Genomic DNA, 72,089 nt, shown 5'->3' with positions numbered 1-72,089 from the left:
CTGCTACGTGTTGAGGGTGTCCAGTCCACTAAAAATGTATACAATTAATTAAAATTATCTGAAGCACCAATCTACTTTTGAATTATCTAGAAGTACGTCACATAGACCGAGGCTATAATGTCAACCTTGTTGTATTAAATGGGCAAGCCACAACCAATGAATGGTGTGTTGGTAAAGATTGTGGAATCAGTTTTTATAATCATTCACATTTTCTGTCTTTTGATAATGAATATTTATACTTCATCACAACAGTTCATTGACCATATCAATTTGTCCCTACAACAATGTAATTCGTCAGATATCAACTTTTCTCACCGTAACATGGCAATTATTACATTTAAGTATCCGGTTATGCCTTTAGTATCTTCATGATAGAAGTTATATATTCAAAAGATACAAATATCAAGAAAACACACCATTCAGTGATAGGTGGCCTAACAATACAATATGTCTGAACCAGCAAGCTCACGCGCACGCGCGCAAACACACGCTCACACACAACATTCACCTTCAAGTCGGCGAACTTCGGTTAAATATCTGCGTTGAAAGGTTGTATGGTCTCAGAGGGTACTGACTTTACTCCACATGGAATACCTACTTGTAGAAGTGAGGTAAATCTTCATTTTATTTCACGAACCAACGTCTGTGGAATCTGTAGAACCAACGTCTGTGGAATCTGTAGAACCAACGTCTGTGGAATCTGTAGAACCAACGTCTGTGGAATCTGTAGAACCAACGTCTGTGGAATCTGTACGAACCAACGTCTGTGGAATCTGTAGAACCAACGTCTGTGGTATCTGTAGAACCAACGTCTGTGGAATCTGTAGAACCAACGTCTGTGGAATCTGTAGAACCAATGTCTGTGGAATCTGTAGAACCAACGTCTGTGGAATCTGTAGAACCAACGTCTGTGGAATCTGTATTTAGAAACAAATTATGTAGCCTATTAGGAAGGAAGGAAGGAAATGTTTTATTTAACGACGCACTCAACACATTTTATTTACGGTTATATGGCGTCAGACATATGGTTAAGGACCACACAGATTTTGAGAGGAAACCCGCTGTCGCCACTACATGGGTTACTCTTTCCGATTAGCAGCAAGGGATCTTTTATTTGCTCTTCCCACAGGCAGGATAGCACAATCCATGGCCTTTGTTGAACCAGTTATGGATCACTGGTCGGTGCAAGTGGTTTACACCTACCCATTGAGCCTTGCGGAGCACTCACTCAGGGTTTGGAGTCGGTATCTGGATTAAAAATCCCATGACTCGACTGGGATCCGAACCCAGTACCTACCAGCCTGTAGACCGATGGCCTAACCACGACGCCACCGAGGCCGGTATATCAGGAAGATATCCATCTCAGGCTCTAAGTCTATAACTTTAAAGTTTAATTTGGGTAAATACTCAGGCAGAATGTTACAGCTATTACGTTTGTAAACCATTATATCATAGGAAAAGTTGCACATAGCTGAAACATACTAACTAGTACATATATACTAGTAATTGGAATGTTAAGTGAGAAGTGGTGACTTTGGAAGAATTACAATTTCTGATAAATTGTCGACAAAATACATTTGATAAAGTATATATGTTTCAAAATAATTGTTTTAGGTGATGATAAACATATAGCAATGCCTTCTTTTTTTTTTTTTTTTTTTTTTTTTTTTTTTTTTTTTTTTTGATGCCAACTCTCTTAGCCATCTTGAATTCAAGCAATGATAAAGAAATATATGTCTCTATTAGAAAGTGAATATGAGGACTGAATTCCTGTCACTCTACAAAGCCTTGTATTTAAAGTATAAATTATTGTTTGGGGGTTTGACACCCAATAGCCGATGTATTTTTCGTGCTGGGGTGTCGTTAAACATTCATTCATCATTCATTCATTCATTCATTCATTTTTATTGTTTGGGATAAAATTGAATGTCAGATCTGACTAAGTTTTGACTCTTGGCGGCCATTTTTATTGCCATCTTGGATTTAAATGATCCAATTAGCCAAATGTTGTTATAAATGGATCCCTTTTCGGTATGAAACTTTAGCTTCCATTTCAAGATGCTTTGGGGGGGGGGGGGGGGGGGGTGGTGGTAATGTTGGTTATTTGCGATTCTTGTTGGGAGAAATGTGTTTGTTGTTGCTTTGTTTGGATATTTTTTTTACTACTGTTGTGTGTGTTGTTTTTGCTGCTAATGTACGTACATAAATCATTACTCCTATGAAAGCAAAGTTTACAAACGACCTTTCTGATATAGAGTTGTTATTCAGTATTCGGTTGTTTTGTGTATTCGGTTTAATACTGACTTAGTGGACACTGGTCATTACTGTGTATTGTGTATGTGAAATACTAATGAACAGGGATGATAAACGGGTACGCGATGTTCTAATGAATCAGCGCCTGTAACTCCGTGTGTCTGTGTTCACCTGATACACACGCTATTGACACCGCCGAGACGACGTGATCAATGGCAACATGACGTTAATTAAAACCACCAACACAGGATACTTTTTAATTACACCTACAAACTCATTACTCGCCAAAACAATGCATTTGTGCCTGCGTTAGCTTTCGTTATGTTCCGATTAATGGAGTTCGTCTACCATTTGTCTAATTAATCACGTGGAAGATTCATGAGCGGTAAAGACCGGCTAGAGTACGACGTTACCTCTCTTGTACTCCCATGATCCTCTAGGTAGTAATCATAAATGAGTACAGGCTGGTAGGTACAGGGTTCGCAGCCCGGTACCAGCTCCCACCCAGATCGAGTTTTAACGACTCGATGGGTAGGTGTAAGGCCATTACACCCTCTTCTCTCTAACTAACCACTAACCAATTACCATCTAACCCACTGTCCTGGACAGACAGCCCAGATAGCTGAGGTGTGTGCCCTGGGCAGCGTGCTTGAACCTTAATTGGATAATAAGTTGAAATAAAAATGATAAAGGTAGTAATGATAACGTTTGTTATATTAATTATACATTTACTCTTTATCCAAAGGCTGGCAACCGATTATCTATTTGAGCACATTGATTTATTAATCATCAGCTATTGGATGTCAAATAATTGGTCATTTTGACATATAGTCTTAGAGAGGAAACACGCTACATTTTTTTCCATTAGTAGCAAGGGACCATCTCACTGATCGGATAGCACATACCACGGCCTTTCATATACAAGTCGTGTTGCACTGGTTGGAACAAGAATTAGTCCAATGAGAGGTTGTAATGAATACATTTATTCTGTTATATTAATTATACATTTACTCTTTATCCAAAGGCTGGCAACTGATTATTTGTCTAATACCAAAAATAGCACATGAAATTTAATTAGTATATGCATAGCAAAATTGGTAGTGTGAGTAACATATAAAATGTTAATCCTTATATTGTCTAACAAAAGTGGAAGAGCTTTTACTAATCTCGTATTTTTGTTTGTTATGGTTTTATAACATAGAAGAAAAACAGTTCGATATAAATGAGCAAGTAAATGTAAAATACACACAGAAGCACAATGTACTTCTAATTGATTAGTAGATGATCGTTGATCGGTTTGTGAAAACCGATGTTCGAACACAAAATTTCATCCGCCTTTCAACACTACTTAGTATAGATTTTTTAAAAATAGAAATATGTTAAGTTAGCCCCCATCACCAAAATTAAAATAAATAAATAAATAATAATAATAATAATAATAATAATAATAATAATAATAATAATAATAAAGTATAGTTAATAACTTTCTGAATGTTTGTGAAGCTGTGTATACACACACAAAAAAAACAAAAACAAATGTCCACAATATTTTTTGCTGCGTCATTCCACCATACGTCCTCGCTAAAACCAGTCGACAATGATTCGATGGAAGTCTGTTTGCTTAACGACATTTCATCACCACAGTTTAATCAGTGGCCGTTACAACAGTGGATGTCTCACTGTTTGGCCGCGAGTCTTGCTGGCGAAGCTGCCTTGCTGTAACAGCGTCAACTATTATTAAAGGACGACGTGATCTGAATCACGCCAACAGAGTCAGGTTCCAGGTTCCACCCAGCAGCGTTGGCTTCTGGTCCGACGGAAGACGCGTACCTTATAAGTATCCAATGGAGATTCCTGTTACAGGCAATGCCACGAACCGTTATAGATGTCATGACTAAAAAATTGCACTGTACCCCTTGTAGCACTTGTTTTTCTTTCTTTCATTTTTTTTTTTTTTTTGTGTTTAAACCTACATGATTTGAAGGATGACATAGAAATGCTGGTGTTATATATCTGGTTGTATTGAATTGCTATAAAGCACTATTTATATCCAATCGATTAAAGGCCATTACATGATTACTTCTGTTGTATCTAGGTAAAATGTTCAATCTTGTGATACGTCGAAGGAGTGCAACGAGTCAGTTGAGAGTTAAACAAAATGGCGTCCTACTTTTCCAGATAAACACTGGCTATAAATGCAGGTTAGTAAAAACAGTTCAATAGAGTCAAAGTATTTTATATGGTCAAATAGAGAATGAGTAGGATTAACAAAAAAAAAATGGGGGGGGGGGGGTAATTTGGTTTTACAAACGGCAAACATTGCATCACAAAAGTATTTCTCTAAGTAGTAAAACTCGATTCATTGATTGATTGATTTTTTTGTTTCGTTTATCTTTGTTTTTTGTCAAGGCGGGACGTAGTCTACTGGTAAAGCGTCAGCTTGATGCGCGGTCAGTTTGGGGTCGATCCCCGTCGGTGGGCCCATTGGGCTATTTCTCGTTCCAGCCAGTGCACCGCGACTGGTATATCAAAGGCTGTGATTTGTACTATCTTGTCTGTAGGATGTTGCATACAAAAGATCCCTTGCTACTAAAGAAAACATGTAGAGGGTTTCCTCTCTATGACTGGGTAAAAAAATTACTATATGTTTGACATCCAATAGCCGATGATTACTAAATCAATGTTTTCTAGTGGTGTCGTTAAACATAACAAAACTTGTTTTTTGTCACCATCAAACATTATACCAGTTTTGTCGAAAATTGTGTATGAATGTATAGGCACAATGTAATAACTATTAATAAATCAGTTTATAAGATATTGGACTTATAACTGTTGTTTACGGATCACTAAGGAGGAGTCCATTTGTGGAAAACATAGACCCGATGAAATGGCATATTTAGAGAATAACTAACGAGCTACGAGGAATTATGAATTATCTGTCCCGAGTGAATGAATGTTGTAAACCCGAGCCTTTGGCGAGGGTTTTACAACATTCATTCACGAGGGACAGATAATTCATAATTCCTCGTAGCGAGTTGATTATTCTCTTACCCATTGTCAATTTTAACTGATTTTTAATGTAAAAATTCCTCTGGAGTCTACAACATCAGCCATTACGTGATATAATCTTACGCGCATTACATGACGTAATGTAAGTGACGTCATAGCATAACGGCGTTCTCTTTACAGCCAAATGTTTACAGTACAAAATAATACAACTGTATTTGCATTTGAAAATAATTATTTTTATATATTATTAAAGCCGCTGCTTATGAAAATATACCATTTCATGTTTTTAAACAAATGAGTCCATTTGTTTTTGTAAATCTTTGTAGATCATAAAACGTATGTGTAATTTGACTCATGAATGAAAAATTCCGGCCATGGCAAGCAAGCAACCAAACGTCGTGATTTTAAAGCCAGCCAATCAGTGGCTGTAGAAGCAATCTGCACAATGTGCAGAGATCGAAAAAATATTACCCCGTATATTTGAGCCCATATGGGTAATAAAACTGCATAATAAATAATCTTAAAATTAATATAAAAACATATTATTAAGTTTTAAACTCATTCCATCTCTCGTAAAGAAAATACTTGTGTAAATAAAAATCTTACAAATTTTCATTAAGCTATATAGATTTAATCACATTTGTAATATAGGGGTGAAGACAACATTCAATTTGTATAAAAGCCAATGCATACACTGTCACCTGAATTGTTGCTGACGAAATCGATGACGCTGGGGACGGGACGTAGCCCAATGGTACAGCGCCCGCTTGATGCGCGGTCGGTCTGGGATCGATCCCCGTCGGTGGAAGCACTGGGTTATTTCTCGTTCCAGCCATTGCACCACGACTGGTATATCAAATGTCGTGGTTTGTGCTATCCTGTCTGAGGGATGGTGCATATAAAAGATCCACTGCAACTAACAGAAAATGTAGCGGGTTTCGTCTCTTAAGATTATATGTCAAAATTGATGATTAATTTTGTGCTCTAGTGGTATCGTTAAACAAAATAACCAAACAAACAACCGATGACGCTGCACACAGAGACAACAGGCAGAAGTTAGGATCCTTTACCTTGGCTGTTTTATAAGCTGCCTCCATCCCATAAAGAAAATTAATAATTTAATCTGTGTAATTTCATGATAATTTGTAAAGATATTTTTTATTTACACTGAGACTGTTTCTTTAAAAAAAAGGAGACGTTTTCCGAGTTTGTATAGGTTTAAAGCGTAATAATATGTTTTGATATGAATTCTAATGGTATTCATAGTAGAGTTGCATGCCAATTCATCGTTTCCCTTTCGACGCAAATGGACTGGAGAGCTATTAGAGATGCATTGATGATGATGGCGATGACGTAACCTGTGTCCGTGGTTATTATAGTCGGCTATTAAAGGTTCAATCACGCTGCGCTCGATATGCGACTAGGCCACCAGAGCTGTCTGCCCAGGAAAGAAGCTAATGGATTATTTTGGGACGGGAAACCCGATGTCGCCACATAGGCTACTTGCATTTCCCATTAGAAGGAAATGTTTTTATTTAACGACTTACTCTACACATTTTGTTTACGGTTATATGGCGTCAGGCATATGATTAAGGACCACGCATATATTGAGAGAGGAAACCCGCTGTCGCCACTTCATGGGCTACTCTTTTCGATTAGCCGCAAGGTATATTTTATATGCACCATCCCACAGACAGGATAGTACATACCACAACATTTGTTACACCAGTTGTGGAGTACTGGCTGGAACGAGAAATAGCCCAATGTGCTCGCCGATGGGAATCGATCTTATATCGATCGTGCATCAGCCGAGCGCTGTACCACTGAGCTACATCCCGCCCCTTTTTCCTATTAGAAGAAAGAAAGGGATAACGTATTCAAATCTGCATATACATAATACTACATAATTATGATGGCGTTGATATAGCATGTCCGGATCGCTGAGTGCAGAAACAAATTCAGAGGCGTCGTTCAGGGGGATTGATCGAGTGCTCTATCACGCCTCGGACTGGCGCTCTAGCCAGGGAGCTTCTGAAATCGTGTTAATCTGTCGCAGTCACAATCCGCGACGCTATATTATTGTCTCTGACGGTGCCCGAAAGAAGTGACATTTCATCCCGTGAGGCAATGTAATGCGTCAGTGCATTCAGTACTGGCACTTCTACAGCTGGTGACCGGTGTATGCTAGTAGATAAAGCTACTGTCTCAGAAATAAATAACTTGTTTTCCTTGCAGATCTTGAAATGAAACTGTAAAAAAAAAGAGTTTCTTTTGTTTAACGACACCACTAGAGCACATATCGAATTTTGGAAAATAGTAAGAGAATTGTTTTATTCCCCGAGCGAGAGTACATGCGGTATTGTGTAGTATACATACCTGTGCGCACCTCCCGCGGGTGACACGTATTTAAATCTAATACTGTTTTACCTAATAACCGTTTGACTAAAACCTCAAAGGAAAGGAAGGTAACGAAATTGTGTTTATTGACACCTCGGCGAATGTTCAACTGGGGTCTAACATGGTTATTTCAACATGTGCTTGATAGAAAGAAAGAGAAACATTTTTAACGACACCACTAGAGCACATTGATCTATTAAAGGGACATTCCTGAGTTTGCTTCATTTTTTAAGATGTTATCGACAAACAGAGACTCTTTAACGATTGTAATTACATATCAATGGCTGTATATTAAACATATTTCTGATCGTTCTAATATTTGTACTAGCGTAATTTCATTTTATTTCCTAAAATATTTTTTTTTCGTACGTACGAAATTATTTGAAGACAAAATCCAGTTTGGGCTTCTTACAAATATTAAGACGACCAGAAACACATTGAATATACAGACACTGATATTCTGAACAAGAAAATATATTTAATATCTAAGTTTAATCGTAGAAATATTTTATTACTCGGAAACATTTTACAATGCAGCAAACTCGAGAATGTCCCTTTAATCATCGGCTATTGGATGTGAAACAGTTGGTAATTCTTGACAAATAGTTACATTAGATACATTTTATTTTGCAAAAACAAAATACATTTTGTAGGCATACATACATATTTATAAATAAATAATATAATGTGCACATTGCGGGGAAACGGTAAATAGCAACGGGTTACAATCGATAGAGGTCAATAGTAAATGAGTAATACATGCATAGTACAAACATACAATATAATAACACACGTCATGTATCAATGGTGTCTGTTTTATGCGTGACAGCAGTGGTCAAATAATTACACAATTTAATTAGCTGTTTTGTATTGTCGCTGGACAGCAGTTGCGTTAATTTAAATGTCGACGGTTTATTATAATAATAAAGTTTAATATATTGATCTCTTATGGTACTGTAGAAAGGACACACTAGAACAAAGTGATATTCGTCTTCTACTACATTCATATTGCACAGACGACAAATTCTATTATTCATGTCAATATTGTGGTATCTGCCCGTTTTTATAAAGAGGTTATGGGAAGATAATCTATATTTACTCAAAATATGATTGTATTTTAGAGCAATAGGTTTCTGAAGGTAAGGTTGTAGGCAATAATTATTAACAACAAATTTGTATAACAGACATTTTGGAGAATTGTTTAATACAGCAAACATACATTGAATAAAGTGATCTATCATTCTTGGTTTGAATAGTGATATAAATGTATTGCCATTTTCTACATTTGGATTATAACGTTATGTGACCAAAACCATCAGTAACAAGGAGGTCTCGTATTTGACTAACCCAGTTAAAGGGACATTCCTGAGTTTGCTGCATTGTAAGATGTTTGCGACTAATAAAATAGTTCTACGATTAAACTTACACATTAAATAAACTAACTTGTTTACAATATCAGTGTCTGTATATTCAATGTGTTTTTGGTCGTCGTAATATTTGTAAGAAGCCCAAACTGGAGTTTGTCTTCAAATAATTTCGTACGTACGAAACTAAAATATTTTAGGAAATAAAATGAACTTTAACCTAGTACAAACACGTTTAACATACAGCCACTAATATGATATGCAGAAAAATATATTTGATATGTAATTACAATCGTTAAAAAGTCTCTGTTAGTCGATAACATCTTTAAAATTGCAGCAAACTCGGGAATGTCCCTTTAACAACATGTGGGTTTTTATACACTCGTCATACTGGGTGTCATAACACCCTTTCAAAATACTGTTATCTGTATTCAACCAATTTATCCAATATTTAACAATACGAATGTTCTTACTTATGTACAAAGGTGATCTACCTAATTCAAAATAGACCGTCATATTAGTAGTGCTTCTTTTCACGTCACAGCCATAATTAAAAATGCTGCTAACATGTCATATGATATGTATCAAAAGGTGATAGCAATGTTTCGGCATTTAAGAAATAATTACTAGTTTAACAAACAGAGCAGCCATAGCTTTTCTATCTTGATTCCATGTTACCTTATGAGCGGTATTAAATTTGCCATTATAATGAAGACAGACCCCAAGATAATTAAAACTGTCAATAATGTCTAAAAAAAAATTGTGATATATCCACATTTCTTTAGGTTTCGCGTTGCCAACTTTTCTGAATACTACGATTTTACCGTTATTAATATTTACTTTTAAATTCCAGTGAATTGTGTGTGTGTTTATATATATATATACAAAGTGTCTAACATACTCTGCACTTCAGGTGCACTTTCGGAGAACAATACTGTATTATCGGCATATATCAGTAAAAAAAGATGAAGTATATTTAACTGGTAAAGAGGAAACCCGCTAGCTCTTTCCTTTAGTAGCAAAGGATATCTTATATGCGCCATCCCGCAGACATGATAGCACACACCAGGGCCTTTGATATTTGATATACCAGCGACGTATTTGTACTAGAGAATAGTGTGTGTGTGTGTGCGTGCGTGCGTGCGTGCGTGTGTGTGTGTGTGTGTGTGTGTGTGTGTGTGTGTGTGTGACAAGGCCGTACACAGTTATGATATTGGTTAGTGAATCCAAATTGTTTCTGAATATGTTCTCACATTGCTAAGGAAGCTTTTCAGTCTCTTTAGAATAACCAACAATAAAAAGACAATGAATATTTGTATTGCAACACCTCAGCACATTTTAAATTTGGTGTTAAACACATATGTTTCAGAAAAACAGCCATTAACTCCTTCATTCCTTCGTTTATTCATTCATCAATCCGTCAAAACATTCTTAAAAATTTTGTTTTTATTTTTTAACAATATATGGTTGTCATTTAAATTTTAAAAAGTCTGAAATTAATAAAATTATTTCGGCGTACAACAAATGTGCATATACATTTTTAAAACAAAACGTTGCTTCATGATAACCGATATGAACCATAGCGTACTATAAAACAAGGTATGTTTATATATTTTAATTACATTATCACCACGCTACTTCAGTTTTATGAGAAGGTGGCCGTTGCTTTGGTCTGAGATGAAAAGCTTGTGAGACGAGTGATCCAATTCCATTACATTTCTCCTACATTATTTGTCGCTCTGTCTGGCCCGACATTAGTGAAACACACGCCAAATCACGCGGATTCTTCTTTCATCTTCCAGGCCCCAGCCAGATGCAGCTTTCTTTTTGTGGGCAACATCTAAGCCCTTCATTTGATTACACTCCAAAGACGTATGTATGGTACTGAGCGTAGATATTATGTAATTAGACATACTTATGGAGCCCGGGACCCGGCATTTCTAAGACACTTTTTTTGGTTAATGTGTTTGGCATTTACTATGTTTCTGTGGTGACAATTGATATCCTCGTTATTGTGTTTTAATCAGTACATTTAATTTAATTTCTGTAAAAGCCATTGTGCTCATGATACGTATGTTTTTTACGTAATCATCTGTAGAAACCTTTTTTAACCCTTTGCTTAAACCCTTTTAACTTCTTTGTAAATAAAACTTATTTAACCATCAATTAAGTATTTTAGCTAATCATCTGTATAAACGTTTTTAACTTTTAAATTTTTTTTTTTTTTAAAACACTCCCCCACCCCTCTCGTTCCGAGTACAGTGTCTGGCTCTAGTCAGAAATTGTGCTCGCAACTAGCGTGCTTGAACATTAAATTGATATAAGCACGTTAATTCCCGACATCCGACCTGACAGTCATTTGTGAGCATACATACATACATACGATACGTGTGTCTGTGTGTGTAACTTTACTTATGCTCATATACCACGATGGTTTCGAGCATGTCTGTCCCGGGTTCCGCATCTGGATAGCCAGAGACCCATCCCGGGACAGAGATACGTATATCACCGATTATTGTAGAAATGACCTTCTGCTGTGTTTGGGTTTGTGTTGGGGATTGTTTTGTTACCAATAGCCGATATATTTTTTTGTGCTGGGGTGTCGTTAAACATTCATTCATTCATTATTTTGTTTGTATTATTGGGTTTGTTTTTGTGTTATTTTTTTATTTTTTTATTTTTTTTTGGTTGTTGTTGTTTAGTGATGGTTTGTTATGGTTTGTATGTCAGGATTTTAAAAATTGTTTAATGTTTTGGTCTTTTTTGTTTAATTATTTGTTTTTGGGAGGGGTCTTGTATTTCAGGGTTTTGGGTTTGTTTAGTTGTTGTTATGGATCGCTTTTATCATTTCTTTGGATTCGTTTTTTTTTTTTTTTTTTTTTTTTTTTTGGGGGGGGGGTTGGGAGGTTCTTGGGGGGGATTTGTTGGGGGTTTTGGGGGGGAGGAAGAGAGTCACTTTACAGGATGTATAAAAATCAAATCAGAAATTATTGTATGTCATGTTTTCCAATACTCACCATGCTCGAAATAAAAGAATGTGCCCTTACTTTCAACATGTTTAGAAAATAAATCATACAGACCCAGTAGGCATAACATAAGTAAATTCCGTGCCTTCCAGATATCCACGAGAAGCGTCTTTAATGGATTATAGAGTGCTGTAGTACAAATCATGATCTCTTTTACGGATGTTATTTGTTTCAAAACTAGGAAAGTGTGCCAACGTAAAACGTTTGATGTTTTTGTCTTATGCAAAAGCTATAATTTAAAGTTTGTTGTGTTTATCGACACCACTAAAGCACTTTGATGTATTAATAATCTGCTACTGGATCTGAAACATTTGGTAATTTTGACCTATAGTCTCAAAGAGGAAACCTGCGGCAATTTTCCATTAGTAGCAAGGGATCTTTTATCAGCACCATCCCACATACAGGATAGAGCATGCCACGTACTTTGGTATACCAATCGTGGTGCATAGGCTGGAACGAGAAACAGTCCATTGGGACGACCGACGAGGATCGATCCTAGACCTACCGCGCGTCAGGCAAGCGCTTTATCACTGGGGTACGTCCCGCTTCCTTCTTATGAAATTTTCTCTTGGCTTAAAAGCATATTGTCACAGACCACTGACCTATTTAAAGGCATATTGTCACAGACCACTGACCTATTTAAAGGCATATTGTCACAAACCACTGACCTATTTAAAAGCATATTGTCACAGACCACTGACCTATTTAAAAGCATATTGTCACAGACCACTGACCTATTTAAAGGCATATTGTCACAGACCACTGACCTATTTAAAAGTCTAACAAAGTATTACCTGAACAGAAATAATTTGATTTGTCTCTAAATGTACTTTATTCAACCATCTTCATAACCACCATACTCAATTTATTAATGATATTTTGTGAAAATAATTGATTTATGGTAATGGTCCATACTTCAAACACTAAAATTACTAAGAGGGTTGACATGGATTTCACTCCATCATGGTTTAGTGAAGGAGATGCGATAGCTAGATTTGGTTTCCAACAATTAATGTAATTTTTATTTATTATTCATTTTTTTAGAGAAATAAGGTCCTAAAATCTGCGACAGTATGCCTTTAATTAACTGTTATGAGGATTAAGAGTTATGGTTACGTGTTATGTTTCCGTGACCGGCTTGGCGTGGATATACATCTTTCACATTAGACAATATGGCATGTTAATTATAATAACAATGAAAAGTTAAATTATGTTTTAGGTCTCATTACACAGATCACTTTCGGGTGAGAGTTCATTGATCACGGTCCACTATAGTTCCTAATTGTGACACAAGATATGGTTCACATATTCACTTCTATAAAATGGCGAAGAATTAAAACAATATGTATGTTTAATGGTAAGCCTTCTGGTTGTATTCTGCCCATGCTATTTTGTAATATTGTGCATTGACCTTTTGGGACATGAGACGCTCGCTTGATGCGCGATCGGTCTAGGATCGATCCCCGTCGATGGGCCTATTTCTCGCTCTAACCAGTGCACCACGACTGGTATATCAAAGGCCGTGGTATGTGTCTGTGGGATGGTGAATATAAAAGATCTCTTGCTACTAATGAAAAAATGTAGCGGGTTTCATCTCTATGACTGTGTCAAAATGACCATATGTTTGGCATCCAATAGCCGATGATTAATAAATCAATGTGCTCTAGTGGTGTCGTTAAACTTTTTTGGGGACATGGGTGTCTGGCGTAAGAGACAGCCGGAGTGAATCGGTTAAAGAACCACCTTTTCGGACCGGTATTACAGCCAGATGCAGTCATATAGCAAAAAACTGAGACTGAAATGCTCGGAATTTTGGAGTGAAAATAAAAGCTTATATAATGTATGTTCGCAATGGTGTATGTTGTTAGTGACAACGACAACTCGTTCTATTGGCAATCTTCATTTGAAGTTGTGCATTTTGACATGGGTTTCAATGGCAGATCTCATCTGTGTAGTGAGAGTTTAGTTTAACGACGCCACATGAGCACACAGATTTATTAACCATCGGCTATTGGATATGAAACCAATGGTATTTGTTTACTCATAGGCTTAGAGAAAACCCGTTACATTTGTTTTCCCATTTGCAGGAATGGTAATTTTATATGCACTTTCCCACATCCAGTACAGCACATACCACGGCTTCTGGGACATTTAGAGACTGGGTCCACCGAGGTTGTCAGATCCTACGACGCAAGCACCTCTGGCAAGCACTCTATTGACTGAGCTAGATCCCGCCCGTATTACAATAGATGCAATAATGAACTCCATTTTATTTCCGAATTAAAGCTACAATATTCAAACATATTTACAATAATCTACTTCAGTTTCGGGGGGCGAAACGTAGCTCAATGGTACAGTGCTTGCTTGCTACGCGGTCGGTCTGGGATAGTTCCCCGTCGGTGGGCCCATTGGGCTATTTCTCGTTCCAGCCAGTGCACTACGACTGGTATATCAAAGGTCGTGGTGTATGCTATCCTTTCTGTGGGATGGTGCATATAAAAGATCCCTTGCTGCTAATCATAGATCATGAAGTGGCGACAGGGGGTTTCTTCTCAATATCTGTGTTGTCCTTAACCATATGTCTGACGCCATATAACCGTAAATAAAATGTGTTGTGTGCGTCGTTAAATAAAACATTTCCTTTCCTTTCCTTTTAGTTTCGGATGATGGGTTACAACAAACGCCGTAGTATGTGTCAACCTGTTCGTTAAGAAAATATATGAAATACTTGTTGTCACTAATTGGTAAAAAAAAAAAAACCCACAAACAAACAAACAAACAAACACAAACACAAACAAACCTTATGTGCCGAACATTTTCTCTGATTTTGTAGATTAAATTTCTTTCTTTGCTTTAACGATACAACGCGTTAGTCATAAGCAAATGGCGTATTCCACTATAATTGGGTCACGTTAAAACAGACTTTGACTTGTTCAGCGAATATTTTGCTGTTTGCTGATGTTATAAGAAAAAACAAACAATTTTGTCATGGTTTTTACATTGCGTTTAAAAGAAATATATGTTCAAATATATTTTTTTTCTGTATTTTTTGTTGTTGCTTTTTTACTTGTATTTGAAAATGAGGACGGCTAATGGCATCGTTGACCGTCGATACGAGTTTGCCAAAGCTGCAGAGGTATGTCGCTTTGGCACTAATAAAAAAAAGAGTCAAATACCGCAAAGCGAAGATAATGTGTGCCATTAAGATTGACACAAAATCGCTGAAAAATAGGTCACTCGTGAGACAATGGATTTCGAAATGAGAAAAGCAATTATCATCGGTAACCAAAGATGATTTCTTGGCAGCACGTTTCGAAGAAAGATATCTTCGGCAAAGCCATTTGATGTATCACAAGACACTTACAGATCAGTGACATTGATCGAGCTTACTGAGATATTACATAAATAATTATTATTGACTGTTTGGAGAACGCGCGTGTCTAGATACCTTTTGTCACTACGACCGGCTGGTAGGTACAGGGTTCGCAGCCCGGTACCGGCTCCAACCAAGAGCGAGTTCTTAAAGGGACACACCCTAGTTACGTTTATTTGTTAACCATTACGGCGTTGTTTTTCGCTATTAAACGCCATTTTTCACAAATAAAATTGCACTTTACTTACATTTTATTATTTAGAATACACATTTCCATTCACCTGAAGTGCTTTTTGGTAATCCTGATGTTTGTAAAACCACGAAATGGATTTTTTGCATTTTTTTACAAAACCCGTTAAGCAAGCGAGGTCCAATCTATTTTTAGAGGGGATATTTCCATTTCAATGTCACAGACGTTGGTATATCACGTGACCGTTATCATTTTGGTTCGGTTTGTTTTCTCGTGCACGGTTCGCGCAATCAACATCCGATTTGTTGTTGTTCATTTGTGAGATTTTTCTTCACAGTTCGTGAACATTTTCAGTAACAATAAAGTTCAGACAAGTAAATGTCTCAATACAAAACGTTACAAACCCTTAAAACCAATAATTTTGCTAAGTCTTACGATATCTGGAGAGAGGATACAACCAGGACAGAAGAGTTGGAACATGTCCAGGAGAGGTGAAACGAACGCACCCCAAGTCTGTGAAATTTGTCGTGACGTAGGCATTGTTGTGCTTCGAGCGACATCTACCGGTGACATCAGAATACTAACTTTCAAAATTATTTCAAGCAATTGGGACATGGGGATTCCCATGGTATTTATCGATATAAAACCTGCTTTTCACTCCATTTGATAAAAACGTGATCTAAGTGTGTTATAGGTTTGTAGATTAACCAAATTATAATTTATTTTCGCTGGATGGAACTAGGGTGTGCGGCTTTAAGGGCTGAATGGGTAGGTGTAAAACCACTACACCCTCTTGTTCCTCACTAACCACTAATCATCTAATAACTAACCCACTGTCCTGGACATACAGCCCAGGTAGCTGAGGTGTGTGCCCAGGACAGAATGCTTGAACCTTAATTGGATATAAGCACGAAAATAAGTTCAAATGAAATGAATAAAATTTCACTACAGTGTCCACAATGTCAACTAGAGTTGGTAACGGTGGTATAAGTAGCAGCTGTAGCAACATCGTCACTATTGGTGGTGGTGTTGGTAGAAGTCGTAGTATTTGTTGTTGTTGTTTTTGTAGAAGTAGTGGAAGTAGAAGTTGTTGTAGTGGTAGTTGCAGCAATAGTAATAGTAGTTCTTAGTAGTTGATGTTGTAGTAGTAGAAGTAGTAGTAGTTGTTGTTTTGTTATAGCAGCAGCAATAGTAATAGTAGTTCGTAGTATTAGTTGTAGTAGAAGTAGTATTAGTTGTAGTAGTAGTAGTAGTTGTTGTTGGTGTAGTTGTTGTAGAAGTAGTAGTGGTAGTAGTAGTAAGTGGTAGTAGTAGTTGTTGTAGTAGTAATAGTAGTAATAGTAGTAAGTAGTAGTAATAGTAAGTAGTAGAAGTAGTAGTAGTAGTAAGTAAGTATTAGTTGTAGTAGTAGTAGTAGTAGTTGTTGTTGTTGTAGTTGTTGTAGAAGTAGTAGTGGTAGTAGTAGTAAGTGGTGGTAGTAGTAGTTATTGTAGTAGTAGTAATAGTAGTAAGTAGTAGTGGTAGTAAGTAGTAGAAGTAGTAGTAGTAGTAGTAAGTAGTAGTAGTAAGTAGTAGTAGTAGTAGTAGTGGTAAATAATAAGTAGTAGTACTAAGTAGTAGTAGTAGTAATTGTAGTAGTAATTAGTAGTAGTAATTAGTAGTATTAGTAAGTAGTGGTAGTAATAGTACTAGTATTAGTAATAGTAGTAGTAAGTAGTAGTAATAGTAAGTAGTAGTAGTAATAGTAAGTAGTAGTAGTACTAGTACTAGTAATAGTAGTAATTAGAAGTAGTAAGTAGTAGTAAGTAGTAGTAGTAGTAGTAGTAGTAAGTAGTAGTAATAGTAGTACTAGTACTAGTAATAGTAGTAGTAGTAAGTAGTAGTAGTAGTAGTAGTACTAGTAATAGTAGTAGTAGTAGTAGTAGTAGTAGTACTACTAGTAGTAGTAGTAGTAGTAATAGTAGTAATAGTAGTAGTAGTAGTAGTAGTAGTACTACTACTAGTAGTAGTAGTAGTAATAGTAGTAGTAGTAGTAGTAATAGTAGTAGTACTAGTAGTAGTAGTAAGTAGTAGTAATGGTAGTAGTACTAGTAATAGTAGTAGTAGTAAGTAGTAGTAGTAGTAGTAGTACTAGTAGTAGTAGTACTAAGTAGTAGTAGTAGTAGTAGTAGTAGTAGTAAGTAGTAGTGGTAGTAAGTAGTAGAAGTAGTAGTAGTAGTAGTAAGTAGTAGTAGTAAGTAGTAGTAGTAGTAGTAGTGGTAAATAATAAGTAGTAGTACTAAGTAGTAGTAGTAGTAATTGTAGTAGTAATTAGTAGTAGTAATTAGTAGTATTAGTAAGTAGTGGTAGTAATAGTACTAGTATTAGTAATAGTAGTAGTAAGTAGTAGTAATAGTAAGTAGTAGTAGTAATAGTAAGTAGTAGTAGTACTAGTACTAGTAATAGTAGTAATTAGAAGTAGTAAGTAGTAGTAAGTAGTAGTAGTAGTAGTAGTAGTAGTAAGTAGTAGTAATAGTAGTACTAGTACTAGTAATAGTAGTAGTAGTAAGTAGTAGTAGTAGTAGTAGTACTAGTAATAGTAGTAGTAGTAGTAGTAGTAGTAGTACTACTAGTAGTAGTAGTAGTAATAGTAGTAATAGTAGTAGTAGTAGTAGTAGTAGTACTACTACTAGTAGTAGTAGTAGTAATAGTAGTAGTAGTAGTAGTAATAGTAGTAGTACTAGTAGTAGTAGTAAGTAGTAGTAATGGTAGTAGTACTAGTAATAGTAGTAGTAGTAAGTAGTAGTAGTAGTAGTACTAGTAGTAGTAGTAGTAGTACTAAGTAGTAGTAGTAGTAGTAGTAGTAGTAGTAGTAAGTAGTAGTAATAGTAGTATTACTAGTAGTAGTAGTAGTACTAGTAGTAGTAGTTGTAAGTAGTAGTAGTAATAGTAGTAGTAGTAGTAGTAGTAGTAGTAGTACTAGTAGTAGCAGTAGTAGTAGTACTAGTAGTAGTAGTAGTAGTAGTAGTAGTAGTACTAGTAGTAGTAGTAGTAGTAATAGTAGTAATAGTAGTAGTACTAGTAGTAGTAGTAAGTAGTAGTAATGGTAGTAGTACTAGTAATAGTAGTAGTAGTAAGTAGTAGTAGTAGTAGTACTAGTAGTAGTAGTAGTAGTACTAAGTAGTAGTAGTAGTAGTAGTAGTAGTAGTAGTCGTAATAGTAGTATTACTAGTAGTAGTAGTAGTACTAGTAGTAGTAGTTGTAAGTAGTAGTAGTAATAGTAGTAGTACTAGTAATAGTTGTAAGTAGTAGTAGCAGTAGTAGTACTAGTAGTAGTAGTAGTAGTAGTAGTAGTAGTAGTAGTAGTACTAGTAGTAGTAGTAAGTAGTAGTAATAGTAGTAGTACTAGTAATAGTAGTAGTAGTAGTAGTAGTAGTAGTAGTAGTAGTAGTAGTAGTAATTAGTAGTAGTAAGTAATAGTAGTAGTACTAGTAATAGTAGTAGTAGTAAATAGTAGTAGTAGTAGTAGTAGATGATGTTGGACCAAACATAAACTGATTTCATGGACTAAAGTATTGCTTGTATATGAAAGCACTAGAGCTGTTTTTCAAAGCGTACATCTTGCTGTTGTTCGACTATTCTGATTAGATGTGGGGTAGCCCTGTACTGAAGGCCAAGCAGAAATATTGGAAAATGTTCGCATGGATGCTCTTCAGATAATTTGTGGTGCTGTTACGAATACTAATCACAATAAAGTGAAACAGAATTTTTTGCTTTAATCCAACGCCGTGAGTTCCATAAAACGTGTATTTTTTTTATAAAATGATTACTACAGATTATTCACCATCTTTAGTGCCATCCACAGTAATGGCAGAGGGAAAGGTTCACCTTCGAAATGCTGATGAATTAAAAATATATTCGAACTAGAAAAAAGTTCCTGTGCATCAATAAAATTTCAGTAGGACTTATATTTTTAAAATTTTAAAATATTGTTATTTACATAGATGTACTATTTATTTGTTAAGTACTGTTTACACAATGTTTGGTGCGCCGTTGGTGATGATGTAACAAAACAACGTACTGATGTACGGTCATGGTCGTACTTTGTTATCACATAATCGGTTGCGTTCAGTTCTTCCACTGATTGGCCTTAACTTAGAGATCCATTAGGATTTTAAACGTATCATTTTCAAATCATTCCATATGTGCACCCGCTTAATACTGATTATTTGCTGACGTGGCGTCACGTGTCGACTCCCTAAACAGGCAAGATCCCTAGTACCCCTAATCTGTCGAGAACATCTCCGCAGATATTGCATAGTGTTCTGATGAACACCAATGAATACCAAAATTACTAGCAACAGCGTTTGAGCCGTTCTAACCTCAGTCATACCCATCGTTCGAAGGAGTCCATTTTCTGGGAGGCGTGGCATCACACTGACGACGATCAGATACCAAAAAATATATTTTTCTGAGTGATGAGAATCCATACAATAGTTTTAAAGTCCGATGATAAAAAAAATGACGTCAAACAGGAGCACGTGACTAAGAATGCTATGAATAGTTCGTGCAATTGACAGAACACTGCTGGAATATCGACGGGAGTGATTACACGTTCAGTTACTGAAATTTTTATAACCAGATTTCAAGTAAATTATATTCTACATGCAATTATTTGGTGCACAGGAACTTTTTTCCGCGAGTAGATATATATATATATTTTTAGTTTTTTTGTTTGTTTGTTTTTTAATCCCTCTTTCTATCAGCAATTCGTGACTGGGACGATCTTGTACTAATTTTAGACAGTTAAATTATCTTAACAAACTTAAAAAGGCAATATATATATATTGACCTACAAATTTAATGTACCACCTAAACACTTTCTAGACTTGGGATCACGCTCAAACCTAATTATCCATTGTATAGACCAATCTTTTAGAAATAGACTCAATTTTGTGTTCTGTTGTCCTTTTTGTAATCAAAGTGGTTTTACTATTAACTCACTTCAATTCGGAAACAAGGATTATGCGATACATTCGATAATTTGTGTGTTTAGAGGTCGTTTTCAGTTAGATCCAGTCTTACTCGAGCTTCCGAACTATGGAGTTGGTTAGCGAGAACGTGTTCAGCACGATGGTAACGCGGTCATTGTCAACTTTACGTACAGTGCCAATGGTCCGCGTCGATCCACCGGTAGGCGGAGGAGGCCCAAGGCAGCACAGGGGGTTATCAAACCAGGCGGCTCAACCGCCAGGGGTGGTCCCACCTGCTTCGAAGATGAAGACCAAGCCGGCAGGGGCGACTCATGAGGGACCAAAACCGGCGGTCCCTTCTCCTTCGTCGCCCCCCACCACTCGGAGTCCACGCCAGGAGCGGCCAAATTGGGGGGGCAAAGCTGTCAGCTCCACTGACAGTGGCGGTCCCTTCTGCAGCTGCACAAAAGTAGAAGATGGACACAGACCTGGATGCTGATCGTCCACCAGCGTCTCCACCTGTTGTGGAGCCGGCAGCTGATGCGCACAGTGAGCCCAAGAAGAGAAAGGTTACAGAAAAGGCGTCGCTGAAACCATCAGTAGTCTCTCCTTGGGCGATCGTGTGTGACGCAAATACCAGAACGCAGTCCAGGGGGACTTCACAGTTCCGGCACAGCTGGGGACACCCATCAAGGAGACGTCTTGGGGGCCATTACCATCTGGCACAGGGAGATACCAGATTATGGGCAGCAACATCAGCAACAACCTCTTCGTGACCTGCACCCGGGACGGGCTTTTTCGGCAGGCTGCACTCAAGCCAGAGATGAAGAATTCTAACCCAAAAGCCTTTAGGAATATTTTGAATAAAAGTTCAAATAATAAGCGTAAAACCATGATATTCCAATAAATACATTATATGAATATTTTAAAACGTTAAGTGCAGATACACATGTCGATATAGATGATATAACGGACGATATAAACATAAACGAATTGTGTGAAAATCCCTTGTTTGACAACATTCTTAATGGTGTTATAACTGAAAGTGAAATATCTGAAACAATCTTAAAGTTAAAAAATAGCAAAGCTCCAGGTGCTGATGGATATCTTAACGAATATCTAAAAAAGAAAATCTTCTCCTCTGTTAATCCTAGTCTATTTTAAGTTGTTTAATATCATATTAGACACGGGTATTATACCAGACAGCTGGACAGGGGATATAATTAAACCAATATATAAAAATAAAGGTAAACCACAAGATCCCGCCAAATATAGAGCTATAACTCTTACCAGATGTATTGGTAAAATGTTTACTGTCATTATTAATAACAGACTAAACCTTTTTCCTACTGAAGTAAACTTAATAAACAGGAATCGGGCTGGATTTCGCAAAGGTCATTCAACGAGCGATAACATATAGCGTATGCATGTTTTACTGTCGATATATCTGTCGTTTGGTAAAAAATTATATTGTACTTTTGTTGATTTTCGAAAGACTTTTGGCTCTGTCTGGCGTACGGGGCTATGGAGAAAATTACAAAAATGTCAGATTAAAGGTAAATGTTTCAAAATAAGTTTTAATTTGTATAGAAACATTAAATCATGCGTTGAAATTAATAATAAGAAATCTCATTTTGTCCCCCTTGTCTAACAGGCATGAGGCGGGGGGGGGGGGGGGGGGGGGGGATTTATCACCATTTTAATTTTCAATATTTCTAAATGATCTTGAAGATTGTTTTTTAAATGCTTCAAGGATTTCCTCTGGAAATAATTTTAAAAAATTGCCAAAACAAATTACATATATTTGTTGAAATGTTCGTACTATTATATGCAGAAGATACTGTAATTTTCTCCGAAACTCCTGAAGGTATGCAATATGCTTTAGATATATTTGATGACTATTGTAACTCTTGGAATCTTAGCATTAATGTGAGTAAAACAAAGGTTGTGATTTTTAGGTCAAATGTTGAATTTATGCTGCAAGATGAACGATTGGAAATTATTGATTATTACTGTTATTTAGGAATTTGTTTTAAATATAATGGGAATTTTTCTAATGCAAAGCAACACGTAGACCAAGCTCAAAAAGCACGTTTTGCCATATACAAAAAATTACGGAACAATAGAATACGAGTTCATATACAATTAAAACTTTTTGATTCAATGGTTGAACCGATTTTAATATATGGATCAGAAATTTGGGGTTATGAAAATTTACAAATAATAGAAAAAAATCATCTCCAGTTTTGTAAACGGATTTCGAAGGTAAATTGTATGGTATATATGGAATTAGGAAGGTTCTCTTTAGAAATACAAGTAAAGTTACGAATGGTGTCATTTTGGAGTAAACTGGTTAAAGACGAAAATAAATTAATGTTCTTTTTAAACAGTGGTGAAAGAAATCAATTTAAATGGTTGAAATTCATAAAAAGTCGATAACTCGGGAATGGGGTACATTTATACCTATCAAAATAATGATATCAAATCGTATAAACAAGAATTAAAACTAAACCTCGGCGATCAATTTATACAACAGTGGTTCTCGGACATTACAAACTCTTCTAGGGGTCAATATCGAATATGCGAACTTTATAATACCGATATTGGAGATGAATACCATTATGTATTCAATTGTAAAAATAATAATATTGAAAACATTAGAAGAAAATATATAAAACAATATTATAGAATTAATCCTAGCGTTTTTAAAATGAAAGGTATGCTGTCATTATGTAATGCACTATTATTAAAAAAACCTAGCTATATTTATTAAAAGATTATCTTGTTTTGTGAACTGACGTTTCTCTGCATATTTTAGCTATTTTGTTTGCATATCTTGTGTTCACTTAATTATAGATACTTCTATGTTGACGCCTGTTCTTGTCATGTATATTAATTATGTATTTGAAAATGTCCTCTTGTTACACATTGTAATGTGTCTGAGTGTTGTTTAATAAATCTTGAAATCTTGAAATCGTAACGTCCTGCCGAAGTACAGAGCCGAGCAGTCCATCACCACGCCATGCGTCCCGGGCCAAACTCCCTGGATTTTTTACCTCCAGGTAACCTCTTGGCCAGTGTTAAAAAATTTATAATGGTTTTTTGGGGGGTTTTTGGGGGTTATTCTTGTTGGGGGCTTTTTTTTTTGTTGTTGGGGGGGGGGGGGGGGGGTAAACTGTTCGACGCATTTCATTTTGGCACCCCGTTTAAATTGCTCAAATCACCTGAAAGCTTTTTCTGTCGAGCACTCTAATTTTAACTTTGGATTTAATTTCTTTGCCAGACATGGTAGATAGAATTAGCTCTCTCATTTTGGCCTTAGGTCTCTGAACTAACTACTAAATTGTTATTCCAAATTCCGCCCACCTCAGATTTACCTTCCCCCTCCTGGCTCGGATTTAATCATTGGCGATGTCAGAGGTTAAGTTCGGGACAGGCGTGTTCGAAACCATAGTGGAATATGAACACGAGAAAAGATTTCAGTCAGTCAGTCAGTCAGATCCTCCGAATTTCTTCGATTCGACTGGTGTTCTTAACTGTGTTCAAAAAAGAAAGCAAGAAAGAAATATTTTATTTAACGACGCACTCAACACATTTTATTTACGGTTATATGGCGTCAGACATATGGTTAAGGACTACATAGATATTGTGAGAGGAAACCCGCTGTCGACACTTCGATTAGCAGCAAGGGATATTTTATATGCATCATCCCACAGACAGTGTAGTACATACCACGGCCTTTGATATACCAGTCGTGGTGCACTGGCTGGAACGAGAAATATCCCAATGGGCCCACTGACGGGGCTCGATCCCACATCGACCGCGCATCGAGCGAGCGTTGTACCACTGGGTTATATCCCGCCCTAACTGTGTTCAAAGATGTGATAAAAGCAAGGACATGACATTAAATAAGCTTTGTAATTAGTACTTGGCGGTGATCCATATAATTCACTTTTTGAGATAATAAACTTGTATCATGTGGTGTCTTTATTATGCTGGCGACGGGATTTAACTCAATCGGATCCATTCAACTGATTGTATTTTTTTTCTCTCGTTCCATCCAGTGCATCGGAACTGGACAATAAAAACATACTTGACTCTCGTTAAACTAGTATTATTTTTATTTGTTACACCTTAAACAAGTAACGTACAAGCCAGTACGGGTACTCTAGCCCACGTTCTCCTAAACGGTTGTTCTCACGTTCCGTCCAATGCACCACAACTGGTCAAAGGCCGTGGTATGTGCTTTCCTGTTTGTGGGGAAGTGCATATAAAAGATCCCTTGCTGCATTAGGAAAAATGTAGCGGGTTTCCTCTGATAACTACGTGTCAGAATTACCAAATGTTTGACATCCAATAGCCGATGATACATCGGCTCACGGTGCTGTAGGTAACATGATTCGTATGGTGATACAGGAAACACATGTCGCGATATATCTGAGAAATACTCATAATACACATCCCTAGCTATTAATGAACTGGTGTATTCTCTCAGAGCTAAACAAAAAAAACAACCCAATAGCATATGTAATAAAAATAATTGAACAAGTAGAGTTTACCAGTCAATAAGCACATACTATCATATCTGTATAATAAAAATGTGAAACATAAGCGTACGAGACAGGGGTGGGTGGGGTGGGCAGAGAATATAAAACCATTTTAGGTAACTCATATATAGGCAACAGACAGTATAAAACCATGTTGGGTAACAATGTGCAATAGACAGTATAAAACCATGTCGAGTAACAAAGTGCAACAGACAGTATCAAACCATGTCGAGTAACAATGTGCAACAGACAGTATCAAACCATGTCGAGTAACAATGTGCAACAGACAGTATCAAACCATGTCGAGTAACAATGTGCAACAGACAGTATCAAACCATGTCGAGTAACAATGTGCAACAGAAAGTATAAAACCATGTTAGGTAACAATGTGCAATTGACAGTATCAAACCATGTTAGGTAACAATGTGCAACAGACAGTATCAAACCATGTCGAGTAACAATGTGCAATAGACAGTATCAAACCATGTCGAGTAACAATGTGCAATAGACAGTATCAAACCATGTCGAATAACAATGTGCAACAGAAAGTGTAAAACCATGTTAGGTAACAATGTGCAACAGACAGTATCAAACCATGATAGGTAACAATGTGCAACAGACAGTATCAAACCATGTCGAGTAACAACGTGCAACAGACAGTATAAAACCATGTCGAGTAACAATGTGCAACAGACAGTATAAAACCATGTTGAGTAACAACGTGCAACAACAGTATCAAACTATGTCGAGTAACAATGTGCAATAAACAGTATCAAACCAAGTCGAGTAACAATGTGCAACAGGAAGTATAAAACCATGTTAGGTAACAATGTGCAATAGACAGTATCAAACCATGTCGAGTAACAATGTGCAACAGACAGTATAAAACCATGTTAGGTAACAATGTGCAATAGACAGTATCAAACCATGTCGAGTAACAATGTGCAACAGACAGTATAAAACCATGTTAGGTAACAATGTGTAATATACAGTATCAAACCATGTCGAGTAACAATGTGCAACAGACAGTATAAAGCTATGTTAGGTAACAATGTGCAACAGACAGTATAAAAACCATGTTAGGTAACAATGTGCAACAGACAGTATGAAACCATGTCGAGTAACAATGTGCAACAGACAGTATAAAAACATGTCGAGTAACAATGTGCAATAGACAGTATCAAACCATGTCGAGTAACAATGTGCAACAGGAAGTGTAAAACCATGTTAGGTAACACTGTGCAATAGACAGTATCAAAGCATGTCGAGTAACAATGTGCAACAGACAGTATAAAACCATGTTAGGTAACAATGTGCAATAGACAGTATCAAAGCATGTCGAGTAACAATGTGCAACAGACAGTATAAAACCATGTTAGATAACAATGTGCAATAGACAGTATCAAACCATGTCGAGTAACAATGTGCAACAGACAGTATCAAACCATGTCAAGTAACAATGTGCAACAGAAAGTATAAAACCATGTTAGGTAACAATGTGCAATTGACAGTATCAAACCATGTTAGGTAACAATGTGCAACAGACAGTATCAAACCATGTCGAGTAACAATGTGCAATAGACAGTATCAAACCATGTCGAGTAACAATGTGCAATAGACAGTATCAAACCATGTCGAATAACAATGTGCAACAGAAAGTGTAAAACCATGTTAGGTAACAATGTGCAACAGACAGTATCAAACCATGATAGGTAACAATGTGCAACAGACAGTATCAAACCATGTCGAGTAACAACGTGCAACAGACAGTATAAAACCATGTCGAGTAACAATGTGCAACAGACAGTATAAAACCATGTTGAGTAACAACGTGCAACAACAGTATCAAACTATGTCGAGTAACAATGTGCAATAAACAGTATCAAACCAAGTCGAGTAACAATGTGCAACAGGAAGTATAAAACCATGTTAGGTAACAATGTGCAATAGACAGTATCAAACCATGTCGAGTAACAATGTGCAACAGACAGTATAAAACCATGTTAGGTAACAATGTGCAATAGACAGTATCAAACCATGTCGAGTAACAATGTGCAACAGACAGTATAAAACCATGTTAGGTAACAATGTGTAATATACAGTATCAAACCATGTCGAGTAACAATGTGCAACAGACAGTATAAAGCTATGTTAGGTAACAATGTGCAACAGACAGTATAAAAACCATGTTAGGTAACAATGTGCAACAGACAGTATGAAACCATGTCGAGTAACAATGTGCAACAGACAGTATAAAAACATGTCGAGTAACAATGTGCAATAGACAGTATCAAACCATGTCGAGTAACAATGTGCAACAGGAAGTGTAAAACCATGTTAGGTAACACTGTGCAATAGACAGTATCAAAGCATGTCGAGTAACAATGTGCAACAGACAGTATAAAACCATGTTAGGTAACAATGTGCAATAGACAGTATCAAACCATGTCGAGTAACAATGTGCAACAGACAGTATAAAACTATGTTAGGTAACAATGTGCAACAGACAGTATAAAAACCATGTTAGGTAACAATGTGCAACAGACAGTATCAAACCATATCGAGTAAAATGTGCAACAGACAGTATAAAACCATATTAGGTAACAATGTGCAACAGACAGTATCAAACCATGTCGAGTAACAATGTGCAACATACAGTATAAAACCATGTTAGGTAACAATGTGCAACAGACAGTATAAAACCATGTTAGGTAGCAATGTGCAACAGACAGTATAAAACCATGTTAGGTAACAATGTGCAACAGACAGTATAAAACCATGTTAGGTAGCAATGTGCAATAGACAGTATCAAACCATGTTAGGTAACAATGTGCAATAGACAGTATCAAACCATGTCAAACCAGCGTATCAGTCGACATAAACACAACGAGTATAAATGCTACCACTCCTCACTCTTAAATTGAATCAGAAAACATTGGGGGTCAAGCTGCTCAATTCAGAGCGTCTATGACTACCTTAGTTCCGCACAAAATGTGAGTACTTTTTTTTATTTTACAGGTACCACATACATGTTTCAAACACAAGGTCACTTGACACAGTAGTACTAGAGGTTGTACTACACCAAATAAAATCCTATAGACAACCATGTTAATATCTGTGTTTAATAACACTATATACAATATATCAAACAAACTATAGCCCATAAATATCAGTACTACAACCCATGCCTAAAAGTATTAACTGAGGAAAATGGTATCTTTCATGGCTCATTTTCGGTATAACCAGATGTATTTACAACACCCCTAATTTCACACAAAATTCGAGTACTTTTTTTTGCACGTATCCCATACATGTTTCAAGCACAAGGCTATTTGACACAGTGGTACTAGATGAAATAAAATTGCATATATGTTTAGCCCAGATGAAACTAATTTGTTGTACAACCAACACACTCACATTTATCACCAATCACAGGACTTGTGGTGTTAACTTCTCTATCAAAAGTTCGGTGCACCTCGAACTTTGACCCAGCCGGAAGTTATTTGGTTTAGTACTACCAACAGACAGTTTAAAATGATGTAGGGTAACAATACGCAATAGACAGTTGAAGGGACATACCCTAGTTTTTAAACACAAATGCATATTTTTTACTATTACAGCCGTTTTTGATAACTGAAATCATACTTTACTGAGATTTTATTGTTTAGATTATCAATTTCTGTACATTTGAAATGTTTTTGGTCATCCTGGTGTTTTTAATATCACAAAATGCATTTCACATATTTTTCAAACCGCACGTGCGTCTGAGAAATAACAGTTATGGAGTCGAGTTTTAGTCTATTTTTAGAGCGTATTTCACCATTTCAAAGTCACAGACTCATGTTTCACTCAATTGTAACTTTATCCAAATGTATTACAGGTTTGTAGATTAATTAAAGTTAGTGTTAATTTTCACGGGTTGAAGCTAGGGTATGTCCCTTTAAAATCATGTAGGGTAACAACGATATGAAAACATGAAGGTTGGCAATAGATGCTATAGGTTCTTCGTGATCACTGAAAAAAAGTCTCTACCAAAGAGTGGGCAAGAAGTCAGCTACTAATGAGTCGCCTGTGTGTGAGTCATAGTCTCAGATATGAAAGGACAGTAAGCAGGCACCAGATTGTGTCGTGTACAAAATGTCAGCGACTGTCTGCACAAAGCATTAACTCAAAATCGTAACAATTACTAGTATTATGCTCACCATATTGTTTTACAAAGAATACTCTCCAGTTGCATCGCATCACCCAAATACTTCCTGATGAGTAGATTTGATAGCTGCTTAAAGGTCCAGTGTCTTACTCGCATTTACCTATTTTACATCAATTTTGATAATTAAATAAAAAATAATTAATTAAAGGAACATACCTTAATTTTTAAACACTAAGGCATATTTTTCACTATTAGAGCCGTTTATGATCACTCAAATCAAACATTACTTATATTTTATTGTTTCGATTATCTATTTCCGTACAACTAAAGTGCTTCTGGTCATCCTGGTGTTTCTAATACCACAAAATGCATTTATCATATTTTAAAAACGCACGTGCTTCTGAAAAGTAACGGTTATTGACTCACGTTTTAGTCTATTTTTAAGGGTATTTCAATGTCACAGACTCTTGTTTCACTCTGCTATATCAAAATGTGTTACAGGTTTGTAAAATAACCAAACTTAGTATCCATTTTTACGAGTTGAAACTAGGTGGAAAAAAATATGCCTTAGTGTTTAAAAACTAGTTGTGTCAGAGAATCCTGAGCTAAAAATAGAAAGTACAAAGAAACGATTTACCTCATTATATTGGGGGGGGGGGGGGGGGGGGGTTGAATCTATGAGTTTAAACCTAAATAAGCATGTGTTGTAAGTTTAAACCCAATGATCATTATGTTTTTAGATTAAAAGTATTGTCTCTCAATATTATGTTTATATAGGAGAATTCCCTTCAACTTGAGACAACGAAACAGGAATAGAAAGACGAGACTTATTTGCAGAAACGAGAAGACCAGGCGATGAAGACACGGCTGAGAAACGGCCACTGTAAAGTGAAGTAGCACATGTACACACAATTCCGAGTGGGATGCCATTGTGGCACAGCGTCCATGACTGTGGATGATTTCCTGCAGCATTGTCCCCACTACCAGGACCAAACGATAGCAGCCTGACATTCAAATGAAGCCCTGAAGAAGAAACTATTCGGCTCCAATGAGAACCTGCAGCGCACGGAAGCATTTATTCGAGCTACTGGGGTCCCTGTCTGAGCATTCGAAGTAGAAGAAGAAGAAGAAGAAGAAGAAGAAGAAGAAGAAGAAGAAGAAGAAGAAGAGGAAGAGAGAAGAGAGAGGAGGAGGAGGAGGAGGACGAGGAAGAAGAAGAAGAAGAAGAAGAAGAAGAAGAAGAAGAAGAAGAAGAAGAAGAAGAAGAGGAGGAGGAGGAGGAGGAGGAGGAGGAAGAGGAAGAACAAGAAGAAGAGGAGGAGGAGGAGGAGGAGGAGGAGAAAGAAGAAGAAGAAGAAGTAGACGTAGACGAAGAAGAAGAGGACGAGGAAGAAGAAGAAAAAGAAGAAGAAGAAGAAGAAGAATTTACAGATACAAAACGGTTTCTTCCAGATTTGTTTTTTTTTTCATTTCAACTTATGTTCGTGCTTATATCCAATTAAGGTTCAAGCACGCTGTTCTAGGCACACATCACAGCTATTTGGGTTGTCTGTCCAGGACAGTGAGTTAGTCGTTAGTGGAGAGTGAGAGAGAGTCGTTAAAACTCGTTCTGGGTGGGAGCCGGTACCAGGCTGCGAACCCTGTGCCTGCCAGCCTTATGTCCGATGGTTTAACTACGACACCACCGAGGCCATTCTTCCAGATTAATGTATTTGCCATAACCTTGTAACAGCACATGGGTGGGTGAATGAATGTGTGATCCATCGTGAACGTCACGCGTTCTCACTAAACGACAGTAACACCACACTGCATAAACAAAACGTCCTGGAAGTGCTCTGCATCTATCGGTTCATCTCCTAATTGATACACCAAGCAGATAGTTAGACCAAGTGTCTCTGAGGCGGGACGAAGCCCTGCGGTAAAGTGTTCGCCTGATGCGACCCCGTCGGTGCTCCCATTAGGCTATTTCTCGTTCCAACTAGTGCAGCAAGACTGATACATCAAAGATCGTGGAATGTACATCCTGTCTGTGGGATGATGCATATAAATGATCCCTTGCTGCTACTTGAAAAGAGTAGCCCATGAAGTGACGACAGCGGGTTTCCTCTCTCAATATATGTGTGGCCGTAACCATATGTTCGACGCCATATAACGGTAAATAAAATGTGTTGAGTGCGTCGTTAAATAAAACATGTCCTTCCTTGTAGTGTTACGACTCACTGTCGACCTATTTTGCTAAAACAAATTAAAGTAGGAAATAATCCATTCAAAATAATTGTTCTAATTGGTCTGATAGCCATATTACTATATGTGTAATTTTAGTCATTATTTGTGTTTTAATACTGTTAATCTATCTTAGACAATTATATTTCTTATCGACCACAATTGTGTTGACCTTTTCAATTGCATGGTTTTTTTGGGGGGGAACCAAATAATTTGCTTCAACTTAAACCAATTCAAAAGAACTTTTTTCCGACTGCTTTCTTGTTTTTCGTATTCCAATGCAATTACAATACTTCTGAATATTTTCTTTCTCCTTTCTTGTCAGTCAGGCTTTTTGTAATAAATGTCATCGACTTTCACAGTAATGTAATCATTGATTTCACTGGCAGGTGTAGACATCGATCGATCCACCGACACACACGCCCCTTTATGTTTTCGTTCATATAATCCATCCATCCATCAAATCATGCATTAAAGCACATATACCATGCCGAATTATTAAATTTAGTATTTGTTCACATCGCGACTCGGTTTCGTAGTGACCGGCCTCGGTGGCGTCGTGGCAGGCCATCTGTCTACAGGCTGGTAGGTACTGGGTTCGGATCCCAGTCGAGGCATGGGATTTTTAATCCAGATACCGACTCCAAACCCTGGGTGAGTGCTCCGCAAGGCTCAATGGGTAGGTGTAAACCACTTGCACTGACCAGTGATCCATAACTGGTTCAACAAAGGCCATGGATTGTGCTATCCTGCCTGTGGGAAGCGCAAATAAAAGATCCCTTGCTGCCTGTCTGACGCCATATAACCGTAAATAAAATGTGTTGATTGCGTCGTTAAATAAAACACTTCTTTCTTTCTTTCGGATTCGTAGCGGTGATAATCTAGATTCGTACACTTTATTGTGCCATAGCTAAATAAAGAATCTGTTGTATACTACTCAAAAGAATTTAAGGGTCAAAAATTTATAACCAAATAAGTTTCGGAGTGTATTAGATTGATGATGTAAACTATACCAAATTTTTTATTTATTGTTCCATATTTACAAAAAAAACACAAATAAACGTCACTGTATACAAGAAAGTCACATGACATGCTGTCAAAGTTGAAGGTTGTCAAACATGGATTTTACACATTAGAACATTCGTTTAATAGTGTGTGAATCCACCCCTGGCGCGAATACACTCGACACATCGTTGCCTCATGCTGTTGATCAGACGTCTGAAGAACTCTTGGGGAATGGCCTGCCACTCTGCCATAAGGAGTTGACCCAGATCATGAAGGTTGGCCGGAGGGGCATGGTTATCCCGAACTCTCCTGCCTAATTCGTCCCAGGCGTGCTCTTTTGGGGCCAAGTCAGGCGAATATGCTGGCCAATCCATCCTGGCGATACCTTGTTGTCTGAGAAAGTCCGTTACCACCCTGGCGCGGTGGGCTCTGGCATTGTCATCCTGCAGAACTGCCCCGCCGCCAATCTGATGAAGGCCTGGGAGAACCAACGGCCGGATAATGTCATTCAGATAGCGGATTCCATTCGATTGCCATCCACCACATAGAGGGGGGTCCTGTGGTGGATAGAGATGCCGCCCCACACCATGACGCTGCCACCACCGAACCGGTGACGTTGTCTAACGTTAACGTCAGCGAAGCGCTCCCCAGGACGTCTGTAGACACGAACCCGACCATCGTTGAACTGGAGAATAAACCTGGACTCATCAGTGAACATCACTCGACCCCACTGAACACGTTGCCACCGCAGATGAAGCGTGCACCAGTGACGTCTGGCCGTTCTGTGACGTGGTAGGAGTGGTGGTCGAACAGCCTGGCGACGGCAGCGTAGATTATTGGCTCTCAGACGATTGCGTATGGTTTGATCAGACACTCGAATTCCAGCCGCAGTCCGCAGATTGTCACGTAATCGGCGTGCAGTGGTTGTGCGTTGACGTAGAGCCATATTGGTGATGTAGCGGTCCTCTCTATTTGTAGTGCTTCGGGGTCTTCCCGAACGTGGACGATTTCGAACAGAATTCGTTGCTTGGTACCGTTGCCACAGTCGGCCAACGACACTCTGACTGACACCAAGTCTCAGAGCAACATTTCTTTGCTATTGCCATCCTGAAGCCAAGCAATAGCCCTTCCTCGATCTTCGATAGTCAGTTGAAGTCGTACCATTGTCGAATTTGGAGTGTGCACCGTACACGAACGCAAGCTCCAATTATACGGAAATTCATCATTGGGAACATGGAATACACGTGCAAAGCGTGCAAATGAAGCGCTTTGTGAAAAAGCAAGTTATGGGCACTTAGCAGACCTTTCGCTTTCGCCCTAATTTACGTACAAATGTAAGCATGGTTTCGCCATTAGAACTAGTCGACAGTGTCAATGACAGTGGATTTTAATTCATTTATGGGTTGCTTAGACCCACTTTCGTCAAAATGGAACAATACCATGCGTGACATTATGGTCTAGCTAATATAATTGCCATTCAGAAAATAATGTCGAAAATATTGTCTGACCCTTAAATTCTTTTGAGTAGTATATATGTAGTAATATCGATTTTTGTTAGACGTACTTCTTGAATTCGTGAAGTTAAAGTTAATGAACTCCATTAATAAGACATGAGCGCTAAACAGCGAGCTCCTACCAGATGAAATGACAATACCGGATGCCCCATATGTTGGAATATTTTTTTCTCATTAAGTCGTTCGTATATTGATTTCCAACATACTTGATAAATTTCATCTGTTAAAAAAAAAAAAATTCTATTAGTAATATGATAGCATCTCTTCATATTAATTGCATACTTGTCATAATTAGGTGCAGTGAAATAAGACATTGAAAAGACTAAGTATTAATTTTGCAAATATTAACATTAAAATTTCCCAAGATGACGGTTTTAATATGTTCTGGTGTTTTTGTGCTGGTGATATATACTGTTGTCGATCAGATCACGTCTTTAATGGGAATCTGATATAGCAACCACCTGCTTAAAAGGGACTCAGTCAGAAATGCATTTATAGGCCAGGAGCATTAACCAAAATATAACAAGCACCCGGAAAAAATTAGTAGAAAGCTGAATTTTTCAGGAGAGCTCCAGAAACCATACCTAGGCCAACATCACAAAGTTCTGCAAATTCTACCCTGTGGCATTGTTTTTAATTCAAGATGGCCGCCATTACATCAGAGAAAAATGGGAAAAACTCCAAAAGCATCATAACTGCTCAACCACCAGCATTAGAACAATGATTTTAATGTGTAAATTCATATTTGATGTGTGCTGAATCCAATGAATACATTTGTCTTGGAGCTGAGTTAATTAGCATAAATCCAAAATGGCCACCAACGAGACCAGTATTTGGCTCCGAAATCGAAATATTTGCATAACTTTATAACTATACTACAGAAATATTATATTTACATCTATATATTATAAAAGAGATTCCAATAAGCAATTAAAACCACCTTTTGACTACTCATAATTAGATTACATTAGCTTGAGTCTGGGAAGTCTAATCAATAACATCAGTTTCTGCACTAATAGCATGAGAATTTTACAGTTGTGTCCACCACAAACAGTACCCAAGAAGGTGCATTTCAACTCTGCCTTGCAACAGCCACACCGTTTTCCACACCCTCCCTTGCAGGCACATGATATCATTTTCAGCACGTTCTCATGGAGCAACAGGCCTGTTAGTTTCGATTGGAAAAAGCAGTCCCTCCCTGTACTGCCATCCCCAGCTCTGACAGCTCTTTCTCCTGCCATTGCTGGATAGTACAGTATGCTCTAAAGCTATATTTTGCTGCTACTGAAGTTGGAGGGAGTGATTCCAACTTAAATCCAGATGAAAATAAAGATGCTTTATGGACAGATCGAAAATACATGACATAACGATGCTTGTCCAGTGACTTCGATCTAATTGCTCGATATAGCTTTAGCTGAAATAACTCTCCAACACTTGCTATATCATTGTGAGTGTTGTTAAACAGAAAAGACACTCAAACAGTCCCAGTTCTCACCAGCATCAACCTGTGCAAGAGCCTTCTTCATAACTTGATTTAGAGGGCAGACACTGTATCACACCCTGTGATTGCATGAACAAACATCAGGTGTTGTTTGACGTTGCTAAAAGCTGCTTGAATTTCACCTATACAGTATACCTCCAACTCAACACCACGAATAGTGATACGGTTATTTTTACCACTGATGCTGGTCACTCTGTTGTATCTCTTCAACTTCATGTTAGCATACGTTTGCCCAGTAACAGTCGAAGCAGCTTTTATGCAAAGAGCAACAGCCGAAGCAGCTTTTATGCCAAGAGCAACAGCTTGATCCGCATTGACACACTTCCCAGAAATGACACCACTTGCTACACAGATCAGCGAGTTATTTGTGCTCTCCATAGGAGAATGGAGAATGCACTTCCAGCCAATGGAGGAAGGTTTCATAGTATTTTCTATCTCGGGTTGTGCTACTGGCATGAAGGTCCACATGCTTGTCAGGGGTGTTACTATGCACGCCCGTAAAAGTTTCCAAGGCATCACAGATCGGGATACAGCGAGGCATAGCATGCACCCATTTGCTCAGTATGCTGTCTGTAATTCCTCGACCATGTGCCACACCTCCAGAGGTTTTCAGCAATCACATCAAATCTTGTTCTATTGTTTGGTCACTGACGTTTTCACTACATAATTTATCTGTTCTTCAAATGGTAAAATAACCTCTCTTCGTGAAGGCATAATACTGCTCAGCAGACATGATAGCCATCAGTCCTTTAATCTGATCAAGGTAGAGATGGGCAGATATTGCATATGCGATGTAACCAGCAGCATGGAACAAGGGGATCATTTCACTGACTACAGGAAGATGTAAATCCCAATCCTCAGTGCGCTCTGCTAGGATGAAACGTCTAATAAGGGACACTTGTTTGAAATATTCAACCCAAAGTTTACCTATTCTACTTTGAGTGATTGCATTTTCCATCAGTCTATCCATAATATGTGTGAGCTTTTGGACATATTCATCATTGTCCAAAAAGTCAGTGGGACATTGACCATCGAAATCCCCCAAGTCTAACAACAATTTTATTGAGCTCTGGAAAAGACGATATCACAGTTTCAATTGCCTTGATGTACACGAGTTGTTCAAATGTGACAGGACAAACACCAATTGAATGCTTTTCGCACAAAGTTTGTGCAACACATAAAGCAGAATAGATAGTTTCAGGTTGAGATGGGTCCTTATTAACGAATGACAAGACCTGAATCTTACTTTGCTCATGATTATCTCCCGTTACAGCACATGGCATGAAGCCACTCCATAACGGACATTGTAAAACAGGGATGTCAAATGAGAAACTTGCTAACGAGATACTATCTAAGCATTTGGACACTTTCAGGAGAGGTGGGTTTGGTTTGGGAGGATCAAGGGGCCAAATCACGATGGACTTCAATCCTGGGGCAGTGGGCTTTTTGTACACTTGGATTTGTACTTTTCCAAATTGACCTGTTAGGACAATAGTCATGACTTTCTGAGTTGACCGAGGAATGGCAGGCTGGTCTACTTTCTCATCTGTTGGGGTAACACATGCAATACCACCAAGAACGTGCCAAATGCCATGCCCTGTAAGGGTTCTAACATTGATGTCAGCATTGTCAGATACAAAATTTACAAGATCACCCTCAATATCATACAACTGCTCATCTGTAAAAAATGCATCATACAGATGCTGAACCTCTCTGTAATCATCTGCAAATGGCAAGCTACTCAATATATCAGCCAGTTCTTTAGATTGATACCAGTTGGGGTCTATCTTATTCATTTATAGTATTAGAAAACAAAGTGTAAATGCCATTTAGCTTATGCTATGCATATTTCCATATTTATCCTTATATGGGTTGGCGGCCATTTTGTCTATTGAACATTAAATGGAAAAATACTAGCCAATCCATCAGAAGGTACTCCTACAGTGCTAAACGGGTAAGTTAGTGTTGCCCAACAAATAAATGATAGTGAAATTAGTAACATATTTAGTCCACTGGTCAAATAATGTTATGAAACAAGAAAAAGAAAATTGATATGCAAGGTCAAAATTCACTTGCAAGGTCATAATTTACACACATGCTGAAGAAAAACAGACATTTTGTGTTTTGCCCTATCTCCATTAATCAAGATTGTGTTTGTAAAACCCCTCTTAAATTTAATGTATTGTGAATTATGTATTATTATAGCTCTAAAGTAAAGAAATGCCTGGTTGGTAGCCATCTTGGATTATTTCAGATGGAATTCAAACATATTTGCACCCATTAAATTCAGCACACTCCAAACATGGATTTACACATTAAAATCATTGTTCTGAAGCCTGTGGTTGAGCAGTTATGATTCTTTTGGAGTTTCCCCATTTATCGCTGATGGTAATGGCAGCCATCTTGAATTTTAAAACATGCCACAGGGTAGAATTTGCAGAACTTTGTGATGTTGGTACAGGTATGACTTTCTGGAGCTCTACTGAAAAATTCATCTTTCTACTAATTTCTTGCAGGTTATATGCTAATGATCCTGGCCTATTATATTACCTTTGTAGATAGGCCAGTGGTTGTAAATGTTATAATTTGTAGATCCATTGTTCAATTTTTTTATAAACTTTTGACTTCTAGTATATTACATCCAAGGGGGCGGAATTTTGCTCAGTCGGTTGAGCGCTCGCCCGAGGTGCTTGCGTCGCAGGATCGAACCACCTCAGTGGATCCATTCAATTGATTGGGGTTTTTTTTCGTTCCAACCAGTGCACCACAACTGGTCAATGGCCGTGGTATGTGTTTTCCTGTCTCTGGGAAAGTACACATAAAAGATCCCTTACTACTAATGGGAAAATATAGCGGGTTTCCTCTGATGATTACGAGTTATAATTACCAAGAGTTGTTCATTTGAGAGCCGTCGTGTATATAGCCATTTTTATGTTAAGCGAAAAAAAAAAAGACGACTTCCATTGCCGGTGTATTTATAAAATTAATATTTTCATGCAATATTTAGCACGATATCCAGCCCTCAGAAATCGAGGTTACAGCCACGACCGTCGTGTATATTGTCATTTTTATGTTAAGTGAAAACGAAGGCGGCTTCCATTGCCGGTGTATTTATGAAATTAATCTTTTCACGATAATAATGTGTACGGTTGTCGATTGGACCTGAGCGGAAAAATATACTTGCGAAGTGTGGCATCGGGTAAGTACAAAGACGGCTGTTTGTAGTACAAATCAAAAGAGGAGAAGCGGTCAGACCGATCGGAAACTATTACAATAGACTAGAATAGATGTTTAACGACACCCTAGCACGAAAAACACATCGGCTATGGTAAATGCAAACATTAAGAAACTGTTAGAACGGTCTTGTGTATTACTTTATAGATGCTATATTTTAAAATCGGGCATCATCCACCCACTCAACATTGTCGATAGTCGTTCCTTAATCTCCACTTCGCGTCGCCACTGAGAGTGCCGTTCTTGCCATTCCCAATTATCTGAATTCCCATTTCACAAGAAAACCATTTCTAATTTTAATATTTACATACGCGATATTAATGCGTATTATAACATGTATTAACAGAGAATAATACGGCAAAATTGGAAATCAGTGGATACTTAAAATAGAATAAATAAAATGTTAAACCTATGGAGATTTCTGTTGTGAAGAGTAATTAGTTCGCATACAATATTTTGTCTATTTTCGGGATGAGAAAGGAAACTTCGCGCAAAAAGGCAGATTACGAGAAAATGTAAACTGGAAGTATTCTCAGCTGGCACCTATTATGTATAACCAAAATTATTTTCCTTCTCGAGATTAATTTTTGATTAATTTGTCTGTGAAAGAAAAGGAAGGAAACAAAGCTAGACTTTGTTAAATATATCTCCGGTGTGTTGTTATATATGAACGAACAGGCTGTTTATGAAACTGGTGATATTTCAAACAATAAAACGACAGAGTCTTTCCACACAAAACGTCCAATCAGTGCCACAAATGCCCCATGTAATCCACTGGCATAGCGCCATTGGCCTTTTAGTGTGATAGATCGCAAGACCAATCCTTTCCAGTGAAAATACTGTGACTGCTATGTGAAAGATCGTGGTATGTGATGTCTGGTCTGTGAACGTGTGTATTAAAAGATACGTTTCTTCCACGGACCAACGGTAAATGTCAGGTGCGATGGGTCCTCGGATTTATCACACTCGGTTTTTGTTTGTTGATGGGTTGTTTTTGTTTGTTGTTGGGTTGTTTTTGTTTGTTGTTGGGGTTTTTGTTGTTGTTTTGGGGGGAGGGAGTTTAGTTTTGTTGTTGTTGTTGTTTTTCCTTGTTAGGTTGTTTTGTTTTGTTTGGATTTTTTTTATGTTGTTGTTGGGTTTTTTTAATTTATTCAGGGGAGGGGGGTGTTTCTTCTTTTCTTCTATTTTTTAAGTTTGTTAGGGTGTTTTTTTTGGGGGGGTTCTCTTTTTTTCGGGGTAGGTTGTTGGTTTTGTTTTTGTTTGGGGTTTTATGAGGTTTTGGGTTGTAGGGTTTTTCTTTGTTTTTGTTTGTTCGTTTATGTGCGTGCGTGCGTGTATGTTTGTCTGTGTGTGTGTGTGTGTATGTGTGTGTGTGTGTCTGCGTATGTGCGTGTGTGCATTTGTGCGTATGTATCCGTGTGTATGCGTGTGTGAATGTATGTGTTCATGGGTGTGTGTCTGCATGTGTGCGTGTGTGTGTGTGTGTGTGTGTGTGTGTGTGTGTGTGTACGTGCGTGCGTGTGTAACATTTACGTCCCAACCACTGCCCTGTAACGGTGACTGGTACGTGTTGTTCTGTCTACACAGGTAGCATATGTGGCGGCAACGAGTTTACTTCTCTCAATCCCCAGAACAAGGGTCCTGGACAGTAAATAGTCTGCTTTAAAATAAGTCGAGATTTTTAAACAAGTGCAGAGTCCCTGGGACAGAAACACAAAGGACGCGAACAATAGACTTCACTAGCCCACCTTTATGATGTACTGATTGTCATCGATTTTAAGACTGACAGGTACTGGCTTCGTATCCCGGTGTAAAAGGAACGCAGGTCAGTAGGAACCGAGGTCCGTAGGACCTCTGTTCCTAGGACAGTAGTCCTATCGGATCTCCATAGCTTACGAACCATAGTCCTACCCGGACTTTCATATCTGATTTATTTTTAAGTTGTTTTTATCCTAGGACTTGTATTCCTACCGGACTTAAATTCCTTCTACAACAGTGATAGAAATACAAGTCCGGCAAATTAGATGTTTGTTTGTTATACTCTGCAATTTGCACGAGCTGAAAGAAAGACACGAGAAAAAAAGTGAGATTTTGGCAGCCTTCCCTCGTAGTGTGATGGATAAGTATACGAGTCTCTTAAGATTATTTTGGGTTTAAATCTCTTTTTCAAAATATTGTTTTTAAATTTGAGTATCAACAAAAATATATAATGCAATTACAGATATAAAGTAGGCTATGTGTTCATGCGTTCAACACGTAGAAATATATATCTAACAAACAATATGTAGCCCAAAATTGTTTTAAATACAATCTAATTAATATTAGCTCCACTATTACATGTGGATCTAACACCAGCCAGTTGGAGCTCATGTCCACCAATCAAAACCTTACTTGCAGAATCCTGCCAGTGATTTAAAAATAATTTGAAAACATTCCGAATTATCCTGAGGGTATACGATATGTTTCATGTGAATTACGAATGCCTTATTTAGACCAGTAGAACTAATTTCTAGAACTAATCGGATTGCTAACAACACTGCGTAGTCCCCAATGTCCAGGTAACATTTCGTCTGTAAATAATAATCCAAATATTGACCAATCACACTTCGCCTTTTATAACGTTATTTGGGAGCATACAAATTCTAAAAATATCGGGCGAGTCTATTTTAGTGGCCGCAGTACAGCGAACCATACCAATACGTACGGGATGGGTTATCTGTCTTCAATTGTACATTAAAAATTATTTATTTATTTATAAAAAAAAAAAAAAAAAAATTAGTCTTCAGTTTTACATTACAAATTATTTATTTTATATAATAAAACATGTTTTAAGGCATTCGTAATTCACACGAAACATATCGTATACCCTGAGGATAATTCGGAATGTTTTCAAATTATTTTTAAATCACTGGCAGGATTCTGCAAGTAAGGTTTTGATTGGTGGACATGAGCTCCAACTGACTGGTGTTAGATCCACATGTAATAGTGGAGCTAATTTTAATTAGATTGTTTTATATATATATATATATATATATATATATATATATATATAAAAAACTGGTAACTCTGAAAAAAACTTAACATTTGGCGAACAGCAAAAGACAATTTCTGTATATACCAACATAATTTTTAATAATATGTTTTATAAGTTTATATTTTGACGGTAAATCACAGTGTGATTATTTTTGATTTTCTTCATCTTTGTCCGATCGGACTTCCATTCCTCGGAATCCTAGTCTGAGGGACTTGTATTCCTAGGAATTTAAGTCTATGGGACGTGGATTCCGATATTTTGCTTATTATATATATATATATATATATATATATATATATATATATATATATATATATATATATATATATATATATATGATTCCTGAAAATCCCTGAAATAAAACTTTGAAAACTGTACTAAGTTCTAGTAGTTAGCACTAATAAGTAGTACTATAATGACCTGTTAGGCCCTACTACAATATAAAATAACAGGAATAATAAGCATGATCAATTACCTTTTACTGATGAACAATTAAAAAGAGCATCAAAACACTTGAAATTAATTATCACTGACTGTCTTATGGCAGTTTTGACCATCATAAGCATAAGAGACGAGTTGGGGAAAGGGTCTCTGTATTGTTATACCTGGCCGTTAGGAATATCATAAGCGTTTGAGACTGGGCGAAGGTGGGGTCGGGAGGGGGGGGGGGGGTCACTCCCCCAGTGCTGGGGGGCCAATGGACACTTTCGGGCAAAATGAGCTGGCCTGAAATCTTCACCTTGTATTTCTATCATTCTACTCACAATATTAGTTGTAATCCATGTGAAAATGTAGACTGATTTATTTGGAATCCTATATAGCGTCTTGGTAGTAATGCGAATATAAATATACATTGTGTTCCAGATTCGGAAATTTTTGTCACTCGGGCAATGAAAATCAGCCTGACGCCACCCCTACTCCCAAAAAGGGAGCCTGAATGCCTATTGTGACCAAAACTATCAGGTGTAAAAGTGTCATGAATAGTTAGTCAGTTTAAAAATATCTTTGTAAATTGTGTGCATACTATTGACAGTATGATTGTTCAGGGGTTACTGTTTTGTCTTAGTCGGTGTAGTGGCCCATTGAGCTGCTAAAACCCACTATTTCTATTAATTGATAAACCTTAATGATAACCATTTAACATAATTTGTTATCGATGGTATGGTTGGTTGGGACTAAGATAGCATAGAGCCCTGAGTCTGATATGTCATATGTTAGACCAAATTAATTTTTGAAAATAAGCAGGTACATGTTCAGTAAATTATGCAGAGGGGAGGTCTAGACTGTGGCAGGTAGAAATTTGTTTTGAAGAGGGGTGTTTAGACCACGCCACCCCACCCCACAGCCTACGTACACGCGCCTGCAACATTACTGACAAAAAGGCACAAACTTAAAAATTATATAAGATAATTAATATAACGCAAATATCACATGGAAAATCCTTTCGAGTTAGTTTTAAATGTTTAAACATTTATTAGTTGGAACAACACGCAATGAATAAAGACCTTGGTTTTGCTCGTATAATAAGGTCAACAAAATGTGTACATACTTTTGCAAATGATATAAATGGAAAATATTGGAATAAATAGAAAATATTTAAATAAGGAGAGGCGCCAGTATCCCAAGTTAATTAAATAAACCAGAAAGGAAACTGCTTTTCATTTTGTTTACATTTATAATTGATTTTGTATATGTACCAGCGGACTTAAATTTTGATTGTCCAGGAATGCAAGTCCGACCCGGACTTAGTATCCTGGCAGTCAGACCAGTATTCCTAAGGAACGTAAGTCCTAGGACTTGCATTCCTAGATATATTAGACCTAGGACCTGCATTCCTAGGAGACTAAGTCCGGCCAGACAACTATTCCTACGGACTTGCATTCCGTTTACACCGGTATCGGCTGCCACCCAGAGCATGTGTTAGCGACTCATTGGATTGTTGCAAGGGTCACTCCACTGAATTATCTCTTACTAACCGTCAATCATTAATACACTTCTCTGGACAGACAGGTCAGATAGTTGAGGTGTGTGCCCAGGACAGTGTGTTTGAATCTTAATTGGATATGAGCATGAACATAAGTTAAAATGGCCGGCATCAGTAGAGCGCTTTACCACTTGGCTACGTCCCGCCACCAAGAAGGAACGTAAGTTGAAATGAATAAACGAAACCATCAAACTCTGGCCGGACATAAGTAGACTGGTAGGTACAGGGTTCGTAGCCCGGTACCGGCTCCAACCCAAAGCGAATTTTAACGACTCAAGGGTAGGTGTAAGGCCACTACACCCTCTTTTTCTCTAACTAACAACTAACGCACTGTCCTGGACATACAGCCAAGATAGTTGAGGTGTGTGTGTCCCCGGACAGTGTGCTTGAACCTCAATTGGATATAAGCACGAAGATAAGTTGAAATGAATGAATGAATCTGACCGGCTGCGGCACATTGTTAATATGTGGCTTTTAGGGCAACATTTGGTCTAGCGGCTCACAGAAGTAGCCTACTACAGCCACGTCATCTACGTTTACTAATTAGAAAAGGGCTATTTTATGTGCACAAAAAACCCTGATAGCACATGTCACGGCTTTTGATATACCACGGGTTGGAACGAGAGGGCACAATAAATAATTGAAATGCTTTATTAGCATGTGCACATTTGGATGGGAAAAGAGGATGACCTGAAGCCATAAATCTTGGCATGTCTTAAACCAAAGGATCTCCTCACAAATTCCAATCTCAAGTTCATAAAGTGCCAATGTAAAAAAAGGATTGTAACTTTACATAATTTAACTCCAATGCATACGGGTCGGGAAAAGCGCTCGCTTGATGCGCGGTCGGTTTGGGATCGATCCCCGTCGGTGGGTCCATTGGGCTATTTCTCGCTCCAGCCTAGTGCACCACGACTAGTACATCAAAGGCCGTGATATGTGCTACCCTGTCTATGGGATGGTGCACATAAAATATCCCTTGCTGCTGATCGAAAAGAGTAGCCCAGGAAGTGTATACAGCGGGTTTCCTCTCTCAATATCTGTGTGGTCCTTAACCATATGTCTGACGCCATATAACCGTAAATAACGTGTAAAATGTGTTGAGTGCGTCGTTAAATAAAGCATTTCCTTCCTTCCATTGCATGCATTTGGTGATTGCAAAGCTAAATGTGTCAGTTGTCAGAATGTTGTTGTAGATACCACATAATCAGATGTCCTGTACCTAGGTGTGCTTTGATTAAGGCTGGAATTGCTCTAATTGAATAAATTCAGCATACATTGTCTGATACTAAATTGGATGTCACATTAGGAGAGTAATTGTTATCATCCTGCCTATCATTTTGTAATATTACATCATTAAAGTGACAGTCCTGAGTTTACAACCATTGTAAAATGTGTCCGACCAATAGAGCCTTTTTTGATGACGTAACATACACATTAAATACATTTTCTTATTTCGAAAATCAGTGTCTCTATTTACAAGATGTTTGTTGTTGTCTTAATTCTTGTAGTAGCCCAAATCGGATTTTATCTCCCAATAATTTCGTACGTACGAAAAAATATATATCACGAATTAAAGTAAACATTATTGTACGACCGCAAACGTATTCGATATACAGACACTGGTATTCTAAACAAGAAAATGTATTTAGTACGAAAAGTAGTCGCCAACAAGGCTCTGTTATCTCAAACATCTTACAATGGTTGCAAACTCAGGACAGTCCCGTTAAGGATTAAACATTATTAGGAAGACAGTGGGTATATTTAGTATACTTAGTCTATGGGCCAGAGCCGAAATTGGTATAACTTGGGCGGGCAAATTATCATGGTGCTTTTTAATAGCCCTATGCCTATAGTTCATAAATTAGTATGTTAGACCTTTCTAAGGAGTAGCTTTTTAGTGGATATCACGCCATAAACATAGTGAGGAGAGGACAAATTCGTGTATCGTATCAGTGGGAAACTACGTTTTTTATCTTAAAAATAAGCCCTTTTGATTTTTAATGTGGCATTATAGTATATTTTTAACAAGAAATATTGATTCTTTGGAATCCTATTTCTATCAATTTATAATAGATTTCGGGGGGCTAAAAATCAACTGTTTAGGAGATATAGGCCTTAAAGTTGGTGTTGACACCCATATTGGATTTATGCTAATTGGCACCTTTCCCGGTATGAGATTTTGATAGATTTTGGATATAATGTTCAGTGGGGTCATCATGACAATATATAACAAGAAAACCTTCTGTGGCAATTTGGTCTAGGTTCACCTAAATGCTGGCTTAGATTTGCTGGACCACTAATTTTGCTCATAGGTAACAACAATGAAATTGAAATCGTGCAACAGTAGTTGACGATCTCACATATCGTGGACAAAACACCTGTTAAACTTACAATGTATGTACACGCAGTAGAGGGATGTAAAATACATGTATGTGTTTGCAACTGCCCGTTATAGACAGGCGGTTGCTCTAATGGTGCAATTTACAGCTGGTTCTACTGTATACTTTTATTAAAAGAAAAGAAAAAAAAAATTAGTAAAAAAGAAGTTTGTTTTGTTACCCGACACTACTAGAGCACATTGATTAATTAATCATCGGTTATTGGATGTCAAACATTTGGTAATTCAGACTCGTAGTCATCAGAGGAAACTCGCAACATGGCAGCAATGGATCTTTTATATGCACTTTCCCACAGACAGGGAAGCACATACCACGGCCTTTGACCAGTTGTGATGCACTGGATGGAAGAGATTACTCAACCGACTGAGCTAACTGTCGCACAAAAAATAGGAATATTACTTCAACTGATCTGGAAGAACATCATTCTTGGACTCTGGATGTTTCTTAAGTAAATCAATGATATTTATATCTTATCGACAACATTCAACTGAATTCATGAATATGCTTTTGGTATCTCTCCATGATCAAAGAGAAGAACACTGTGAAATAGTTCACTTGTGGATCGCCTGATCTAAAACAATTACCACGTTAAGTCCGGCTAAACACAAGTATCGTTTTAAGTCTTCAACATGAGTGAAACCCTATAACAGTTGTTGGACGAAAATTGCAGACAATTTCGGATTGTAGAATGTTTGTACAATTTGACGTTTGCGTTCCAAGATTAGTTTGAATTTACTTCAGACAAATATGATGATTGTGCATGATTTGCATCTTGTAAAGCACTGTTCGTTGGACGCTGAACAAAAAGCCAATTGATTACCTAACAAGAGGGACTTAGCCCAGTGGTAAAGCATTCGCTTGTTGCACGGTCGGTTTGGGATCGATCCCCGTCGGTGGGCCCACTGGGCTATTTCTCGTTCCAGCCAGTGCACCACGACTGGTATATCAAAGATCGCGGTATGTGCTATCCTGTCTGTGGAATGGTGCATATATTAGATCCCTTATTACTGATGGGAATTTTTTTATCGGGTTTCCTCTCTAAGACAATGCCAAATTTATCAAATATTTGACATCCAGTAGCAAATGCTTAATAAAATAATGTGCTTTAGTGGTGTTGTTAAACAACACGAACATTATTTTTTAAAATAACAGGAGTGGAAGGTCTATTTTTAAACCTTCCCGTGTATAGCAGCTTTAAGGAAGCAATACGATAACTAGATTTTTCGGGAAGCCGTAGTGGCAAATGGCTGTAATTTTATAATGTTAGTATGATGATCCCGTGTTGATATTTCTCTGGTTGTGCAATTAACCATCCATCAAAATGTACACCATCGGCCTTAGCACCAGGGTTAGAACATAACGTATTGGGTTTTAATTGTATGTGTGTTATAAGCTCTTTTAAAAACTGATATAAGCTAATCTAAAACGTGTGTATTGTATTACTTAATTAATGAATAATAATACCACAAAATTGGGTTGTTGTACAACAAGTACCTCAAATTATTGGGTTGGTTTTTTTATATTTTCGCAATTCCATATAAGTTCAAAATATGATCTTTCGTTCTGTTTAATTGACAAAACGGTCTGTCGTCCAATCTACTTATCAGTGTATGTATGTATGTTAGTATGTATGTATGTATGTATGTATGTATGTATGTATGTATGCCCATCCATCCATTCATCCATATATGTCTATATATTTATTTAGCTATCCATCCATCCAGCCATCTATCCAGTCACTCATCTCTATATGTTTATTTATTTATTTATCCATTAATCAACTGATATATTTGGATTTAAAACAGAAAGCCTTCAGTAAGTCTATTTTCTCATTTTTAGTAAACGGACCTAATACTGTTTACCAGTGTGTACAATGTAATTACGGACTATACTTGTTGGTGGCCGGCCCGTTCTGCGGTGTTTGTTTTTAATTAAATACAGCAAACATCGTTTTTGGCTCATCCATCATATTAAAAAAAACATTCTCGGTAAACCGATATGATCGCTAAAAAGTGTTCCGGTAATAACGTGGCACCTTGCATACTAGAATCATGCCTAAAACACCGCTGGAAGGAGTAAAAATATACTCTAGAGGCGAACTATGGCTCTCTCCATTGATTGATTTTCCCGATAAGATTGTCAGATAAAAAAAAACGTCTTTACAATGATGAATCCAAAAATGTACTGAGCTGAAATTTGTCTTTTGGGTTCCTGTTTTTTTAATCTGGGTTGCTGGCTTGTCTGTTATGGAAGGAAGGAAATGTTGTATTTAACGACGCACTCAACACATTTTATTTACGGTTATATGGCGTCAGACATATGGTTAAGGACCACACTGGTATTGAGAGAGGAAACCCGCTGTCGCCACTTCATGGGCTACTCTTTTCGATTAGCAGCTAGGGATCTTTTATATGCACCATCCCACAGACAGGATAGTACATACTCTGTTACACCAGTTATGGAGCACTGGCTGGAACGAGAAATAGCTCAATGGGTCCACCGACAGGGATCGATCCGAGACCGACCGCGCATCAAGCGAACGCTTTACCACTGGGCTACGTCCCGCCCCTGTCTTACGTTTTATTAAATAATTGTATTTCATTATTATCCATTTTCACGGCTGCACGTGAAACATTGCGAATATAAGCAAAGTATGTGCGAATATAGAATTTAATGTTTGTTTTGTTTGTTTTGTATTGTTTAACGACACCACTAGAGCACCTTGATTAATTAATCATCGGCCATTGGATGTCATACATTTGGTAATTTTGACATATAGTCTTAGAGAGGAAACCAGCTACATTTTTTCATTAGTTGCAAGGGATCTTTAATATGCATCATCCCACAGAGAGAGGATAGACATTAGTTCCTAAACATGAACCTTCCTGGTCTGAAGGATGGTAGTGACTGTCTTAGTGAAATTCTGTTCTTGTAATTTGTGGTTCCTTTGTGTGACCTTTATGTACCGATGCGTTGGACTCCATGTATACTAGTGATCCCCGCCGAAGTAATTAAACATGTATTGTTGTACGTTTATCTAAGGCATCAATAACATTGTTGATCTAGGTTTGCCTTTAAGCGCGAAGTCACAAAACACATGAGCGAAGCTATTAATAATAAGATGAAAAGAAACCGCCTGTTTCCTTCTTTCGAAGTTGTAGGAGCAATTATCTAATGAAATATAGCTAAATATACACGTTAGTAATGCGGTTGATGTTTCAACACGCTATAAAGATTTGTTTATATAACCCTTTTCTACTGAAGGAGCGTGTCTTATTGGTTAGTGATCTCTCTCTCTCTCTCTCTCTCTCTCTCTCTCTCTCTCTCTCTCTCTCTCTCTCTCTCTCTATATATATATATATATATATATATATATATATATCTATCTCTCTCTCTCTCTCTCCCTCTCTCTCTCTCTCTCTCTCTCTCCCTCTGTATGTCTCTTTGTCTATCTCTGTCTGTTTAATTCGGGTTATAAACCAACATAAATAGGTTTTCCCCCCCCCCCCCCCCCGCAACAAAAATAAAAAAGTATAACCCCCCCCGTACCCCCCCCCCCCCCCCCCCCACCCCCCCCCCCCCCCCCCCCCCCCCCCCCCCCCCCCCCCCCTCCACCGCAACAAAAAAATGGGAGCCCGTACGCTATGTGGCTCCTATATCTGTACTCTCTCTCTCTCTACTCTCTCTCTCTCTCTCTCTCTCTCTCTCTCTCTCTCTCTCTTTCTCTCTCTCTCTCTCCCTCTCTCTCTCCTCCCTCCCTCCCTCCCCCTCTCTTCTCTCTCTCTCTCTCTCTCTCTCTCTCTCTCTCTCTCTCTCTCTCTCTCTCTCTCTCTCTCTCTCTCTCTCTCTCTATGTCTGTTTTCATGTCTGTTTGTCTGTCTGTCTGTCTGACACTAACCCTACACCTATGCGTCAATACTTTCTTTCTCTAACTATATGTGTGAGTGTGTGCGCGTGCGTACGTGCGTGCGTGTGCATGTGTGTATATTTCTCTCTCTCTCTCTCTCTCTCTCTCTCTCTCTCTCTCTCTCTCTCTCTCTCTCTCTCTCTCTCTCTCTCTCTCTCTCTCTCTCTCTCTCTGATACTAATAATTCGGGTTCTGCCATGAATTTATACAGCTGTTTGTCGGAAAATAAATCATAGTTCCAACATCATCACAACACCACCACCACCACCACCACCACCATCATCATCATCATCATCACCATTATTACTAATCACAAGACATCGGTGCTGATATTCTAATGACGTTCACGGCGTATCGCCATCAGCACTCTGCATTCCGATATGTATCAAAGGACAGGACAGCACCTACCACGTAACCACAGTGTTCGGCATATCAGACAAGAAGTACTGTCTGTAACGAGGAATTACGAAGTAGATCCCTAGAGTGACATCGATTGAACTATCCACAGCATCCCACTCAAGTGCTTCACCACCGAGTTCCATTGCTTCAAGGACTCATGACGCAAGTGTTTATAGAATTAAAATGAATTTTCAAGAAAGATGAGGGGAAATGCGGTAATTCGTAAATTGCACAGCTCACCGATACAGATTTTGTAGAATCAATTAATTATCTGCTTCTTGACATGGTTGCACGTTGCTGGTAACTCGGGTCAAGTATGGCGGTCTGAAAAAGATCGAAATTGAACAGACTGGCGAAAACTAGGAGATATCTGTTTTAATTCATTACCAAGCACATGTATATCATTCTACTCAATTTAAAATGATTATATTATCTATTTCATTAATAAAGTACGGAAATTTGAGTAACAGATAAAAGTAATATTCCACCAAAAAAAAAAAAGTTCAAAATAGTTAGGGGGTTTATATACTTCCCTTCAGTTTTATGATATATAGATAGTTTGTAATATCGTAAATAAAACATTATACATTATATATACATATCTGTCTCTCTCTCTCTCTCTCTCTCTCTCTCTCTCTCTCTCTCTCTCTCTCTCTCTCTCTCTCTCTCTCTCTCTCTCTCTCTCTCTCTCTCTCTCTCTCTCTCCCTCTCTCTCTCCGTCTCTCTCTCTCTCTCTCTCTCTCTCTCTCTCTCTCTCTCTCTCTCTCTCTCTCTCTCTCTCTCTCACACACACTATATACTTGTTTTCTGACCTATTTTCTTAATAACAATCCAAAATGTTATTTCAATAAATGTTTTTAAAATGTCCATTATATAATATAATTGAGCACGAAAGAACATCTGTGAATTAATATTTGCGTTTCTTGTAGTTTTTGATAACTGCATTAATAGTTCGGTCGGTTGGTAGTGTTCGTACCAGAACGTTTGTTTGTTTAGTTTAACGACCCCACTAGAGCACATTGATTAATAATCAATAATATAATATTCAGCTTAGATATTAATTCAATTTACGTATATAATTTTAAAACAGTTAAAGTTTGTTTTGTTTAACTACACCACTAGAGCATATTGATTTATTAATCATCGATTATTGGATGTCAAATATATGGTAATTATTACATATAGTCTTAGGAAACCCGCTACCTTTTTTTCATTAGTAGCAAGGGATCTTTTATATGCACCATCCCATAAACAGAATTGCACATACCACGGCCTTTGATAAACAAGTTGTGATGAACTAGCTGGAGAGAGAAATAGCCCAGTGGGCCCACCGACTTTTAAAACAGAAACATTCCCAGTGTATTAACCTTTTGTTGTAGGTGGGGTGTTGTTGTTGTTGTTGTTGTTGTTGTTGTTGTTGTTTTGCACCCATAAAATATTAACTGTTAATATTAAGTCCTAAGTGTTACTTCGTATCTTCATATCCTGGGGCACACGGTAATAAATCAACGAACATGATCGTTGGTTCTGGCGTACATCCAAGAACAGTTTCGCTCATATATCTGTAAGAATGCCTTATAAAAACATGTTATCCTTGTTGGGGGTTTTTGTTGTTAGTTGTTGGTGGGTTTTTTGGTGGGTTTCCTTGATGTTCTGACTTTATAGTTGAAAAATTAGCCTACCAGAATGCGAATACTGTCAGGTTAGGCCCAAAAGACACCGAAGCCGAGTCTGAATCTGACGAGTGTGTATTTTGACGTCTGCGTCTGTAACTGTTACGTCAAAATCATATCTTTAGATATATTTTCTTCTATAAACACCAACAATAATTATGAGAATTCTAATGTGTGTGTGTGTGTGTGTGTGTGTGTGTGTGTGTGTGTGTGTGTGTGTGTTTCCTGTTGATTATTAAGAACATTAACGTGGTTGTCACTGGTTATAACTGCCAGTCTGGCAGTGTCAGAATATAGCGCACGGTCTATGTCGTTTGCTGCCAGATTTGTAGTACTCGCCAGCACTGACACGGTGTGTTTTGTTACATTTGATACTGTCTGTTTCATTTTGGACTAGTATCATACTGACCAGACCCAGGCACAGCCACAGCTTCGGTGTATGTTGGGCCTTAGGCTGAAGACCAACATTTCGTAGATTTTTGCCGTATGGATTTTATGTACATTTAGTAAAATCTTTGCGTTAATGGTTGCTAACTTGGTCGAAAAGATATGACATGATACGACAACGATACGAGGACTAAACATTAATTGTATTAGTTGCACTTATCCAAATGGGGAAGCGCAAATAAAAGATCCCTTGCTGCCTGTCGTAAAAGAGTAGCCTATGTGGCGACAGCGGGTTTCCTCTAAAAAACAGTGTCAGAATGACCATACGTTTGACGTGCAATAGCCGATGATAAGATAAAAAAAAATAATGTGCTCTAGTGGCGTCGTTAAATAAAACAAACTTTACTTTTAATTTATCCAAATGAGCTGATCTCCGTGAACGTGATGGCGACAGTCATGCAAGTGAATTCTCTAACGGGAAGGAAGGAAATGTTGTATTTAACTACACACTGAAGACATTTTATTTTTTTTACGGCTATTTTGTTTCCCGATACCACTAGAGCGTCAGTCATATGGTTAAGGACCACACAGACATTGAGAGAGGAAACCCGCTGTCGCCACTTCATGGGCTACTCTTTTCGATTAGCAGTAAGGGATTTTTTATATGCACCATCCCACAGACAGGGTTTTACATACCACGGCCTTTGATATGACAGTCGTGGTGCACTGGCTGGAACGAGAAATAGCCCAAATGGACCCACCGACCCACCGAGGATCGATCCCAGACCGACCGCGCATCGAGCGAGCGCTTTACCACAGTGCTACATCCCGCCTCCTCTCTAAGGAGAATCATGACGCATGAAAAGTTAACTTGTAGGAAATTCCAGCCTAACTGTGTGGGTAGCAAGCCACCACATCACACTGTACTGGGATTGACAAGACTTGATTAAATTATATACAAGATATGCATTAGGGGAAAGACTCCTTTAGTGCTTATTGATGCGTGAAGAGAAAGTCGGAAAGATTTAGAACGTAAGTGTGCATGCATTTAAATTATTTACAGCTCTTAGACAAATCCTCCAGCGCGGTGTAGCAAGTGAAAATGAGTGAACTACTCCCAAAGCGCTATCTGGCGACGATCTGGCAACTCTAACTCGATTTGCTTTCAGGCGCCCTCTATCGGATTAGTATATGTTCCCTCATTGTTACAGAATGCATTTCCGCATTCACAAAAGTAATATAATAAAACGTTTAAAGGGACATTCCCGAGTTTGCTGCATTGTAAGATGTTTCTGACTAATACAATAGTTCTACGATTACACTTTCATATTAAATATATTTTCTTGTTTAGAATATCAGTGTTTGTATATTCAATGTGTTTCTGGTCGTCTTAATATTTGTAAAAAGCCCACACTGGATTTTGTCTACAAATAATTTCGTACGTACGAAAAAATCTTTTTTAGGAAATAAAATGAAATTTAACATAGTACAAATATTAGAAGGATCAGAAACACGTTTAATATACAGCCACTAATATTGTATGCAGAAAAAAAATATTTGATATGTAATTACAGTCGTCGAAAAGTCTGTTAATTGATAACATCTTAAAAATTGCCGCAAACTCTGGAATGTCCCTTTAAAGGTGCATAGTGTTCTAAAACAAAAACTTTTCTTTAACGATACCATTTATTAATCATCGGCTATTGATTGTCAAACATTGGGTAATTTTTACCTATAGTCTTAGAGAGAAAACCCGCTACATTTTGTCATTTGTATTCAGGGATATTTTGCATGCACCATCCCACAGACAGGATAGTACATACTACGGCCTTTGATATGCCAGTCGTGGTGCACTGGCTGGAACGAGAAATAGCTTAAAGGGACATTCCCGAGTTTGTTGCAATTTTTAATAAGTTATCAACTAACAGAGACTTTTTAACGATTGTAATTACATGTCAGATATATTTTTCTGCATAAAATATTAGTGTCTGTATTTTAAATATGTTTCTGATCGTTCTGATATTTGTACGAGGTTAAATTTCATTTTATTTCCTAAAATAAAAAATTTCGTACGTACGAAATTATTTGAAGACAAAATCCAGTTTGGGCTTCTTACAAATATTAAGACAGCCAGAAACACATTGAATATACAGACACTGATATTCTAAACAAGAAAATATATTTAATATGTAAGTGTAATCGTAGAAATATTTTGCTAGTCGGAAACATCTTACAATGTAGCAAAGTCAGGAATGTCCCTTTAAGTAACTCACCGACGTATTAAACCGACCGTGCTTCATGCAAGCGCTTTACCACTGGACTACGTTCTGCCCCTTCATTGCTCCAAAACCGGTCCGGTAGTTCTATTCGTCGTTGTACACTCGATGTTTTCTTGGTTGTTTTAACGTGTGTACAAACTCAAAGGAAGAATTTGTTTGTCTTGATTTATTAATCATCGGCTATTGGACGTCAAATATTTGGTCATTTTGCCGTCTAGTCTTAGAGAGGAAACCCATTCTATTGTACATTCGATGTGTTGTTGGTTGTTTTAACGTCTGTACAAACTCAAAGGAAGAATTTGTTTGTCTTTAACGACACCACTAGAGCACATTGATTTATTAATCATCGGCTATTGGACGTCAAATATTTGGTAATTTTGCCGTCTAGTCTTAGAGAGGAAACCCATTCTATTGTGCATTCGATGTGTTGTTGGTTGTTTTAACGTCTGTAGAAACAAAACGATGTCTTGGTGTGACACGGACATTTTGGACGGCTACACTTGCGCCACACTTTTGACAATACTGTTGTGGGTTTGTGGGTTGTTAGAGATTTGAGTGTGTGTATGTGTGTGTGTGTGTGTGTGTATGTGTGTCTGTGTATGTGTGTGTGTGTGTGTATGTGTGTGTATGTGTGTGTGTGTCTGTGTATGTATGTGTGTGTGTGTGTGTGTGTGTCTGTATCTGTGTGTGTGTCTGTGTGTGTGTCTGTGTGTGTATGTGTATGTGTGTCTCTGTGTGTGTCTGTGTGTGTGTGTGTGTATATGTGTGTGTGTGTGACAGTGTGTGTGTGTGTGTGTATGACAGTGTGTGTGTGACAGTGTGTGTGTGTGTGACAGTGTGTGTGTGTGTGTGTGTGTGACAGTGTGTGTGTGTGTGTGACAGTGTGTTTGTGTGTGTGACAGTGTGTGTGTGTGTGTGTGGCAGTGTGTGTGTGTGTGTGTGTCAGTGTGTGTGTGTGTGTGTGACAGTGTGTATGTGTGTGTGACAGTGTGTGTGACAGTGTGTGTGTGTGTGAGACAGTGTGTGTGTGTGTGTGTGTGTGTGTGTGACAGTGTGTGTGTGTGTGTGACAGTGTGTGTGTGTGTGTGTGACAGTGTGTGACAGTGTGTGTGTGTGTGACAGTGTGTGAGACAGTGTGTATGTGTGTGTGTGTGTGTGTGTGTGTGTGTGTGTGTGTGTGTGTGTGTTTAATGGGGGTTGGGATGGATTTTGGTGGCTTTTTTATTGGTTTTTTGGGGTGGTTGGTTGTTTTTGTTGGGGAGTGTTGCTTTTTGGTGGGGTGGGTTGGGTTTTGGGTTGGGTTTTCTAAATTAATTTTTTGGAGGGTTGTTTTGTTTTGTTGTTGTTTGTTTGTTTGTTTGTTTGTTTGTTGTTGTGGGTTTTTTTGGAAAATACTATAGTCATGTGTACCGGGAATTTGAGGTATGTGGGTTTTTATTTTTTTATTAGCCCCCAATTATTTTACAGCTAACATATGCTCTTACGGTGATCTTAGGGCTAAGATCGCTTCGTGGAACGGGGCCCAGGAGATGTTCTACTAAATTAACCTTGAATTACGCTCAAGAATACTGTAAAGCACATGTTTATCAACTGTAAACTATCTCCGTGTAAAAGAACAGCCAAGAGCACATGGATATCAGGTTGATTACACCTACCCACACCATACCTCCCATATTTATTTAGTTGTTCTTTTGTGTTCTATGAAGATCAAAATAGCATGCGCGTGTGCAGGAATTTATGCAGAAGGGGACTATCATGAGTCGAGTTTCTAGGGGTTTCAAGTCATGCTCCCCTGGAAATCATATTAAAAAGTTGAGAAAATTCGCTTGAGCTGAGAAGGGATGGGGTGTGTGTGTGTGTGTGTGTGTGGTGTGGTGTCCGACTCCTGAAATCGACTCCTACACACACATAGTTGTTTTGTGTCTATTTTAATGTGTTTAGGTTTTGTTTTCTTAGAGGGTTTTTTTTGTTGGTTTTTTGCACGGGGACTGTGTTTTTTCTTGATTTCTTTAGCTGATTATATGACGCAGGTCATCGTAAACACGGTCGTAATCGGTCATCGTCAGACACAGCCGTTTTCCACTGTATTCTCATGTAGAAAAAAAAACAAATGTCTGTAGTCTGCATCGATCTGCGTCGGTTGACGACCTTGTCCCAGCTTGTATGGAAACCAGGCTGTATGGTTCCAGCGATCCGTCGACAATACAATTTATTGGGGTTTTTTAGTATTCAAATGAGGTTCTGCTCACAGACGATTCATGGGTTGGTGAGAAATATGAAACTCAGCTCCACCACACGAGCTACGTAAAGCGCTCGGTGGCCCAATTGGGCTATTTCTCGCACCAGCCAGTGCATCACCGCTGGTATATCAAAGGCCGTGGTATGTGCTATCCTGTCTGTGGGATGGTGCATATAAATTAAACTAATGAAAAACAAATGTAGTGGGCTTTCTTTATAAGACTATTTGACATCCAATAGCCGATGATTAATAATCAATGTGCTCTAGTGGTGTCGTTAAATAAAACAAACTTGTTTATATACACACTTTACTCATGGATACAACAACACGTACCAAGGCCTTTTGGGTGTAATTAAATTGGTTACTTATGTCCGTATTTCCTATCGGATTAGGCTAATAACGGTGCAGATAATCGAGACGGGACACCACTTTTCATTAACTACTGCCGAGGTGGCGGAGAGGAAATCTGCCGTCATTTAGCTGGAATGTCGAGCAGTTGGTTCCCGCGGGCTAATTAAACATTTACAGTGCCAGGGAAACCGGCAATATGTGCCGCGCTGACTCAGTTTATCGCCCTTTTTGTAGTTTTGAGGTCCCCACCATAGACGTACGGGCTCCCATTTTTGTAGGGGGTGGGGGGTGGGGGGGGGGCGAAAATGCACGAATCTGGATAACAACATTTATTCGTATTAGTATTGCAAACGAATCACTACGCATTTTTACACAGATTACAACTAATTATGAGGGTAGAATGATGGAAATGCATGGTAAAAAGGTCTCAATTTAGCACATTTTGTTCGAATATCTCTATCCTTGTTGCCTGAATTTGAGGTTTTGCTCCAGAACTAGGGGGGAGGGGCAGTTGCCTGTTGCCAATTCCCTGCCCCCTGTCCCGTACGCTTCTGGTTCCCACAGAAGTTGCCAACCATAATGAACCGAGGTCAACATACGTCAAGGAGATAATATGGGTTTGACCTCAATCTATAATGAAAGGAGGTGAACATTTGTTTAAACACATCTCAGAACACTCTAAACTACGACTCTCTCTCTCTCTCTCTCTCTCTCTCTCTCTCTCTCTCTCTCTCTCTCTCTCTCTCTCTCTCTCTCTCTCTCTCTCTCTCTCTCATTCTGTATATGCTATGGATTGTACACAACTAGTACTTAATACCAATTGTGTAATGTCAATTGATTTCAGGAATTAAAAGCGAAAAATAATAATAAAGTACCAGGTAGAACATACATTATTTGTAAGGAACGAACTTAGATCAGCTCTGAAATGTGATAGGTTTATATTAAATTAAAATACATTCAAACTAGAAATAGACTGACTTTATGTAATTATTGCTCAACCGCTGGTATCCATATGTCACAAACCGGTGCCAGGACCGTGACAGAGAAAGTAGCTTAGGCAGCAGGTTAGGATTAAGGAGTGCATTCAAACTGACAGAGCATTCATTAAGTGCAATAAAAACCCACATCTGTAACGTCGGCCAGAGACAGCCATCAAATCAGTTGGATTCTGGTTTGGTTAAAAAAAAAAGTGTTAGTTTGCGTTAGCAATGGAATCTTGAAGCCGAAGAAACGCAATTATTTAGATCAATTTAACTAAGAAGTTTCGAAGCATATTATTAAAATGACGCAAATGTGGCAGAAATCGCACTTTCACCCACAGTAGTGTTGATTCTGCAAGATAATTTGATTATCACTAATTTAATTCGCTTTGGATAAGGGGAAAAAAACATACCAAGAGATAAAAAAAAAACCCGAAACAACTCAATTTCATGGAATAACTAAGCTGTTAAATGACGGTTAATAAATATTTATAAGCAATTTATGTTCGTCTTGGCGTTCACGTTACTGACGCGTTTCGCGTAATTGACGTCACTGATTCATTTCGTTACACCATACATTGTTTTAACCAAGTTATGCCACGGAGAGCACCGGTGCAGATCTTCAAATCCCAGTTTCTTATTGATTCCATGGCAGTTAGTCCTTCATTCTCATTTGCGGCATGTCAGTAGAACGATAATATTAATTTTCCATTAATTGCGTAAAATGTTTTATTTGGTATTTAGTTAGTGATTGGACAATGCGATTTGGTAAAAGGATTGTAAATTAGTCGCCGTGTTTGCCCTGAAACGTGTTTAGTTTCGCTATCAGTGGGATGGCAAGCTGCGGATCGCTCACGATCACGCAAGGAATAAGGCACTGGACGGGTAATACTAATAAGAAGGTTTTATTTTAATTCATACCAGGTTTTGCCATACGTCCAGAGCGTGGTTTGTTAAAGGGGGTTATGTTTCAGAGGGGTTCTTGACACAGATATCTAAGAGCGTGGAGAATGCAAATGAAGAGTTTAGGCGCAAAACGCGATATAAACCATTTTATTTCTAGTTTTTAGTTAAAGCCATTATTGTATGTCAGTAAGGGCTAATCGTAGGCCCTCTGATTTGCCGCAAAACGCGATTGATCCTTATAAAATTGTAATGGGTAAATCCTGTTTTTGATCAAAACGCGATGTACGCCAATTAAAAAAAATCACTTTTACTGAAAATGAAAAAAAAGAATGGATATATCGCGTTTTGCGCCTAAACTCTTCAAATACTTTTGTACTCTCTGCTTTCTTCTGAATAATTTAAAGATAAAGTTTGTTTTAACGACACCACTAGAGCACATTGATTTAATAATCATCGACTATTGGAAGGAAGTAAATGGTTAATTAACGACGCACTCAACACATTTTATTTACGGTACTATGGCGTCGGACATATGGTTAAGGACCACACAGATATTGAGGGAGGAAACCCGCTGTCGCCACTTTATGGGCTACTTTTTCGATTAGCAACAAGGGATCTTTTATATGCACCATCCCACAGACAGGGTAGTACATACCACGACCTTTGATATACCAGTCGTGGTGCACTGGCTGGAACAAGAAATAGCCCAATGGGCCCATCGACGGGGATCGATCCCAGACCGACCGTGCATCGAGAAAGCGCTGTACCACTGGGCTACGTCTTGCCCTAGATAACTAACAGAGTGGAGAATGTAAATACTTCTGCACGCACTGGTATCTTGTAAATTATTTAAAGATAAGAGTTTTGTAACGACACCACTAGAGCACACTGATTTAATTATCATAAACTATTGAATGTCAAACATTTGGTAGTTTTGACATGTAGTCTTAGAGAGGAAACCCGCTAAATTGTTTCATTAGTTGCAAGGGATCTTTTGTATGCATCACCCCACAGAGAGGGGATAGCACATACCACGGTTAGACTTTATTTCCTAAACATGGACCTTCCTGGTCTGAAGGATGGTAGTGGGTGTCTTATTTTCGTTTTATGCCTTGTGGGTATGACATTCAAAATATTTTTTGTATGCGGTTACAAATTATCAAATATGTATTATATTTTGAGTTGTAGTAGCATATAACACTGTCAGAAGCCAGACAGTCCCATTCTTAAGGAAAGTATTTTATGGATTAACCATTATAAAATAGTCTGTATTGCTTATATAGCAAGATAATCAACCGGCATTAGGCGAGAAAACAGACACAACGGCTGCTTTTATATAGTGCAGACGAATGCCATTTACAGGTGCACTAAGGGCTTAAGACGCGAATGAGGCGATGCCACCTACAGGAGGCTGTGGAGGACGTCGTACCTTGAAACCATTACATTCCCGAAGAGCTGGATCCAACACGTCAGACACAGAACAGAGGCCATAAGTCCTTGAGATTAAGTCGTAATCTCCAAACTGATAAGGAGTTTGAGTTTATCGCTAGACGAATGTGATGCTGGGGAAAAACATCTATGAGTGACTGACAGCTTAACCATTTCTTTACAAATGTGTCTAGGAATTAAAATCTAAAGACATGTCCATTCCCATAGGCGTCAGAAGATACCAGCAACGGGGAAGGTGGGTAGTTATATTTATGTGCCTTTCATCTGAGGGGGTGCATAATCCGCAGAGTGGGACAGTGCCCTTAAAACCACCACTAAAACCACCAACTCAGGTTACCCCACCCCACTCTCGTTTCCGATGCCTCTGATTGTCCCTTTATAATGAATCCCAGTATATTACTAGAATCCAAACGCTGCTCAATCCTCTCTTCAAAGACGATTTTTTTGTTGTTGCCAAAACGTGTTTGAGGCAAATTAATCACGTCTAAGAAAAGGTATAAAAATCAATTTCTTAGTCTTCCGTGTGAGTCGAATTCAAAAAGGCAAAGATGTTACAAACAAAACTGCTTAAATGTTTCGATGTTTTAAATCTCAGAGTTCAATAACAGTTTTAAGTAGCAACCAAAATACATTCCTCACTAAAAACAATTTTTAATGTATTTGTTTTCTTTATTATTGTTTAGAAAGATGAATGAAATTAAAGGGCATAGAATGAAACAAGAAACGTACTGCTAACCGGCCTCGGTGGTGTAGTGGTTATGTCACCGATCCTAAGGCAGTAGGTACTAGTTTCTCATTTCAGTCTCCCACAATCCCCCCCCCCCCACACACACACACACACACAAACACATACACACGACCACCACCACCACCTCTACGCCGCCCCTCCCCACCCCCTAAAAAAGATAATCTTAACGACTCGGTGATGAGGTGTAGAGCCAATACACCAACGTACCTCTTTCTACTCACCAACAACCAACCCACGAACTTCAAACAAAAAGTCCGGAAAACTGAGGTGTGTGTCATATACAAAGTGATCGTGATTAGACCTTAAATGGATTCAAGCACGAAAATCAACTTGAAATTAAATGAACGCACACTGCCATCGCACAGACCACACCTGATAATTATAATTAAACTTTACAAGAGACACGAAAGTCTTGGATGCACTACATGTAGTAGTTGGAACCGGAAATTACCCGATGGGTGGGTTTACCGAACAGAATCAATCCAGCTATTCACAGCTCATTAAGTGAGTGACCTAAAGACTGAGTTATATTCCTCCCTTCATCACGCTGTATGGCGACACGCTAAAAGACGTAGTGTTGGTGTTTGATCGGGTAAAAGTGTCACATTTATTAACCGAGAAATGTTAAATTACAGATAATGTCAGCCGCATAGTGTCTACATTTCCGTACATCTACGTCCGTATAGTCTATTTCAGGAATGGTTATTTAATTACAAGCTGTCAGGTGTTTTTATCTAATTTCATTTTCAAATTATATAGTTAATCTCAGTGTTATTGGAAATTTATAAAAACAGTTTAAACAAAAGTAAAAGAACACACACAAAATTTTTAAAATGTTATTTGACAACACAGATCCAAATGAATTTGTTTTAATTGACTTATTTTTTGTTTTGTTAAACGTTGATGGCGTTAATAAAGACGCTACTATTCCGTCCTGTATACACCATACAAGGAATTCGTATCATTAGAAGATTGCATATAATTCCTGAAATATCCAGGTAATATTGTGTAATGTTTGATTCTCTCTGGAATTAAGTATAATCCCTGAAAAAAAGTAACTCATATACAGTATTTAAATGATAATAGAGGGTCTCGAGTTGTTGGATCTGGCGAGTGTCATCCAGGGAATATATATATATATATACACACACATACACACACACACACACACACACACACACAAGGATTTGTTGCAAGCTCACATGTATAAAAATCTGCATGTAAACTGGTTAAGTATGTCTCATGGAGAACCAATATATATATATATATATATATATATATATATACATGTGTGTATATATATATATATACTTAATCAGGGTTTAAATGCAGATCTTTAAAAATATGAGCTTACAACAGATCCTTCGTGTAACTGTGAACATTATGCAGAAAACAATATTCACTATTTATTCAGTGTAAAAGATATGATTAACAGAGGCAGGTTCTTTGTAACTCGTTACAACATGTACAACCAACACATTTACAACTGCTTTTATTATGGTTAAAATGCCTTAAGTGATCTGTATAATAAAAAGAAATAATGATTTGTGTTCAAAATTTTATTAAACAAACAGATCGTTTTGATTAAAATAGTCTAATGATTTGAAGGCACGTGTACTTCTTTGTTTCTTTTGTAGTTTCTTTCAAAATCCTGTTGTACATAATGCCCTACATTTTATACAAATTTCATATGTATACATTACTATTATATTTTATCACCCACCTGGTGAACGTATAGCGGTGTCGTACAAATACGGTACGCACCACGAGGGTCGTACCGGATGTACGTCTTTTCATTGGTTGGACAGTAAGTCTACCGGGACTTCTTTTTTCATTCATGAAAAATTACGTTGTCAACATTCCACAACTTTTACTATATATTTCATTCATTTTTCTCTGTAATAAAAATATACATGTATATATGTAAAACTGGGACGACCAGACAGGTAGCGAACTGGTTTCGGGACGAAATATGGATTTTTTTTTAAAAACCCGGAAGTAGAACAAACGATTTTGTTAAGCGGCAACCTTTGGGACATACCGTAGTGCACAGTCTTGTGATATCATTCCGCCACAGTGTAAGATGTTTACATATTCAAAATGCAGGAATTTCTATTTTTTATGACAAATATTCAATTGTTTGAAGGTAGGTAATAAATAAAATACCACACTCGTTTTCGCTGGACATAATTTTTACGAAACTCGTGAACTTCCCAAGGTATCTGACCTCACTTTCGTTCGGTCAGATACCTTAGGAAGTTCACTCGTTTCGTAAAAATGATATCTAACGAAAACTCGTATAGTATTCAATATATAATTAACTGTCGCCATTACATTACATGTATGTAGGAGAGGGCCTAATAAGTTGGCAAACTGGTGCACAATCCTTTTGTTGTTTATGCAGTAAAATATGTTTTCAATCAATGCAATCAATCAGGGGTGTTTTACCTCATTAAAATTGGATTGTAAGGTTTGAGTGAACTGAGGTTTGGATGGTGAATAAATGTTTACATTCCAAGAACTGTGAAAGAATTACAGAAGTGTTTATTTACCGATGCACTCAACACATTTTAACAACGGATATATTGCGTCGGACATAATATGGTTAAGGGCCACTGAGATAATTAGAGAGGAAACCCGCTACCGCCACTCCATGGGCTTCTTTTTTTTCGATTATTTATCATAATGCATATTTTATGTGCACTATCCATCAGACAGAACAGTACATACCACGACCTTTGTTAGACCAGCCATGCAGCACTGGCTGGAACAAGAAATAGCCCAATGAGTCCACTGACGTCCAATAACTGTGAGTGATTCTGCTTAGTATATACTAGCAAATCACCATTATAATAATCATTGTGACGTAGAACGTTTGAAGCTGACTCAGGCCGTGTATTCGAAACTCTGTTCTGGTACTCCGGCCTCGGTGGCGTCGTGGTTAAGCCATCGGACATACAGGTAAGGCTGGTAGGTACTGGGCTGGCAGCCTGATACCGGCTCTCACCCAGAGCGAGTTTTAATGACTCAATGGGTAGGGTAGGTGTAAGACCACTACACTCTCTTTTTCTCTCACTAACAACTAACAACGAATCCACTGTCCTGGACAGACAGCCCAGAAAAAACTGAGGTGTGTGCCCATGACAGCGTGTTTGAACCCTAATTGGATATAAGCACGAAAATAAATGTTCTGGTACAGGGAACATGTTCGAAAATGTTTCCAAGAGGCGAGAACGTTAACATTGATGAAAGTGTTCTCGTTCTCAAATCCCGAACAACCTCGAGAACGGGTTCTTGGCCGTTCCCGAACGCAGTTTCGAATACACGGTTAATATGTTGCACTGACACATCACTAACGCGTGACTGAGACTCTGATTAGAGACGGACGCATCAACTGCTGGCAGGACGCTGAGAGTTGGGTTGATTTAATATCCAGGAAGACGCGCCACGAACGGTGAATTGATCACGAAGACGCGTCTGGCCAAACGAGGGAAGAGGAAACCGTGAAGGAAGGGGAGCAGCCGGCCAAACCTTCCAACGCGGTCTCGTTTCTTCTACAATCAAGATGACACATGGTGTTTTTATTAAATTCAGTCATCTAAGATTCCTGTTATTCCTAAAAATATCAGACCTGAGACGAGTCAGATGACATTAAAATCGCGCAGTTACGTCAAACAATTGAAAACGAATACATGTATAACAGGTAAGAAAGAAAAAATGTACGACTCTTGACATATATTACCTGAACTGAACATTTATTTCTCTCAGGCCGTAATCCACGGCATATGAGGAACAATATATAATACAACAATTCACACTTTTTAACAAGATGACAGAGTAAAACTATTCACATAAGTATATCTACATAAAACGAACATGGGAATATAATTATAAATAATTGGTTTGGGTTTGCATACACAATAATAATACAATAAAGCTATGAGCCAGAGGGCTTGAAAGTATTCATAATATGTTTACAAAATATTGCAAGTTTTCGGAGGACACCAGTTTTTTTACAATTAAATAATTCGTGAAATTTATATGTGTTTGGTTTGGATCGATAATATTTCGGTATATATTGAAGTCTGAATTGGTTAAAATATGGGCATGTAAAAATATAATGGAATTCATCTCCTTAGTAATGGCACAGAACTGTAGACAATACAGAGTTCAGAATTGAAATGAGAGATAAAAGATACTTCATTCTAATAATGTAATAAGAATTAGTTGCTTTAAGAAAAACAACATAGTGAATTAAAAACAAATCCTGACATTTGGCATCAATTCCGGAATTCCGAGTACGGGACAAAAATTCAGGAGTTTTTGCGGAAAATTCCGGAAAGTTGGTCGCCCTGTAATGACAATAATTATGAACGTAATAATTAATGTTACAACATGGCATATATTCTGTGTGTTTCAATAATTTTCTTCTGTTATTTAGTTAAACTGATGAGTAATGTACACACTAAAAGAAAAAAGCCCAGGAGCGTGTTGAAGTTTGTTTGCTGGGTCATGAGTACGCATTAACCTATTTGTCTTTCTTTGTTTTCCTTTAACCTTTGGTGGTGATTATTATGCCCAGAACTAGCCTGTAACAGACGGGAGGTGGTAGTTGTAAATGTGGACTGGGACCATCAGTTCAAGTAGTGGATACCGTACTCGAAATTACAGCGGCAGCTACCCCCTCTTCCATTCCACTAGCTACTGCACTGGACTATGGTAAATGAATTTTGTATGTTGCGAAGAGATCACAGAATGATGGAGCTAAATGTATATGTGAAGAAACCCGTTAATATGTATCACATGCGTCTGTCAGAATATTTACTCCTGTTCTTACTGACGGCAGACAAACATTTTTCATATCATCATTATACATCGTCTGACCCGAAACTGTATCCAGAAGCTATAGAACTAGAACTGTGTTTCTCAGACTATGGGTTGCTATCTTTAAAGGGGAAAGTCGTGCGATCCCGGCATCTTACATCTCGAACTCTTGTGGCATTGCAAATCAACAGACTGTCATGTCATTGTTGTTTGCTCTGTAGTCATGTCATGTCATGTCATAGTGTTTTACGTGCACATTCAGAACAAGCTGTTGTAGCGCACGCCTGTCGTGGGCGCAAGAGCCGGCCTTGGCCGGCTCCTCCGTCCATGACAGGAAAGGTGGGGGGAGGGAAGAGGAGGGACCGCCTGCACTGGCAGGTGCAAGGGAGCACCAGCAGCCCGATCAAATCGGTAGCAGGCGGGTGGTGGTGGTGGTGGTGGTGTTATGGAATTTGAATGGAGCAGTTAAATGCCAAAGAGAAAAGGGTGCGCAATTTTGATTGAGGGAATTTGGCGCAATTTTGAACGGTCTGTCGAAAGGTAAATGGCCGAGCTAATATAGGTTTTGATGTTAGTGAATCGAGAGTAGCTCGTTAATTTTAGACCTTTACGATGTTGTGGTGTCTCCCTAGGTTGCCCATAGGGCCCTTATAAGGGCCTGACCGCTTCTGGTCGAGGCATCACCAAGTACTAAGTTATTACTAGCAGCAAGTATTGGGGGTTTGGGTGGGGGAGGCCGATATTCTTTTGTTCAGCTTCCCCCGGGTGCATTGCAATTGTGTACTCGGAACGGTATTCTTTTGTCCGGTTCCTTATTAGAGTACGTGGTGGGCCAATAAATGGGGGCGGGTGCATTGTTATCATTAGTCAATGCACCCTGTGTACTGATGCAGTGAGCGTGTAGTCTGTGTGTGAATCCTAGTTTTGTGTTACGGTTGTACCTATTGTCTTACGTCCCTATTCTAGTGAGTTCAACGGTCATTCGTGACCACCCATTCCCCTCCGTCCTTGTATAGCATTGAATACAATGACGGAGGGGGAGTTAAACTAGCCTAGCTATCTAATTTGAAGGGTTAAACCCTTATAGTGTAGGTATTGGTTTAAAAGCCTAGTGCTTGGCATACTTAACTTTATTACCAATGCAATAAAACGAAACTAACGGTGGCAAGTAGCAATTGTATACATATATGCACCGATCTAGGTACTTAGTTTTAAGAATTTTGATTCCCGCCCCCGAAATATAGGATTTTAGTAGGCTTACTTGGTTTGTCTTCAGGCTATCTGGATAGTTGGGTATCGGTTTTCCTGCATGTCTTTGCTCCTGGAACCCTACTTGACTTACCTTAGTTAGCTAGGATGGAATGCATCAGTAATAAAAAAATAAAATAAAAATATGGTGCGGGTGCAAAGACAAATTCGTGCAGTTTATTTACAGTTAGGTGTAGTGGGGTTCTTGATCCGTGATTGGCTGGATTGGACCAATGAGAGTGCTGCAAAAAAATAGGCGATAATTAGTGGTGTCCTATCTTGGTTGATTATCTAACGATGTTGATTGGCTGGTTAATTAGCCAATTGGGTTACTGCGACTTCGATCCTGTCTTAGTGAGAAAGAAAGAAAAAATAATAATAATAAAAACAAAATAAAACAAAAAAACAACCCTAATGTGTTGTTAGCGGGTGGTGTATGCCAGTTGTCAAACACGAGCTTCAGAACATGAACATATTTACAGTAGAATAATATGGTTATTGTGGTTAGGTCTGGATGGCATTGGCATATCTAGTGGTTATTAATCACTCGCTACCGTCCCGCCGTTAATCCACAGGTTGGAGTGCCTGGTCGAGTGCTTAAGATCGCTCTTCCTTCCAAGGGATGTACAGGCGGGTAGTTTTGAGTAATTGTTAATTTATATTGCTAAATTTATGCTAGCTAATTTGGTTGAGTATATGCTTTTACTTTTGTCGTTTCACCGTTCTCCCCCCGGGTTGGAATACGTGGTCTGTTCGAGTGCGTAGGGTGGATGTTCCACCAAGGGGGTCACAGATGTCACGATTCAAGCATTGTCATATCTAGCGGTTATTAAATCATTCGCTACCATCCTGCCGTTGATCCCCGGGTTGGAGTGCTTGTTTGGTCGAGTGCTTAAGGTCGCTCTTCTGTCCGAGAGATGTACAGGCGGGTGGTTTTGAGTAATTGTTAATTTATTGCTGAATTTGTGCCAGCTAATTTGGCTAGGTATATGCTTTTACTTTTGTCCTCTGTAGTCAGGTTATCTGAGAAGGGCATTTAGTGGCTTGGTTAAGAGCTGTTTCACGTGACCAACAACATCATCATTTACGTTATTTTCAACCATTGTTGGGTTGTCAAGGGCTTCGTAGCGACCCAGTATCACGACGCGTGGGTGATCTAGTACTGTGAAGTCATCTTGTTTTTCGTGGTGGTCTAATGTTCGTGCTATTCGCGGACTAACGAATTTAAGAACACAACGGAAATATATATATATACATACAATGCGAATTTATTATGCTTTCCTTTTCGATCCACGAAGAATTTTATTTAAGTAGCAAAAATCACAAAAATTTAAGCCAACAAAAATAAAGGATTTCACAACATTATCTGGATGAGACACCTTGTACTAGTGAATGCTCGGGTTGTCTTTAAAATCTGATGATGTTCTATTATGCATGTCTTAAAGGTAGGGTCAACTCAAACAAGAGCCGTATGTGTTGGAAAGATGCATACCCGGACCACCAACACATACTGACACTTTAGCAAATGAAAAACGCGTAATTTTAGAGTTAATAAAAAAACATGATTTTTTCTGCTAACTGGGGGCAGCCATTTTGTTTCGTTTTTGTGACGTCCGGTGGGATAGCTTGGGGCGAAGTGACGTCAGCTCCTGACCATCTCCTGTATGTACAGTGTAAACAAAAGCAGTAATTTTCGACAAGGCGCTTTTCTTTGATTAACCTGACTTGTAAAACAGCATAAATGACGTAATAATATAATAAACTATTAAACTAAATATATTTCAAGTTGCATTAACGGAACAAAATGGGGTTATAGTATTTTTCTCTGTTAAATAATCCAAAGAAAAAATGTACACTATTAGGCCTATTGATATGCTACATTTGGAGCAAAAACGACAACCCACGATACCCAAGTGATAATTTTCTTTTCTTTGGGACTACGTCATTGGTCAGTTCTGTGGTTTTAGATGGAAAAGTCTACTTAATCAATAGTTTTACAGAACTATTTACAGTAATAAACTATGTTCATTACCATTTTAGGGGCGACAGGTAATATTCCACAATACCGGTATGTATTTTTGTGTCTAGACAGCGTCAATTAATTGGCTCGTCTGGCAAATAAATAAAGAACTTGGTTAAATACACACCTGCCAATCAAGAATCACAGGTAGAAGCAACTAACAGCATAGACCAATTAACTAAGAAAACACTCCGTGTATCATTTCAGTACGTAGGTCAATGCATGGACAAATCATTGTTAATTATTTCGACTTGTTGTGTAGCCACTTTGACAATGGTATTTTATTTTGTATTGAACAATAATATATATAGAGCTGGATGTACTTACTGCTGGCTTACTGGGATTTGTATTATTACAGAACATTGCAATGTATGACTATTTATCATCCCGCAAAAACCAGGTAGATTGTCTTTCTCTAGTTCTAAGGCTCATTCCTGACGTTACGCGTTAAGTATTACGTAACCACCAGCTCGCCAGAGGGCGTACTCACTGAGATGGTACAAAATGGCTGCGCCCGTTATATATAATAGCCGTCACATTTAACCGTTTTATTAATTAACTATACGATTATACTTGTTGATATTAAGCAATAATGTGCATTATATATCGTTGAATATGCATACCAGGCCAAATGCCTTAATTGTCCATTCCTTTAAGTATCACGGAGAGTTATCTCTGGACTTTATATCTTTGAATGTTATTACATCGTCTTTTGCAATAATAATAAAAAAAAATCATTATGGCAAACGACCAATGAACATACTAACGCGGGAAATGATTTGATTAAAAATTACTGAGTTTAGATTATTATTCGAAAGATGCAAAATAATGAGTTTATGGGCAACACAGCATGCATGTTTAATGTGCACAAATATTATATATTTTCAAATATGACTGCATTCGACGAATGCATATTTTAAGTAAGATTGGGTGAGATGTTACAAAAACAAAAACAAAAAAATACATTTATGAATCCATATGACCAATGGTGGCTTTTTTTTCTTCTGTAGCCACTCTAATTATCAATTCCACCAGCCTTTAACTATCACAATACGAGACATAACTCTTTATATATTTATTCATATTTGTCCTTTATTTCTGTTCTGTTGAGACACTAGATCTTCGTTTGTGAGTTGAGAGTGTCTACGTCTTGGGACTAAAATAATAATAAATTCCCATATTTGCATTATGACATTATTCAAATTCATTTGTATTTCAGCCGATGAAAACTCGCAATCTATTAAACGCAGACCACTTTGTACGAGACTTGTTCCGAACGTTTTGCGTATGGATATTAATGGCATTTACGTCCATATTCGTTATTGCCGAGATAAAGATTTAATAAATAGCCCTGTAGCTTTATATCCACTTTGGAAATTCCTTAATGTGCATTTCTGCACCTTTGGGCGCCAGAGTACATCCATTTGTTAATATTAGGGCGAGATGTTCAGTAGATTTGTGTTATTTTGGCAGTAATAATGAACTCCGTTTCAGCGGTCTATGCAGGACATTTAATTATTGCCAGGATAAAAACCACTGAAACCAACATGCCTTTGTGTTCTAAATGACCTTATTTATAGATATATTGTGTTTTACTGACACGTGTTCGGTATTGCCATTTTTCTACTAAAGACCATGAATATACTGGATGATGCTTTGTTCTTCTGCCCATCCACTGACTACTCTCGTGTTTCTGTTTGGGCTTTCGGTATCCATCTGTTTTCTGTCGTTCCAGCCAGTGCATCACGACTGGTATATCAATGGCCGTGCTATGTACTACCCTGTCTGTTGGATGGTACATATAAAAGAACCCTTGCTGCTAATCAAAAAGAGTAGTCCATGAAGTGGCGACAGCGGGTTTCCACTCTCAATATAAGTGTGGTCCTTAACCATATGCCTGACGCCATATAACCGTAAATAAAATTTGTTGAGTGCGTCGTTAAATAAAACATTTATTTATTTACTTAAATTTTTCCGTCTGTTTTCTGTTTTTCCGTAGCGCCTCCTTGGTTTCCACCCTTTATCGTCCAGCGCTCTATGTGTATTCATCAGTCACTTCCAAACAGCCGTTAAGTGGCCATATTTCACCACTTCGTATAGTGCTTGGCGTTTGTTAAGACAAATACGAAACTTCGTCTTACCGAAGTCATCTGCTACTGATGATCAGTAGAGCTGTACCCTCAAGCGAGCGCTCTACCACTGAGCTGCACCCCACTACAGTGGAATGAATAAGTGCTTATCGACATCTCAGCACATTTTACAAAGTTCGGCAATTTAATGTCTAACATATTCACACACTGTACGGAAATCTCACAGTAATTGTAAAAGTTTAAACACATATATATTAAACGGCTACTAGTTTTTCTTAAACTATATTTATCCAGTAAATGAAGTGGATTAGTAAAATCGGCTATGCCTATATAAATGCCTCTCCGCGTGAGCAAGTAAACGAATGAAAACCATAAATCAACACATTACAAAAGGAAGGAAGGAAATGTTTTATTTAACGACGCACTCAACA

The sequence above is a fragment of the Gigantopelta aegis genome, chromosome 10, assembly GCF_016097555.1.
Source record: "Gigantopelta aegis isolate Gae_Host chromosome 10, Gae_host_genome, whole genome shotgun sequence".
Classification (NCBI taxonomy): Eukaryota; Metazoa; Mollusca; class Gastropoda; order Neomphalida; family Peltospiridae; genus Gigantopelta; species Gigantopelta aegis.
Note: the sequence above shows the minus strand (reverse complement) of the source record.